The sequence below is a fragment of the Lepus europaeus genome, chromosome 18 (assembly GCF_033115175.1).
Source record: "Lepus europaeus isolate LE1 chromosome 18, mLepTim1.pri, whole genome shotgun sequence".
NCBI classification, from domain to species: Eukaryota; Metazoa; Chordata; class Mammalia; order Lagomorpha; family Leporidae; genus Lepus; species Lepus europaeus.
In genome coordinates, this window is record NC_084844.1 from 63,845,340 (window position 1) to 63,917,428 (window position 72,089).

Genomic DNA, 72,089 nt, shown 5'->3' on the forward strand with positions numbered 1-72,089 from the left:
TAAATAGTCATCAAGAAGGATATTTTCTATTGACCTATCTTCATGGTCACTCTCTTTTTTTAATTTTTTGACAGGCAGAGTGGACAGTGAGAGAGAGACAGAGGGAAAGGTCTTCCTTTTGTCGTTGGTTCACCCTCCAATGGCCACCGTGGCCAGCGCGCTGTGGCCAGCACATCATGCTGATCCGATGCCAGGAGCCAGGTGCTTCTCCTGGTCTCCCATGCAGGTGCAAGCCCCAAGGATGTGGGCCATCCTCCACTGCACTCCCGGGCCATAGCAGAGGGCTGGCCTGGAAGAGGGGCAACCGAGACAGAATCCGGTGCCCCTAATGGGACTAGACCGGTGTGCCGGTGCCGCAGGTGGAGGATTAGCCTATTGAGCCACGGCGCTGGCCCATGGTCACTCTCTTCTGCCATTCCCTTCTACTAAGTCCATCTGGCATGAGCTTTTTTGTCCCAGACATTTCACTTTTCAGTTCTACCATTTCCATTTTGTTCTGCCTAATATTTTTTCTTCTCTGCAGAAATTTCCCTATCTGCTCACCCATAATGGTCATTTTTACTTAAAATTTCAGACTTACTAATCTTTGTAGTTTCCCTCTTAAAATTGTTGCTAACTTCAGTTTTTGGGTCATTTAAGTTTCTTTTGACTGCTTTTGACTGCTTTTTCAGTTCACTATGGGTCACATTTTTCACATATTTAGTATTTTGATTGTGCTGTTGTCACATATACTAAATACTAGAAAATTAGTTATGGGGACTGTGGACTCCATATACTTTCTCTGAAGAGAGTTATTTTATTCCATTAGGAAGATAAATTGTTGACCAGTCACCTTGAGCCAGTGGAAGTATATTTCATAGTTTTGGTTTATTTTGTTTGTTTGTTTGTTTGTTTTTATTGTTCTTATAGCCCTTCCATAGAAAATGTTTTATGGCCCTTCCATAGAAAAGCCAAGCTGATAATCAACCCCTCTAACTTGATGGAATTCGAGCTCTAAATGTTCTTATCTTTGTCACAAGCGGTAGCTATAGCTGAATTCTCTTTGTTTCTCACCTTTGCAGATGTTGCTTTCTATTGGGATTCCTTTTTTTTTATTTTTATTTTTTAACTTTTATTTAATGAATATAAATTTCCAAAGTACAGCTTATGGATTACAATGGCTTTTTCCCGCACATAGCTTCCCTCCCACACGCAACCCTCCCCTCTCCTGCTCCCTCTCCCCTTCCATTCACATCAAGATTCATTTTCAATTATCTTTATATACAGAAGATCAAGTTAGCATATATTAAGTAAAGCTTTCAACAGTTTGCACTCACACAGAAACACAAAGTGTAAAATACTGTTTAAGTACTAGTTATAGCATTAGGGAGAGAACGATCCAACATGGGAAGTGGGATACACAGCAGACTCAGAATGGCAGATGTCCTAAACAACACTCTGGCCTCAGAATCAGCCCTAAGGCATTTGGATCCGGCTGAAAAGCCCATGAGAATATTTCAGGCATGGAAAGCCAAGACACTGTAGCAAAAAAAAAAAAAAAAAAAAAAAAAAAAACAACAAACCTAAATGAAAGATTTCTGTGAGTGAGATCCCAGTGGAAAGAACAGGTCATTAAAGAAGAAGGTACCTTTCTCTGTCGGGAGAAGAGAACTTCCACTTTGACTATTACCTTGTCTAAATATGATCAGAGTCGGTGAACTCAAAAGGCCTCCATAGCCTTGGCAACTCATGACAAGAGCCTAGGGTGATTACTGACGCCATAAACAAGAGTGTCAATTTGTTAAGTCAACAACAGGAGTCACTGTGCACTTACTCCTCATGTAGGATCTCTGTCCTTCATGTGCTGTACATTGTGATTTAATGCTATAACTAGTATCATATGTTCTCCCTGATTGGTGACAACTAACCGAGCACCAAAAAGGAAACCTGTTGAAGTGAAATGGACACTATGTGAAACGGTTACTTGATCAGCCCTTGCCCTGACTGTCAAGGAACAACTTAATACCTTATCCCTTTTAGTGTTTTTTTGTTCTACTTAATACTATTGGTTGAACTTTGTAATTAATACACAATTATTCTTAAGTGTTGAAACTTAACTGAAAAGTGATCCCGGTTAAATATAAGAGTGGGAATAAGAGAGGGAGGAGATGTACAGTTTGCAACATGCTCAATAGGACTTGGCCCAAATGGTAGAGTTAGAAACATGCCAGGGGATTCCAATTCAATCCCATCAAGGCGGCATGTACCAATGCCATCTCACTAGTCCAAGTGATCAATTTCTGTTCACAATTGATCATAATGATAGGACTAAGAGTCAAAGGGATCACATAAACAAGACTAGTGTCTCCATCGAGATTCTTGCAGTATGCCCTGCACATGTGCATTTTAGGAGTCAGATGATAATTTCAGGGAAATTTATATGCAGAACTTGGCGCATCACCATCTGTTGCTCTTACATTTTTTTAATGAACTGTTCTTAAATCTGCCAATTTTCTTACACCAGTTCCAGTCCCCAGTGCTACCCATTTTTTATAAAAATAATTTGCCAGTTAGATATGCAGAGAAGTTATGTTTGAATTGACATATCCATAATTAATATTGAAAATCACTGTCTTATCATGTATTTGCAGGCCATGTTCAATTTGTCTTGTGTGACTTGCTGGTTCATACATCTAGTATATTTTTCCCTAGTAATTGTTTTAATTAATTTGTAGGTGATTTATTTTTAAATATTTATGTATTTATTTGAAAAGCAGGGTTAGAAAGAGAGAGAGAGAGAAACCTCCATCTGCTGGTACATTCCTCAAATGGCTGCAATGGCTAGGGCTGGGCCTGGCCAAAGCCAGGAGCCAGGAGCTTCTTCCTTGTCTCCCCTGTGTGTAGTGGGTCCCAAATATTTTGGGTCATCTTCCACTGCTTTCCCAGGTGCATTAGCAAGGAGCTGGATAGGAAGTGGAGTAGCTGAGACTTGAAGTAGTACCCACACAAGATTCTGGCACTGCAGACAGTGGTTTAATCTGTTGTGCCTCCATGCCAGACCCTATAGGTGTGTTAAAATATTAGAGATAATAACCTTTTCCTGTTATGGATGTTAAAAATATTTTCCCCACTCTATAATTTGAATTTTTGGCTTTTAATACAGCATCTTTTACCATTTTTATAATGATAAATCTATCAATAGTTTTCTTCAAATTTTCTAGGTTCCTTCAATTTGTAACAGATAGTCTCCCCCACCTGTAGTTCATAAAATTTTTCCTTTCAGTATTTTACTTACTTTTATTTAATGTTACTTTATTGAAAACAAGCATTCAAGAAACAATAGAAATCTAAAAAATAAAAATGCCCCAGTTCTATCTTCTAATAAAATCAAAGTTTTCTGTTTCATGTTACTCTTAAACTTTGATCATAAACAATTATATACCCTTATATTTTTGAAGAAATATTATCAGTTTCATCTTTATTTCTTTTTAAAGATTTGTTTATTTATTTTAGAGGCAGAGGCAGAGAGACAGAGAAAGAGGTCTTCCATCTGCTGGTTCACTCCCCAGATGGCTGCAACGCCCAGAGCTGGGCAGATCTGAAGCCAGGAGCCAGGAGCTTCTTCTGGGTCTCTCACACAGGTGCAGGGGCCCAAGGACTTGGGCCATCTTCCACTGCTTTCCCAGGCCATAGCAGAGAGCTGGATTGGAAGTGGAGCAGCTGGGACTTGAACTGGCGCCCATATGGGATGCCAGCATGGCAAGTTGCAGCCTTATCCACTATGCCACAGTGCTGGCCTCAATCATCTTTTCTTTTTTAAAAATGTATTTATGTATGTATTTGAGAGAGACATAGAGGGACGGAGCAAGAGAGACAGCGAGCGAGAGTGCAGCAATCTGCTCTTCATCTTCCAAATGCCTTTAACGCCTGGGGCTGGGTCAGGTAAATACCAGAAGTCCAGAATTCAATCCAGGTCTCTCATGTGGGTGTTAGGGTCCTAACTACTTGAGCTATCTCCTGTTACCTCCCAGAGTGTGCATTAGTAGGCAACTGGGATTGGGAGAAGAGCCAAGATATGAACCCAAGTACTCTGTTGTGAGATGCAAGCTTCCTAACTGGTGTCTCAAACACTACCATTTCTTATTGCATTATAGCATACATGCTTTTCTGTTTTTCTCCGATCTTTTTAAAAAACTATTTATTTTATTTATTTGAAAGGCACAGTTACAGAGAGAGAGAGAAAAAGGAGAGAGAGAGAGAGAGAGAGAGAGAGAGAGAGAGAGAGAGAGAGAGATTGATTTTCCATCCATTGGTTCACTCCTCAAATGGCTGCAGTGGCCATGGCTGGGCCAGACTGAAGCCAGGAGCTTCTTCTAGATATCCCACATGGGTGAAGGGGCCCAGGGACTTGGGCCATCTTCTTTTGCTTTCTTAGGTGGATTGGCAGGGATCTGGATTGGAAGTGCAACAGCTGGGACTTGAACCCAAGGCCATGTGGGATGCCAGTGTCACAGTTGGTGACTTTATCCTGCAATATATATTTCTGTATTTGCTAATACATTAATTCTCTACTTTTATAAAGTATTTATGTACTTATCTTTCTCATTAATGTCTTATTAATGTCTTATTTTTGTAAATGAGATAACAATATTGAGATTATTGTGCCCAAACACACACACACACACACAAATTCAGTATTAAGAGAACGCTTTACAGAAAGACTGTAGTCATCCTCATTCCCTCCAACAATGTTAATTGACACTGTTTTGGTTTTTTTTTTTTGTTTTTTTGACAGGGAGTGTGGGCAGTTGAGAGAGAGAGACAGAGGGAAAGGTCTTCCTTTGCCATTGGTTCAGCCCTCAATGGCCACTACGGCCGGCGTGCTGCAGCTGGCACACTGCGCTGATCCGAAGCCAGGAGCCAGGTGATTCTCCTGGTCTCCCATGGGGTGCAGGGCCCAAGAACTTGGGCCATCCTCCACTGCACTCCCTGGCCACAGCAGAGAGCTGGACTGGAAGAGAAGCAACCGGGACAGAATCTGGTGCCCAGACCGGGACTAGAACCCGCTGTGACAGCACCACAGGCGGAGGATTAGCCTATTGAGCCATGGCACCAGCCTCACTTCCATTTTTAACACTGGAGTATTTGGCAACAAAGACATTTGTATCCCACATTCAGAGTACCTAGGGTTCAACACACAGATCTGGCTCCTAACTCCAGCTTCCTCCTAATGCAGACTTTGAGAGCAGCCATGGCTTGGGTAGTTGGGTTCTTTCCACCCATATGGCAAAGCTGGATTGAGTTCTTGACTTCTGGTTTGACTGGCCCCATCTCAGCCATTGCAGGTATTTGGGAAATAATCCAGTACAAAAGAGCTCTCTCTCCCTCCCTCTGTCTCTCTACTTCTCAAATAATCATTTCAAATTTAAAAAATATGAAAATCATTGCCGTATGCCAAGCCATGTGCTAGGTACTGGGAATAAGATAGAGTCCTCTCTTGGAGTTTCCATAGCAGAAGCTGTGTCAGACAGTACATGATAAAATAGATTATGAAAAGGGCTCTGAAGGAAGTCAGCTGGGTTCTGGTCACAGCAGTATGCTTTGCGGACTTTAACATCTTACGTATCTTCTCTATGGGCCACACAGGGCAAAACCACTAAAAAGTGCCATTGTTACTTCTAGGTGTTGGACCTCTCAGTTGCAGAGATGCCCACTTGCTCGGGAGGATGCCCAAAGATCCAGACTCCAGACCAGTTGATGCAAAAAGCACGAGGTTTTTATTGAACGTTTGCGCAAACGGGCCCCCACCTCAGGCAGTGAGGAGCCCTGAGCGGCAGTTTCACACAGGTTATATAGGCAATGAATTAGCATATTCCTAATGCGCATGCATAGGATTGGTCAGTTCAGAGGGACCATTAGCATATGGGAGAACGCTGGCGAAGAATGCTGGTGGAGAGTGCTGGTGGAAAATGCAGAGGTGGCACGGGATTGGCTAGTTCGGAGGGACAATTAGCATACCGGAGAATGCTGAGGGAGAGTGCTGAGGGAGAGTGCTGAGGTGTTACAGGATTGGCCGGTCGCAGTGACATCATAAGTGCGCGCCTAGAGACTCTCCGAAGGGGAGGGGCAGCTCTGTTCTGGGCACGCCCAGAGGTTTCCTGGAGGGGAGGGGCAGTTCTGCTCTGGGCGTGCCCAGAGGTTCTCTGAAGGGGATTGACTTTTCCTTCCCAGAGAACGTCCTGCCCGCTGGACTCTGGGGAACATCTAACTTCTTAAGAAGCCCCCGATATTTGCCCAGGCCTAGTTTCTTGTCCCTCCCCCCATAAGGGTCCTTCATAGGTTAGCAGCTGTACTGAGCCAGGGTAGAATGGGGGAAGTTTTCCTATGCCAATGTAAACTGCTATTGATTTCTGTTCTAATCATCACACCCACACTGAATTGCCCATGTCTCTACAGAAATCTTCTAAGAACTGATTTCATTGTAGCCCCTACCTAACAGAATTGTCAAATATGAAAACAAGGATACTGAGACTTTAGAGGAAATGGCCTTGTTCCATAATAAATAAGCATAATATGTGTCCTCCTACCTCTGCCCTAACTAGCCCTGATGGGAGGAAAGACTGCTCTTGGATTTGAACTTGGAGGAGGAAACTTCAAGCTAGCAACCAGAACCAGATAACTCTGAAGACCCCCCCAAAAAAACCAGCCCTGTTACTTCCTTGGGAAACTCCGCCTCCCCAGCCCCACCCCACACTAGTGGGCTGCTGGGGTTCTGGAGCCACCTGGGTCTGTGACCCAGTGGCTGTAGAAAAAGGCTGCCCTGGCTCAAAGCAGAAGAGCCCTGGAGGCGGAGCCTAATAAAGAGTGTGTAAATAAAGGTCAGGTGTCATAAAGGGTGGGGCGGGGTTCAGTTGCTAAGGCATGCCCTCTAAGGGGCTGCCATAATTCATTAACTCATGCTCAGGGCATACTGTGTGTGCCCCAACAGCCTGAGTTACTGTATCCGGAAAATTCATTAGCTCATGCTCAGGGCATACTGCATGTGCCCCAGCAGCCTGAGTTACTGTATCCTGAAAACCCTGTCAATGACCCATTTGTGCCTGTGGGTCACATGGCTCCTCTTCAACTGGCAGCCTTTGTGGCTACCAGTCCAGGCGACTCAGCCCCTGGAGAGGGCCCAGGACCTGGTCCAGCTGACCTCCAGCCTCCCTTGGCTCTCTGAGCCCTGGTCTTCTCACTCCTCGAATGCCCCACCTGAATCACCTGACGCGCTCACACTCCCGGCAGACCCCGGCAGCTTTGATGACCTGCGGTCTTCTGCTCCCTCTCAGATGCTGGCCTCACCTCAAGAGTCCACTGTGAGTTTTGTTCCTTTTCTGGACATGGATTCAGCTCAAGGGCTGCCCCCAGAGTCAGAACAGCTTGCTGCTCCGTACCAGTATTTCAATAGGTTTCCTCGACAACAAAGGCTACCAGAGGCCATTCCCGTGCTAGACAGGGATCAGGATCAGCCCCTAGTTCTGCCTCCTCGACTGGAAGGAAAGGTTCACCAGTCATTTGAAGCACTCGTTCTGCCTCTAGACAGTCAGAGTTCACAAGGAAACAAGTTGATTGTTTCACCCCTGATCCCCAAGAAAGATCTAGCTCGGCTTAGACGACTTCCTAAGGTTGGTGTAGGAACTCCAGACAAAGTGGCCAAGCTTCAGGGTCAAAATCAAGTTTTGCCGGCTGACAATGTGGTCTATCCTGGTGGTTTTCCTACGGAATCCCAGGAGAACCCAGGGGAACCTGCACAGCCTTCTGAGCAGGCTGAACCATCTCAATTCCTGCTGGAGGGCCAGACTCCAAATCCAGAGACTCAGGAGCCCATCCAATCCTCCTCCCCACAGCAAGAAGAACAAGCTCTGCCTCCACAGCCCATTGAAACTGATGAGCCTGCTTCAACCCCGCAAGAGGTCCCAGTTCCAGAACTACAGCAGCCCGAGGAAGAAGCATCTCCATGGCAGCAGGAGGCCCCAGCTCAGAATCCATTTGCTACTGCAGAAGTAGTAGGTCAGGCATCAGTGCATCACCATCTTCACACTCCATCCTCACCTCAGGTTGTAGCTCTCCAAGCAAACTTCCCCAGCGTCACACTGAAACCTGCAGACACGGAACTGACAGAAGCCTCAGAGGCCGGTGAGGAAGTTCAATCTACTCCAAGCACGGAGCAGGCTCCAGCGCAGCCTCTGGAGCATCCTGAGGAAGTGGGACTCCCCTCAACCCAACAACAGGCCCCAGTGCAGACTCCAGAATTCCCTGGGAAGGTGGAATCTTGGACTCAAGAGGGTCTAGCTCAGACTTCAGAGCTCCCTGAGGAGACAGTTCCAACATTAGGTCCGGATCAAAATCAACCTCCACTATCACCCAGTGTTTCAAATCAACCTTTAGACCTGGCACTTACCATTACTACAGAACCTACTACAGAGGCTGAGCATCCTACAGAACTGAGCAAGACTACAGCTCCATCTCCAAACCTGACTCCAGTCACAACTCAACATTTGGACCTGGGACTTACCATAACTCCAGAAACCAGTAGTATGGTGACTGAACCCTCTACAGACAAGCAGGAGACCTCAAGTCAACCTCCCAAGGAGGGTGTAACCCAATCTCCAACACATCAAGAGGTGACAGTTCCAACACTGGGTCATAATCAAGCTCAATTTCCAACATTGCCTACTAATATCACAGTTCAGCCTTTGGACACAATGCTTACCATAAATGCAAAGCATACCAGGAAGGCTGAACATTCTACAGCCCTAAAGAGGACTAAAGTACCTCCCGTGCACCATGAGGAGGTACTTTCACAACCAGACCAGGTTCAGGTGCAGCATCCAACCCTGACAGAAGTCACAGTTCAACCTTTTGATGTAGAACTTACCCTAACTCCAGAATCCATTGTGGAGGGTGAACCACTTCCAACCACCCAGGAGACTTCAGGGCAGCGTCCAGGGCCACAAAATGAAGCAGTCTATCAGCCTCCAGTTTATTATGAGATGGTAGTTCCAAAACCAAGTCAAGATCAAATTCCGCATCCAATGTCACCCAGTGCCACAGCTGAACCTTCAAAGCTAGAGCCAACCATAACTCAGGTACCCACTACACAGGATGGACATTCTACAGCCTTGAAGCCTATATCTCCTCCTCCTTATCCAATGTACCCTGAGGTGACATTTTCACCTCCAGTCCAGATTCAGACTCAGCATACAAACCTGCCTCAAGTCACAGTTAAGCCTCGGGACCTGGAAATTACCCAAACTCCACAACGTACTACAGAGGTTAAACCTTCTACTACCACGCAAATGACCCTAACTCCTTCTACAGAGCCACTAAAGGAGCTCGTACCTCAATCCCCAGGGGACAATGAGATGAAAGTTCCAACAGCAGGTCAGCATCAAGCTCAGCACCCACTATCACCCAGTGTCATAGCTCAGCCTTCCAAAATGGAGCTTACCAGAACTCTGATACCCACTACAAAAGCTGGCCACTCTCCATCCCTGAAGACTACAGATCTACATCCAAGCCAGGTTCAGACTCAGCACTCAACCCTAACTGAAGTCACAGATCAGCCCCTGAATGCGGCTGCCACCATAAATGTATGTGAGCTCTGTTCCTGCAGAAATGAGACACTTTCATGCACTGGCCTCAGCCCAGTGCAGAAGCTTCACAAAGTTTCTGTACCAGAGCCCAACAGCTACAACGGCACCTTCAGCATATTGTAAGAATCTCCCTTCCTCATAGTTCCCTACAGCCTGCCTGTCTCAGCAGCTTTTCCTCAAGAGCATCCTGAGCCCTCCTCAAGTCCCCACCTTATGTTGACTGTGTGTGTGTGTGTGTGTAGTTTTTTTTTTTTTTTGACAGGCAGAATTAGACAGTGAAAGAAAGAGAGACTAAGAGAAAGGTCTTCCTTTTTCCATTGGTTCACCCCCCCAAGTGGCCACTTTGCTTGTGAGCTTTCGTTATCCTCCTTCTCTTCTTAGTCTTGTGTGCCTTCTTCAGTCTCGTGTGATTGCCCTTACTCCTTTGCCTGATTATTTATGTATTGACATTCACCATATTATTACCTCATTGCTTTACTCCCATTCTTAAACACAACACTCATCCCAACTTATTAGAGATGATACAACAGTTTTAAGGATAGATTCTGGAGCCAGGTTGCCTGGCTTTGAACACAGGTCTCTCAGTGATTAGCTTTGTGACTTTGGAAAAGTTATTTAGCTTGGATTCAATCTCCTCATCTGTAAAGCTGGCTTAAAGAATTGTGCGATGGACGTAACAGAAAATAGAAACGGGTGACTCCACAGTCTTTCCCTGGATGACAGTGAGAATGATGGTGGTCTGTAAGGCAGAAGCACAGCAGTCAGAAAGAAGAGCCCGTTTGCAGGAGATGTGTTCGGTGTTAGGCACTTTTTATTGGTGAGCATAAAGTAACCCGAGTGGACATATCCACCAGACAGGTGAGCAGACAGGTATCTGTTTTATTGCTGCTCCTGCTTCCAGGAAAATGTGTACCTAAAACAAATAGGTTCATTGTTGCTGAGGACTGAGGACAGAGTGAAAGGTAAGCACTCACAGCAATTCAGAGTTGAAGCTAAATATAAGTCATTTAACAGCTTCTTGTAAACATGTGTCGATTATGAGTACCTTCCCACTTTTGAAAAAGTGCAAAGAATGTAGGATAAAATGTGAAAGTATGAACCCCCACAAACCCTCATCATCCCCTGGTCCTCACTCTATCACCCATAACCCAGGCTGTGTGTCTTTCCTTCCAACCTCCTCTCACTTTTTTCCCTATGGAGGTAATGCTTGGCTCCTGGCTCAGTGATCGGCACTTTTACCCTATGCTGTATTCCAAAAGGCTTTCCCACATCAGCACATTAGTCCCTCTGATTTTAAATTGTCTGTATCCATTCCATACTTGGAAAGATTTCAGCAGAGGGTGCTTGGCCAAAGCACTGGTATTACCTGTCATAGGTTTTCATTATTCTTATTTGTGACAATACATTTTGCCCATTTTTTTCTTGAATTATTTATCCTTTTCTCACTGATTTATAGAAGTCACTTTAGACACCTGAGTTATTTTGGTGAAAATACTTAATATTCAAAGTGACTGTCTTTACTGTCAGAGATTGCACAGAGACGAAGTTAAGCTTCTGAGAGGATGCTTCATTGTTTGTCAGTGGCCCCACATTATTTGTTGAGTGAGCAAACCGGGAAGCAGAGAGCTATGGACCTTAAGAGCACTGGTATTTATTAGAAAGCTGATAATATTTCTGTATTTCAATACTCCCCCATGAGGGTGCCTCATTTTGTTCATTCTTTTCCAACCTATTTATGGATATGAACTGTGTTCCTTTACAGAAATTTCCAAGGAAACTCAATTTCTTTCATTGATGAAAATGTATGGAAAGCATACCATTGGGCTGAGACACTGTGAGTACACGCTCCCAAAACATGAATACAAAAAACTAACTGCATTGTAAGAGCTTTCTTGTTCTACTATTTTGAGGTCAGTATGTCAGAAAAAGTATTCCCCTCTCCATGTCACAATCAACATCTGTTGATTATAATTCTATGGTTGTTTTAACAAGGCATAGAATTTGAAATAAGAATCATTTATCAGTAATACTGATTATATTCTTAGTAGATAAAAAGTGATAGGGATAGTGAAGACCTTCATTGTGTCCTAACTCCCTACCTATGAGGGAATAATCACTGCTCTGAGTTTGGCATATATCCTTCCAAAAACTTACCTACAAACATATTTACATAGAGCATAATAGGTTTGTTGTGTGGTTTCTTTTTTTTTAACCTAAATAGTAACATCCCGCAACTTGGCTCTTTCACTTCATGGTTTCTCCTGGATTTCTTTCCCTTCTAGTACTCAGTCAGTTATCCTATTCATTTAACTCCTACATGAAATTCTATAGTATGGATGGCCATTTCACAGTTTACTTAATAATCCCGCTATTGATGGATTTTGGATTATGTCCACTTCTCATGTATTGCTTCAAGGAAAATCCTTGTGCACACTTGTGAACATGGACAAGCATTTTGCAAAATAGAAGTCTAGAAAGAAAATGGGGAGGCTAGTGCTGTGGCAGAGCGGGAAAAGCCTCCACCTGCCATGCCAGCATCCCATATGGGCACTGGTTTGAGCCCTGGCTGCTCCACTTCTGATCCAGATCTCTGATATGGCCTGGGAAAGCAGTGGAAGATTGCCCAAGTGCTTGGGCCCCTGCACCCATGTGGGAGACCTTGAAGAAGCTCCTGGCTCCTTGCTTTGAATCAGCACAGCTCCGGCAGTTGTGGCCAACTGGGGAGTGAGCCAGTGGACTGAAGATCTCTCTCTCTCTCTCTCTCTGCCTCTCCTTCTCTCTGTGTGTAACTTGACTTTCAAATAAATAAATAAATCTCAAAAAAAAATGAAAATAGATGGAGACTACAGAAATAGGAAATTTTAATCGCCCTCAGAAAAGCTGTGCACACTTACTTACACTCCAGCTAACAGAAAATAAGAACATTCATTTCCCTTCATCCTTTTTAAAAAGATGTATTTGTTTACTTGAAATATGAGAGTTGAGGGAAGGGGGAGATGGAGCGAGAGCAAATGAGAGAGTGAGAGAAAGAGAGAATCTTCAATCCACTGCTTTATCCCCAAATGCCCAAAACAGCCATGGCTGGGCCAGGCCAAAGCTAAGATCTAATACTTGATTCTGGGTCTCCCACAAGGATGGCGAGGAATCAAGCACTTGGACCATCATCTGCTGCCTCCTAGGTGCACTAGCAGGCATGTGGCTCAGAAGCAGAGGGCCCAAAACTTTAACCAAGCTCTCCAATATGGAATTTGCGCTTCTCAAGTGAGGGCTTAGCCTGCTATGCCCCAACACTGACTCTTCAAGCCTTCACCTTTTCACCTCGGGATGCTCTGTATTTTGCTAATGTGACAGGCAAATAAAAGGGTTCCCAGCTGAATTTGGATTTCTCTGATTACTCATAAATTTAAATGTCTTTATATACTTATTGAATATCTATGTTTCGTTGAGGTTTTGTCCACTGTCCATTTGTTGAATTATCTTTTCCTTACTGATTTTTGAAAGGAATCAGTTTAGACTCCCAATTTTGGGGGAAAATACTTAACATTAAAAGTAATTAACTAAAAATAAAAATCTATCATGTCACCTCAGACAGTGAACTAGAAATTTTGAAGTGCTGAGTGTAACATAATAATAATAATAATAAAAAGAATTAACTGACATTTTTCACAACAGTTTGCGGGTTATATCACTGGGACAACTTGTATAGACATCATAAATTATTTCTGAATACAAACAAGACATATAACAGACAAAGGAGAAGGGTTATGATCACTTTAAGATAAATTTTCCCAGGGCCTGTGCAGTGGTGCAGTGGTGCAGTGGGCTAAGCTGCTACTTGTGGCGCCGGATTCCTCTACGGGTACCAGTTCTAGTCCCAGCTGCTCCACTTTAAATCCAACTCTCTGCTATGGCCTGAGAATGCAGTAGAGGATGGCCCAAGCACTTAGGTCTGTGCACCCATGTAGGAGACCCCAAAGAGGCTCATGGATCCTGGCTCCTGGCTTCCAATTGGCCCAGCTACAGCCATTGCAGCCATTTGGGGAGTGAACCAGTGGATAGAAGACCTTTCTGTCTCTCCTCTCCATCTGTAATTATAACTCTCAAACAAATAAATAAAATCTTTTTTAAAAAAGATAAAAGTTTCCCCTTAGCCTACTATCTCATTTCTGATGGGAAAATGCTAGAATCAGGCAGTTGTGACTTTTAATTTATGATATTTCTTAAATACAATACACAGTTTATATTTATTTTGGTTATGCTTCGTTTGAAGATGTCCCAAACTTGTAAGAAAAATCAAAGTCAGGGCTGGCACTGTGGCATAGCAGGTAAAGCCACCACTCGCAGTGCCAGCATCCCATATGGGTGCCAATTTGAGTCTCAGCTGCTCCACTTCTGATCCAGCTCTTTGCTATGGCCTGGGAAAGTAGTGGAAGATGGCCCAAGTCCTTGGGCCCCTGCACCCACATATGGGAAGACCTGGAGGAAGCTCCTGGCTCCTCATTAGCACAGCTCCGGCCATTGTGGCCAATTTTGGAGTGAACCAGCGGATGGACGACCTACCTCTCCCCTCTCCCCTCTCCCCTCTCCCCTTTCCCCTGTCCTCTCTCCTTTCTCCCTTCTCCCCTCTCCTTCTCTCTGTGTGTAACTCTTTCAAATAAATAAATAAATCTTTAGAAAAAGAAAAAATCAAAGTCATCTGACACAAAACTAAATAACACTAGTTTCCTCTGAAGAGTGAAGAAGGGAGTTGGAAAGGCTAAGGGATAAAGGGAAGGGGAAGAAAATTTAATTTTTATTTGAGAGGCAAAGGCAGCATGCTATAATACACTGTTCACTCCCCAGATGCCTGTAGTGGTGAGACTGGGTCAGTCAAACTCAGGAACCTCAAACTCAGTCTTGTTCTCCTATATGGATGGCAGGGATTTAAATACTCAGCCATCATTACTGCCTCCCAGGTCAACCTTAACTTGTAGCCCTGGCATACCTCAAACATGGGGCTTTGGTACTAGAGTTTGGGGGAAAAACAGAAGGAAATGGCAGTTTTGCCAATCTTGGTGCCTCCCAGTGTTAGGTTCTAACAGGGACATTGTGACCCACAGAGCAGACATTACATTTATGATTTGGTGGGAAGGATGGGTAGGTGTATAGAGATGGACAAAAAAGGGAGAGTGGGAAAAATGGTTTAAATTAAAATACAACAGACATCACCACCCTAAAAGTAAATTAAAATCAGGATATTTAAACAGCACCATTATCCTCTACATACGGAGTTATTCCTATGAAGCACACAGCTGCAGTTAGTTGTCATTTTGATTCAGAAGTACCTCTTTCATTTTCCAGAATCCTCAGTGAAAATAACTTGACTGAATTACATAAGGACTCATTTGAAGGCCTGCTATCGCTCCAACACTTGTAAGTCATTTAATCATATTTATTTATGAGATTTTAGTTATATTATCTAGGAAATAAATATGGGTCCCAGCTAGATAATCCCTAAGGTTTCTTCTGGAAGTCTACACTGTAGGGTCTCATATCTCTAATGTGGAATACCTATTATGTGCTTTGTGTTTTAAAATTATATAAACAAGAAGCAGAAAAAACTTCACTTTTAGAGGAAAGTGGTAATATCTGATTAGTTACTGATAACCATATGGACCCTGTTTTATAAATATTCATATACTGATTGATTATATTTGTGTTTAATTTACAAGCAATGGATGAAATAGGATCCAAGGTCTGTCTTCATACAGGTCCTAAGTTAAGAATGAGTTTTACATTTATAAAGGACTGTAAAGAAAAACAAAGAAACAAGAAAATGCAACAGAGACAATATGTGGCCCACCAAGTCTCAAACATTTATCATCTGGCCTTTACAAACAAGGTTTGAACAAGTTGGCTTAATACAACAAAGGGAAGAAAACAGAAACCAACAACATTAATTTGAATGCCATCAACTGAAAGTTGTTAAATGATCTAATCTTGAATAAGTTAATCTTTAGCCATTAAGTGACTTGCTAAACAGGTAAATTATATAAACAATATTATCAAGAATACTAAGCTACCAAGGGAACAGATTTGGCATTCATGATTTCAATTAAGGAACTATTATACCCATGCTGGAAATAGATAATTAAAACAATGGCTACATAGTATTGGGAAGTGTACATCATTAATCCTTATTGGGCTAATTACTGGGCCTCTTTAGCAAATAGATTCTTGTCTCAAAAGTACAAGGCTTAAGGAACATAGCATGTGATACTGAAAACATTTCTTTGAATGATCAGAACTTCTAGGCCAAAGAGGACAACCACATCTGCATGGTTCCTCTGAGCACCTTTGCCATCTGGGCTCTGGAACCTTGCAAACATGTTTGGAGAAAAACAAATGAGACTACTGCCGGTAGAATAGGCCCTTCATGGTTTCTGCTGGAAAATCCCTTGTAGCCTAATTAGTTTATGCTAGCATATGTATTCACATCACTTTCAAAATGCCAATCAATTGTTTAAAGCTGAAAGAGAAAGCCAAACACTTTGTCTAGTACTGGAGACACATAAATGAGTAAGACAGGATCCACCTTCCCAGGAGCTCACAATCTTGCAGGGGAAACAAATACACAAGCTCAAACCAAGACCCAACAAGCGCTATGTAGCTGACAGAATGCTGCGGAGGGGCCAGGGAATAATAAAACCACATTGCTTTTTAAAAATTCACTTTTCCTTCTTCTACCTACTCAACCATTCATTTATTTCAGAAACACCTGAGTTTATTTCCATGAGTCAGTTTGAAACATAGTGGGCAATGTAGATGAGCAAGGCCAAATCCATGCTTTCAAGAAGTTTATGTTCTGGGGAAATGGAAGGCACAAGTAACGATATGAAAAGAAATGGATATAGAGTCCAGACGAAGGAGAAGAGACTTTGGGCTGGGTCAGGGATGATGTTACTGGGAGCAACGCCAGTTGAACAGGACTTCCAAGGGGGCAGTGTGCATCATCAAGCAGACATCTTGGAGAGAATATCGTGGGAGAAAGGGAAAACATGGGAGCTTCTGAGGAATGCCATGGGTATCCATAGGGAAGCAGGGAAAGCTGGAGACTGAAGCCATGTCTTCCAGGCCTTTGAATGCTGAGCAAGAGTCACCATGGGGAACCATGCTGTCACAGCAGTGCTCTAAAACAGACTTGAGCTTGCATCAGTTCCCTGGGGCTCTGAACCCTACCCCACAGTTACTGCCTGAGTCAGTCTAGAACAGGGCTGAGAATCTGCATTTCATAAGCACCTAGGTGATGCTGGAATTGGAGAGTCACTTAGGGCAAGTCCCACTGGTGACTGTGGGTGGGACAGGTGAGAGAAGGAGATTCTAGAGATTGAGCCACCAACAGATGAGTTGCAGGTGAAAAGTGAGGGTCAAATTGTAATCAGTGGAAGTTAGAGAGTCCTCTACCACCAAGAGTATTTTCAAGTGAGAATCCAGTGTCGTGCTGTTTTCTGACATTTCTATCATGGCTTTCATGGAATATCAAGCAACAGGCAACAAATAAATTTCCTCTAGTATGACAGAAAGTGTAATTCTGAATCAGTTCAAAATCATGAATTAATTAGAGCACCAATTTCCTTTCCAATGGTTTGAAAGGGCATCTTTTTTTCTGGTATTGAATGAAGTTAGAAAAATAGGACTAAACCAGGAAAGGTGTGAAAATGTGAGTGTTCTTTTGAATACTAGACATTAAAAATGGAGATGACAGCTTTGCTCCTTGTTTCAAATGGATGAAGACTATGAAAGTTCATCTAATCAATTCTCCCTCTCTCAGGGAAGTTTACCACCACAATCTATCAAGATCTATAGTTGTGTATGTCATTTATGAAGGTTCTAACAGTGAGACTATTAGGAGAGGTTATAAGAAGGGTTAATATCTCCAGAAGGTCAAATACAAGTCCAAAGCTTTACAGTTTAGGTAAAAACTGAATATCAGACATTATCAAATGCAAATTTTATTACCCCACTGACTACATAGGTAATAGCTAACCAAGGCAATGTTTTCCTTTCCTAGAGATTTATCCTGCAATAAAATAGAGTTTATCGAAAGACGTGCATTTGAGTCACTCCCTTTTCTGCAGTCTGTGTAAGTTACAATCTCATCACAATTGGAATTTTAATAAATCTTCACTGTTCACCTTGAAATAGGGTTAAGCTTCTACTTTACATTTGTAGTAGAAGGTTACTAAAATTCTGTGACAGGTCCTTTCCCTCTCTAGCAGAGATGCTATCAGATACAAAGGTCAGAGTGAATCCCACAGAGCAGTGCTTCTCAGCCAACAGGAGTTTGCATTTAGGTAACATTTTACAGCCCTGCACGTGCTGCTGGCACCCAGTGGGCCAAGGCCAGCCTGCTGTTAAGCCACCTACTATGGACAGCACAAACCTCCACTAGAAAAGCATTATCGAATCCAAAATGTCAATAGCATTCAAGTTGTGAAACTGTTCCAGAGAAATAAAGATCACGCAGTACAAGTATGTCGTGTGTAATATGAAAATGATACGATGAAATTTATTGTAAATGTCCAAGTATAATTCAGAACCAAATCTTCCAGTACCTGTAAATTCTTTAGTGTGTAGATAAAATGTGGAAGTATTGTTTCATCTATAAAAATTAGAATCCCTCCTGAGAGAAGAGTATTCTTAAAATATATCTTTTTTCTTATTCATTCTCTTTGATTGTGTCTTTTATTGTAGAAATCTTGGTTGCAATTTACTGACAGAACTGAGCTTTGGGACATTTCAGGCGTGGCATGGAATGCAGTTTTTGCACAGTGTGTAAGTGAAATAGATGATGAACACATATTTTAAAACCATTTATGTGTAAAAATTGTATATAGTTATGGTTATCTGGGTATTAAGCCCTGTATATAAACTCTGCAAAGGAGGTCTTAATTTCCATTTTTTTTTTCAAAAATCTAACACCAAGTACTCTGGGAGAAAAACATTCTTGTGCTTTCTCAGGGTAACCTGCTTTTAAGTCATAATGCAAAAATAATTCCTGGGACCCAGCCAAAGGGCACATCTCTCCCCATCACCCAGATCATGAGCTTTTTCCAAAATGTATTTAGCTCTCGATTTATAAATTATCTGTGGATACTAAGAACCTTTGAAATAGGAAGAAGTGGTGTATATGTTAAACTGTAGGCATGGAAAGCCAAGATATCATGGAAAAGAAAAAAAGAAGAAGACCTAAATGAAAGATCTCTGCGAGTGAGATCCCAGTGGAAAGAACGGGGCCATCAAAGAAGGAGGTACCTTTCTCTGAAGGGAGGAAAGAACTTCCTCTTTGACTATGACCCTATTGGAATAAGATCAAAGTCAGCGAACTCTAAAGGCTTCTATAGCCTTGGCAACTCATGACTAGAGCCTAGGGAGATTACTGACGCCATAAACAAGAGTGTCAAATTGTTAAGTCAGCAACAGGAGTCACTGTGTACTTACATCTCATGTGGGATCTGTCCTTAATGTGTTGTCTAATGTGCAGTGATGCTATAACTAGTACTGAAACAGTATTTTTACTCTTTGTGTTTCTGTGTGGGTACAAACTGATGAAATCTTACTAAGTATATGCAGAATCGATATTCTGTATATAAAGATAATTGGAAATGAAAAAAAAACCCTGGTGTTAAATTGGAAATGGCATAGAAAATTAATTAATTTTTAAAAAAATATTATGTAGGATCTCTGTCTTTAATGTGCTGTACACTCTTATTTAATGCTATAACTAGTACTCCAACAGTATTTTTTTCACTTTGTGTTGCTATATGGGGGCAAACTGTTGAAATCTTTACTTAATATATACTAAACTGATCTTCTGCATATAAAGAGAATTGAAAATGAATCTTGATGTGAATGGAAGGGGAGAGGGAGCGGGAAAGGGGAGGGTTGCGGGTGGGAGGGAAGTTATGGGAGGGGGGAAGCCATTGTAATCCATAAGCTGTACTTTGAAAATTTATATTCATTAAATAAAAGTTTAATAAATGAAAAAAGACAATAAATAATAAATGTTGGAAAGGAAAAAAAACTGTAGTGTAAAAAAAATAAGAAAATACACTGCTCTAGCCTAATCCCACATGTTCTGTCCTGACTAAACTGCAACAGAAAGTGAGTTTTATTCCCTTTCAGCTCTATAATTCTGTGATGTTCAATGGCCTGAGGGAATTATAGATTCAAGATAAAGATTCTCCACTAAACCTGACATTGAAAGACTATCCACCTGTTCTGTGGTTCAGAATCCCTGTCAAACACAATTCATTTTGGTTATGATGGAAGGTTTTAGGATGTGTTGGGGATGGACCAACAGTGCCTGCAGATATTTAGGAAGAACACTGAGAGTCTGTTTTTCCTTCACCCACACACCGGGGAGCTGGTTCCTGGAGCCCCCACACCAAGTGGTTTTGGTAGCATCAGTAAAAATGGCCTCAACATATATCTTTCCATTAGAGTCCCTCCTAAGGGGCCGAGTTCCACTACAGTTTTCTGTAGACAACATAGGGAGAAAATCTGTGGAATCACAGTGGATGAAAAGTAATGAATTCATTTAATAATATTCACTGAGTGCCAGGTCCACCAAGTGCCAGGTGCTGTATTAAGTGCTGAGGGTACAAATTGGAATGGGACAGAAGTTTTGCCTCCAAGAGACTTTCATGCCAGCAGCAGGAAGTTGGACATTGATGGGAAAATGAGTGACAGCCATGCTAGCATCTGCACAGCAAGGCCAGAGAGGAGCTGAAACAGTAGGAGCACAGAGTTAGGGATGGTGCACAGTGGACGAGGCACCTGTTCATTTATCTCAAGATTCTGTGTCCATCTTAAGCAAAAGAAAAAAAGCATTTGCTTCATGGTGATGCAAAACCCAGAGCTAGCTGGTATTGGAAACAAATTCTCTTATCATACAATCTGAACATATCTAACTCGTGGTTACTTCAAAAATGGGCATAATGGCTGTAATACACCAAGTGTGTGTTGAGAGCTGGTCTCCTTTATTTGGGGACATATTCTTTTATTAGACAAAGCTAATCTGCTTCAAGGAAACTTTTGCTATCCTGAGATGAAAGCCTACTGCCTCTCTTCTCAAAGGCCCATTGCTCCAGGAAGACACCAGTAATCTTGTGCCCAAAGACTAGGGTTTTTAAAGTGAAAACAATCCTGTTCACTGCATTACAGAGTCCAGAAAAGAGTTCCAGCAGAGCTGGATTCATCATGAACTGCAGCCTAAGCTTCAAGGCTTTACGCTTGCACGTGCTCCTTCCAAGGTCCTGGGAGGGGCTGGAGCAATTTTTATATTCATAATTTTGCATGTTTCATTATAAGGGATTCCCCAAATTAGGTAAGGCTCAGGCTCAGCAAAATTTGCATTCACCCTTAGTTTGCACGTACTACATGCAGTCCAGTAAATAGTCTTCTGAATGAAGCCTCTGTGTAAAAACAGCAGTGTGGTAGGATCAGTCTATTGTGAATATGAAATCCACCTCAAAGACATGCCAAGAGCTTACCAGTGACATAACACTCTTTGAATAGTAATACTCATCAATCTTTCAGCTGAAAACAGAAATGAAATATATTATGGAAAATCAGCAGTAATTGATAATTCTAAACATTAAGTATACTTTATTTCTTCTGCTTCATTCATGTACATTAAGTCTTAAACCAATGGCTTCTTTCTAAAAATTGTTTTAGGCACTTCATTGTTTCTCACAATACAAGTTTCATAGTTTAGTAATGGAAGAACTCTAGGGTGTAGAGAGCTGCAGCCTTATCCAGACAGAGCACATCCACATGCTCACTCGTCTGTTACTCACAAGCACTGTGGGTAACTAGGAGGAGAGTCCAGGCTTTCTCCCTCCTCGGGTATTCGCCCCACTGTTGACACGGTAGGTGAGCCGGGTGTGGTCGTACACTGAAGGTCAGCCATGGGCATCGCTTCCTTCAGGCAAGCTGTGGATGCACCTGCATTTGCACACTGCTGGCACGGTCATCCCTCTGTGGTGTGTCCTGGAATCCAAACAGCATCTCCCCAAACTCAGAGAGAGGCATAAACCTTACAGATGAAGAGAACAGGTCTGCTCTTTGGGGTGTTTTGTAAGGGTTCGCAAGTTTTCACATTGTCACTTCCTGCAACTATTACACTTTTCTTCTCATAGTCTTTTCGTCTGCACCACATTCTCATCTGTGTAACAAGAGGTCTTCTTTTCTCTTAAGGTAATTCTTCCTCTGCCCCATACACTTCTCTTAAAGTATTCTCTTCATTGGCTTTAGTTTTTTTTTTCTTTTACTTTTTTCTTTAAGATTCATTCATTTATTTGAAAGTCAGAGGCAAGACTGGTGCTGTGGCACAGCAGGTTAATGACTTGGCCTGAAGTGCCAGTATCCCATATGGGTGCTGGTCTGAGACCTGGATGCTCCACTTCCCATCCAGCTCCCTGTATGGCCTGGGAAAGCAGTGGAAGATGGCCCAAGTCCTTGGGCCCCTGCACCTCTCTCCCTCTCTCTACCTATTCTCTCTCTGTGTAACTCTGACCTTCAAATAAATAAATCAAGGAAGGAAAGAAGGAAGGAAGGAAGGAAGGCATTACAGAGAGGTGATAAGGGGGGTCTTCCATCCACTGGTTTACTCCCCAAATGGCCAGAATAACTGGAGCTGAGCTAGCTGATCCAAAGCCAGGAGCCAGGAGCTTATTCCAGGTCTCCCACATGGGTGCAGGGGCCCAAGGACTTGGGCCATCTTCCACTGATTTTCCAGGCCATAGCAGAGAGCTGGATCAGAAGTGGAGGAATGGGGACTCAAACCAACATCCCATATGGGATGCTGGCACTGCAGGCGGTACATTTACCTGCTACACCACAGCGCTGGCCCCCACCATATACATCTTTAATTCCTCCTTTTATTAGGTTATTACATTTTAGGCACTATACTAAGTACTTACACAAGTGAGATAACATGAAGACCGCACAACAGTGCTTGGAAAATGGTACATGATTATACAGGTGCTTCCATCTTCCCAACAACTCTTGCCATTTAGAAATGATAACCCCTATTGTGTGGGTGAGGGAGGTTAAACTGAGTAACTTGGTTACTTAGTTCATGCTGTTAATAAGTGATACAACTACTTAGGAACTTTGTGAGAAATTGTCTGTGCAGCTCTTTGTTCCCTGGTGAACAAGAGCTGAAGGAGGGCAACTTCGCCTTTTTGTGCATTGTATCTTTTTTTTAAAAGATTTATTTATTTATTTGAAAGTCATAGTTACACACGGAGTGAAGGAGAGGCAGATAGAGAGAGAGAGAGAGAGAGAGACCTTCCATCTGATGGTTCACTCCCTAGCTGGCCACAATGGTGGGAGGCATGCTGATCTGAAGCCAGGAGCCAGGAGATACTTCCGGATCTCCCACACAGATGCAGGGGCCCAAGGACTTGGGCCACCTTCTACTGCTTTCCCAGGACATAGTAGAGAGCTGGATCAGAAGTAGAGCATCCAGGACTTGAACCGGTACCCATATGAGATGCTGGCACTGCAGGCAGTGGCTTCCCACTATGCCACAGCATTGGCACTGTGCATTGTATCTTGAAGTTGACTTCTGCAATGAACAGGGCTCTCAGAGCAGAGAGTTCCATCTCCCTCTGGAATTCCACATTTTCAGTGTTCAAGGCCATGCCGCCTCTCGGCTTTCCTAGGTCTCCAGTCCTCGCTCTTGAACTTAACCCTTACATCGCCTGGTGAGGTAAATGCCACAAAGAAAGACTCAGAGATTTCCTTACCCAGTCACTTGCTGCTTCATTGTAGGGCCCTTGCTTCTTCCCTTGTTCCTCACACAGAGTCTTCTTCAAGACTCTTCTATTCTCAGAACTTTGATTAAAATTCAAGCAATTTCAGACTCCTCAGACTTTGCTCCTGAGAAAGGTTTATGTGATGGAGTCAGAGGTCTTCTACTGAGAAGCTTCACAGCTCATGGGGTAAAGGAAAAGGAGTCTATGTCCTCAGGCACGACAGACACCCTGGACCAAGGACAAGGCCACTCTGCTTATTTCCTCTGCCTCCTTTCTCTGAGAAGCAAGGATTCCCTGCATACCTTGGGATTCTAGCATACAGACTGTGTTTTCACGGCCCCATCTGTACATTCTTCAGTTAAAGCTGTGAGGATTTCAGCATATCCAGGTCAGAAGTTCTTCTGTTTCCTCAGTTAATACAAAAGAAATGTAGCCCATCTGCTGGGTCTGTGTAAACGAGTTTAGAGGAGAAATTGGCAGTAAAGAGATGTTCTACTTACTTTGTGAGCCAGTTTACTCTGTCCCATTGTTCTACATCAAAAAGCTAAAGCAAAAATATGTTTTCTATTCTAATAAGGTAAATTTTACATGATCATTTAGAACAAATATTTCTTACACTTGGACTCTGATTTGCAGGGGCTATAAAAAAGCTGCCACATTTTACTCCCACAAGCATATCAAAAAGACAATGGAGTAAGATTCAATAGACCATCAATTATAAAGTGAAGGAACTGGGCCAGAAATGGTGGAATCCATATGAACCTCAAAACATAATGTGGCTGGTGCCGTGGAACAATAGATTAATCCTCTGCCTGTGGCGCTGGTACCCCTGGTTCTAGTCCCATTTGGGGTGCCAGATTCTGTCCCGGTTGCTCCTCTTCCAATCCAGCTCTCTGCAGTGGCCTGGGAGTGCAGTGGAGGATGGCGCAGGTCCTTGGGCCCTGCACCTGCATGGGAGACCAGGAGGAAGCACCTGGCTCCTGGCTTCGGATCGGCACAACGTGTCCACCATAGGGGCCACTTGGGGGGTGAACCAATGGAAGGAACCTTTCTCTCTGTCTCTCTCTAACTCTGCCTGTCAAAAAAAAAAAACATAATGGTCCATGGTAAAGAGCATCTGTAGAGTCCACCTAGAGCTGTTGAGACAGTTCCTGCTCAGTCTCTCCACTGCCCATGCATAACCCTAATGAAGAAATGAATGCTCTGCAATGGGAGGAAGAGGTAGGAGAGTAGAGAGTGGCCTTGTAGTGTGACTTCACTGGAGACAAATGCAAGGCCCCTATGTCAACTGCAGAAGGGCTGCCTCATTAAAAGGAAAGGCTGAGCCATTTGGTACAAGGCCATGGGTGCTGCTAAGGAAGAGTGAAGCAGTGGAGAACAACAAACATGGCCAAATAGTCTGGGCTACTTAATGCTCTACCATCATTCTTCACAGCTTGGGGAAAGGGTGCCAAGGGGAGATGCAGAGGCCAAGGAGCCTTCTTGCACAAGGCTCCCTCGTGATCTCACAGAATAAAGAACAAAACAGAAGATAGTCAAAATCCAGTCTGAGAAACCTTGCTTTGCCAATCACGTGATACATTTTTCATCTAGCATCCTTACTGAATATTAAATAATTGAGTTGAACAAGTTCATAATACTAAAAATATCTGGGAGAACACAGTTGAATGGGGGAGATCACTGGCAAGACAATACATGGCTCTTGAACTCACCACTGACCCTGAACTTGATCACAGAAGAATCAGATGTTTCATTCTTTTCCCAGATAGCAGCATGTCTGGTTTTCTGGCACCTGTGCTTTATCTATTACAATATGGTTCTGTTTCAAAACTGAAATAGAATCCACTTATCATAAAATGCATACAATCCAGTGGTGTCCAGTATAGTCATTCACAAGGCTCTACAATAATCTCCATTATCTGATTCTGTCACCAGAGAGAAGTCATGTGGGGTTCTTGTCTTCATGCAAGAAAGAATTCAGGCGTGAGAGAGCAAAGTAGCAAGGTTTCACTGGGGACAGGGCATCTGTCAGAATGGAAGGGACAGAGAGAGTGTGCCCAGTCACTCGGACCAGGGGAAAGCAAGGTGGTGTGTTTGAGCAGAGAGAATACACCTGGCAGGCCAGGCGGGCAGCTCAGTGGAGAGCAGAGAGCTGAGCGTGCAGTCTTTGTCTAGACTGGGGCTTATAAGGAAAATGGGGTCCAGGTTTTTCCTTCCCCTCCTCCTTCTCCTCCCCTAGGACAAATGGTTTATTAAATGTTAATCAGGAAATGCCTCCCCAGGTTTGCTGGACAGAGGGGCTTGCCCCTCGGGTGCCTGTCTGATGTTTATCAGGCCAGATGCTAAGGAGAGAGCATTCCCATGGCGGAAGGGCTGGGACCATCTGGAAGATCATCAGGGTCTGGGCAGGACTTTGAAGTGAGGATGCTGGGTTCCTGCAGATGCCGGCTTCCTCAGATCCTTCTCTCTCTCTCTCTCTCTCTCTCGCTCTCTCTCGCTCTCTCTCACTCTCACACACACACAAAGAGAGAGAGAGAGAGAGAGAGAGAGAGAGGCTAATTTCTAGCTTCCTACCTAACAATTTCAGAACATTTTTATCACCCCAGAAAGAAACACTGTGCCAGTTAGAAATCACTCCCCAGTTTTCTTCCCCATTCCTGGCCTAGGAAACCATTAATTTGCTTCCTGTCCCTATGGGTTTGCCTATTCTGAACATTTTATACAAATGCATCATACAGTATTGCAGCCTTTTGCATCTGACTTCACATGATATAGATCTATTCAGATTTGTTAATTTGAAGTCAGGTTCAGCAGTTTGTATCCTAAGAACGTGTCCATTCCATCCATGTTTCCTAATTCACTGGCATATAGTCCTCAGTTTTCCTTTTATCTTTTTGATGTCTATAAAGTCAATAGTAATGTCCCCGTTCATTCCTGATTTTAATAATTTTATTGGTCAGTCTAACTTAAGTGTGTTGATCTTTTCAATAAGCCAATTTTTATTATATTGACTTTTCTCTATTGTTTTTCTATATTTCCGCTCTGAACCTTATTCCATTCATTTTTGCTTTGCTTGTTTATTTGGGAGGAAGTTTGGGTACAGACATGAGACTTATAAACATTTGAATTTACATATATAAACTTCCCTCTGAGCACTGCTCCAGCTGCATCATGTAAGTATTGAAATCTTCTGTGTTCACTTTCATTCCTACCAAAATAGTTTCTGGTTTCCTTTGTGATTTCTTCTTTGAACCACCGGTTATTCATGGGTGCTGATTTCCACTTATATGTGAACTTCCCAGATGTTTTTCTGCTTAGATTTCTAATTTCTAATTTCATTCTACTTTAGTTGAAAACATACTCTGTATGATTTCAGTGCTTTTAAATGTATTGAGATAGGTCTTGTGATGTAACATATGATCTTCCTAGAGAATGTTCTGTTTACACTAGAAGAGAATACATCTTTAGCATTTTTATGCTGATATTGCTGGGAATTGCTCTGTAGAAGTCTGGTACATCTAGATGGTTTATATTCATTCAAGTTTTCTTTTTTAAAAATATTTTATTTATTTATTTGAGGGAGTACAGAGCGAGGGAGAAACAGAGAGAAAGGTCTTCCACCCACCGGTTCACTACCCAAATAGCCACAACAGCCAGAGCTGAACCCATCCAAAGCCAGGAATCAGAAGCTTCCTCTGGGTCTTCCCACACAGGTACAGGGGCTTGCTTTCCCAGGCCATAGCAGAGAGCTGGATGGGAAAAGGAACGGCCGGGACACAAACCAGCACCCATCTGGGGTGCCGCTGCCACAGCTCCCAGCCCACTCCCTAAATGCCTGTACTGGCCAGGGTTGGATTAGGCAAAAGCCAGGAGCTGGCAACTCAGTCCATGTCTACCCAACATGGGCAACTGGAAACTAACCACTTCAGCCACCACTTGCTGCCTCCCAAGGTCCACACTTGCAGGAAGCTGTAATTAGGAGCAAAGCTCAGACTCCTTTGCAAACACTCTAATACAGGATGCAGGCAACCCAAACAGTGGTTGAACCACTAGACCAAATGGCCATCCCCCTTTTTTCTACAATATATTCAAGTTATTTCCTTAGTGGTTGTCCTAGAAATTATAATTAACATATTAGTTTTACATTTTTCTTCAGATTACTATCAAAATAACTTCAATAGCATACAGAAACTTTGCTTTTCTAAAGCTCCATTCTTCCCCTACCTTTATACTGCTATCTAATTTAATAACTGTAAATTTACAAAGTTCAACTTTTGCATTGTTTTGGCTTTCCCCCTCCCCAACCTCCCTCCCTCCCACAGCCATCCCATCTTCCACTCCCTCTCCCATCCCGCTCTTCATCAAGTTTCATTTTCAATTATCTCTATATACAGAAGATCAACTTAGTATATACTAAGCAAAGATCTCAACAGACTGCACCCACACAACCACACAAGATATAGAGTACTGCTCGACTAGTAGTTTTATCGTTAACTCTCATAGTACAACACATTAAGGACAGAGATCCTGCATGGGGAGCATGTGCACAGTGACTCCCATTGTTGATTTAACAACTGACACTCTTATTTATGACGTCAGTAATCACCCGAGGCTCTTGCCATGAGCTGTCAAGGCTATAGAAGCCTCTTGAGATCACCAGCTCTGAACTTACTTAGTCAAGGCCATATCACAGTGGAGGTTCCTTCCTCCCTTCAGCGAAAGGTGCCTCCTTCTTTGATGGCCCATTCTTTCTGCTGGGATCTTGCTCACCCAGATCTTTCATTCAGGTCATTTTCGCCACAGTGTCTTGGCTTTCCATGCCTGTGAGACTCTCATGGGCCTTTTAGCCAGATCTGAATGCCCCAAGGGTTGATTCTGAGGCTAGAGTGCTGTTTAGGGCATTTGCTATTCTATGAGTCTGCTGTGTGTCCTGCTTCCCCCACCAGATCACTCTCCCTTTGAATTTTATCCTTCATTATTTGCAGACACTGGTCTTTTTTTGTGAAATCTCTTCGATACTTACCCTATCTTTTTGATCAATTATGTACTTAAACTTATCACTTTAACAAGTGAGATGGCATTGGTACATGCCTCCTTGATAAGACTGAATTGGAATCCCCTGGCACATTTCTAGCTCTACCATTGGAGGTAAGTCCGAGTGAGCATGTGCCGACCTGTACATCTCCTCCCTCTCTTATTCCCACTCTTATATTTAACAGAGATCACTTTTCTGTTCATTTTGAATGCCTAAGAATAATTGTGTATTAATTACAGAGTTCAACCATATACTGCTTTTAACAATAAAGTTTGAGAATGTGGAATTAAAACATATTAGAAGTCCATGCATTTGAGGAGTCTTCAAAAGTTTACAGAAATGTGTATTACGGAAAAACTATGCAATTCTTGGTTGATATTTCTTCCCTGCAGCACACTGAATGTGCCATCTCACTGCCTTGGGGCCTCTATTGTTTCTGATGAAACATCAGCTATTAATCTTATTGACGATACCTAGTAGATGATGTTATTTTCTCTTGCTGCTTTCAAGATGTTCTGTGTTTGGCTTCTAATAGTTTTATTATGATATGTCTATATGTGAAATTCTTTCAGTTTATCCTACTTAAGAATTCCTTGAACTTCTTGCATATATAGATCCATAATTTTATTAAGTTTAGGAAGTTTGAGGCCACCATTTTTTTTTTTTGACAGGCAGAGTTAGACAATGAGAGAGAGAGACAGAGAGAAAGGTCTTTCTTTAACGTTGGTTCACCCTCTAATGGCCGCTGTGACCGGCGTGCTGTGGCTGGAGCACGACGCTGATCTGAAGCCAGGAGCCAGGTGCTTCTCCTGGTCTCCCATGCGGGTGCAGGGCCCAAGGACTTGGGCCATCCTCCACTGCTCTCCTGGGCCACAGCAGAGAGCTGGACTGGAAGAGTGGCAACCAGGACAGAATCCAGCACCCCGACTGGGACTAGAACCCAGGATGCCAGCGCCGCAGGTGGAGGATTAGCCTATTGAGCTGCAGCGCCGGCCTAGGCCACCATTTCTTCAAATATTCTTTCTCCTGTTTTCTCCTTCTGAAATTAGTAAGCTTGATGGTGTCCTACGCTCTAGGATTCCATCTGTCTTTCTTCTTTCTTCCTTCTTTCTGTTCCTTCAACTCAACAATCTCAATTTGTTATCAAGTTCCTGATTCTTTCTTCTGCTTAGTCAGATCTGCCACTGACACTCACTGGTGAATTTTCCATATTAATTACTATGTTTTTCAACTCCTCAATTTCTATTTGGCTCCTTTTTATAATTTCTGTGGTTTTTTTATTTAAAAAGCATACAAAGATGGTGATCTTCCACCCACTGTTATACTCCCCAACTATCTCCATCATGTGGGGCTGGGGCAGGCTGAAACAGGAAATGGGGAACTCAGTCCAAGTCTCCTATGTGGGTGGCATTACCGGCTTCCTCCAATACTCTGCATTAGCAGGAAGCTGAAGTTGTGAGTGGAATCAGAACTTGAACCCGGGCACTCTGCTATGGGAGCAGATGTCCCAAGCAGCATCTTGACTGCTGCACCAATCAGCTGTTCCTCTTTTTTAAGTAATTTCCATATTTAATATGGTCTATTTGATGAGGCATTGTTTTCATTAGTTCTTTACTAAACAAAACTAAATGGTTTCCTTTCTATTTTTCTCAACCAGGGTGTCCTCATCATCACTTCCATTTTAACATTAGTTTGAAAGTAGTGACTGACAGAGAGGTCTCCCATCTGCTGGTTCATTCCCTAAATGCCTGCAAAATCAGAGCTGGGCCAGGCCAAAGCCAAAAGCTTGGAAAACCATCTGGGTCTCCCACATGGCTGGCAAGGGCTCCCATACTTGAGGCAGAATCTGCTGTCTCCCAGCACGTGAATCAGCAGGAGGCTGAAATCAGAAGCCAGGTAGGATGTGGACATCCCAAGTGACAGCTTACCCACTGCACCACAACACCCACCTCTGAACTTATTTTAAATAACTGAATCAAATCTTTATCTAGTGAGTCCAATGTCTGGGTTTCCTCAGGGATAGTTTTTTGCTGAAACTGGCATTTCCCCTGAGTATGAGCCATATTTTGTTTCCTTCTTGCTCTCATAAAAAAAATGGACATTTTAAATGATGTAGCAATTCCAAAAATTAGGTTCCTGTCTCCACAGTTTGGTGTTACTAATGCTTGTTGTAGCAGATGCTGTTATCTAACCACTTTTCTGAACCAATGCTATAAAGTTTGTATTACTTATTGTTTGTGGCCATTGAAGTCTCTACTTGGTTAGCCTGGGGGTCAGGACTGAATAGAGAATTCCCTACAAGTCTGGAATCAACAAATCTCCCAGCTTCTGTCAAAGAGCTCCATGTACACGTTGTACTGTGTCCTTTCTGTTCTTAACCAGGCAGTCCAGGGCTGTATTAGCTTTCACTTCCCGCATGCACAGAACCTCAGGATCAGCCAGTTATAAAGAAGTCAGGGCCTCTTTAGGTCTTTCCTGGCAATGCTTATAAATAAGGCCTTCCAAATTCACAGGAATACATTCCACCATCTTCCAGTGTCCTGAGGGTATACTGCGGTGTTTCAAAGTTCTAATGAATATCTTATTCCTTAGCTTCTCACGTTAAGCTTTTTGATTGGACTATTTTTTGGTCCCAACTGCTATCCAGTGTCTCACACAGCTTCCATGGTGAAGCACTTGCCTGTAGTTATTTCCCAAAAACAGCCTCTGAGAGAGGCTTTTAACACTAATCAGCCCTCAGATAAACTAAAGACACAGCAGTCAAGCCAGTCTCCCTCACTCTCTCTGATGCTGGGCATACAGGCTATTTTTTTTTTGGAGAGTTTGAGGTTTTTTTGTTGTTGTTGCTCATTTTACACATACTTCTCTTTTCTCCTTATTATTCCTGATTTGGTTCAAATGTAGACAAAATAACTTAGACTAAGTCAAACATTATCCAACATTCATGTGATTACATATGACTTTGAGTATGCAAGTAATACATCTCATAATTTAAAAAAAATTTGAGAAGCAACAAATTAAAAATAAAATTCATCCACAATCCAAAAACCTAAACCCAAATATTACTAAGACATCAGTCTATTCCTAAAGCAGATGTTTCTTTTTTAACTTTTATTTAATAAATATACATTTCCAATGTACAACTTCTGGATTATAGTGGCTTTTTCCCCCCATAACCTCCCTCCCACCTGCAACCATCCCATCTCCCATTCCCTTTCTCATCCCATTCTTCATCAAGATTCATTCTCAATTATCTTTATATACAGAAGATCAACTTAGTATATACTAAGTAAAGATTTCAGCAGTTTGCACCCACACAGAAACACAAAGTATTAAGTACTGTTTGAGTACTAGTTATACCATTAATTCACACAGTACAACACATTAAGGACAGAGATCCTACATGGGGAGTAAGTACACAGTGATTCCTGTTGTTGATTTAACAATTGACACTCTTATTTATGACGTCAGTAATCACCTGAGGCTCTTGTCATAAGCTGCCAAGGCTATTTTTAAGGCTACCACTGAGCTTGCCAGGGAAGAACTGTCTAGGGCAAGTTAAATACACGAAACCCACACAAATCTCACTATTCTTACAGAAAGTCAGCCAATTTTCTTGAATAAATGCCCCACAGGTTGCTGCAAGCCTTTGGTTAAATTTCCAGAATTATGAAAAACTTGATTCTGACCACTTTTACCATTTTGCTGTTCCTTTTATGAAGGGATAAATTTTCAAATGTTCTCACTCCACTGTTTACATAGGTTTCCACTGATGTCACCTACAACATGGTTTTAAATCTCTAGTCTCAATGACTCTGAGCTAAATATTTAATCATGGGATATGATTAGAGAAAAGGAATAAAAAGAGAAACTAATTTTCATGAGAGCTATCCTGAAAAGGTTGATGAAATTTTCAAAGTACTTCTATATTTAGTCATCTCAAGCTTCAGATTAAAGTAACAAATATTTGGAACCCCTTTTCTTCACACATATTAGACACAGTCTGGCGGCAGGACTGAGTTCAAGCTCCAGCTTTGCTTCTTTTCTTTTTTTTTAATTTCTTTTTTTTAACTTTTATTTAATGAATATAAATTTCCAGTGTACAGCTTATGGATAACAATGGCTTCCCCCTCCCATAACTTCCCTCCCACCCGCAACCCTCCCCTCTCCCGCTCCCTCTCCCCTTCCATTTGCATCAAGATTCATTTTCAATTCTCTTTATATACAGAAGATCAATTTAGTATAAAGATTTCAACAGTTTGCACCCACATAGAAACACAAAGTGAAACACACTGTTTGAGTACTAGTTATAGCATCAAATCAAAATGTACAGCACATTAAGGACAGAGATCCCACATGAGGAGCAAGTGCACAGAGGCTCCTGTTGTTGACCCAACAAATTGACACTCTAGTTTATGGCGCCAGTAACCACCCTAGGCTGTCGTCATGAGTTGCCAAGGCTATGGAAGCCTTCCAAGTTCGCCGACTCTGATCATATTTAGACAAGGTCATAAAAGACAGAGTGAGGATAGTAACCAATGATCCTAAGAGTGGCATTTACCAGGTCTGAACAATTATACAGCATTAAGTGGGGAAGAGGACCATCAGTACACACAGGTTGGGAGTAGAGCCATTGGTGGTAGAGTAGAGGTTATGATTACAAAGGAACGAGGCCCAAGTGCGCTAGACGGGGTCTAGAACAAAGGACAGAGTCATTATTAGAGGAGCTAAGAAAGGTGCTGTCTAAGCTACAATTAAGTTTTCTGATTGAGAGGCAAATAGAACCTGATAGAAGGGGCTTGATAATAATCTGGTGGGCTTTAGGCCTTGTAAGTTAAGAGGCCCAGACCTATCTATCTCTTCACATGGGGTATATCCTAAGGGAGGTGTGAACCTCCTAGGGGAAGGCACTCTGTTGACTTTCATTACTTGGCTGGCCTGGGAGGAGAGCTGGCCAGGTAAAGGCAGGGGGCATCTCTAACAAGAAATTTACAGTTCTGCCTGCAATGTTCCTGACCCTACTTGACCATCCCCTCAGCTGCAGTGGTCACTTTGGAAGTTGGGCTGAGTGAAGGGCTTTTCAGCTTAGAGGCAATAAGATCTGTGGCTCTGACCTGGGCATCCTTCGACTCCAGGGCAGGTCCATTTCCAGTGATCCAACTCTTGGCAGAGCTGCCAGGGCTCTTCACAAGCTGACTTCTGCTGAAGCCCAGGCTTACCACATTGAAAGCCACTGCAGTGGACTGGCCTGTTGGGTCTCCTTGAGGGCAGATCACTGTACAGATCAGCCATTAATAGGCCTGCCACCCATTGCTTCTGATGCCTAGCTTTCTTTTCCTCTTGGTTTGTGTTAAAGCAGACCAGAAGATGCAAGTCAAGGGAGTGCCCGTGACCCATCTCTAATCTTCGGGGCCTGAACTACAAGTCTATAGTCACAGGCATGTTCTGTAGTAGTTTTTCTAAGGTAGACAATGCCCATGAGGAAAATTATATTCTCACTTTAAAACTTTCTTTCCTTTTGGTCTGAAATGGGGGTTTTTTCTACTTACTGTATACTTTGCTGATGGCGAAGTGAATCTAGCTATGAGATTATTATTTAAGTTCTTATTTTGGCTATGCTATTACAGAAAAATGTTAGCCATCTCTTTTATATGGTCTAAAGATTAAATTGTGCGTCCTACAGATTCCTTCATAATAGAATTAGTTTCCTATCTTGAAGAGAATAGAGAAATGAAAGAACAAGTTGGGCTTAGAATAGAGAAATGAGGGAGCAAGTCCTAGATCGCTTGCTGACAATAGCAATATCACATGAATACTTAGCAAACCGTTTCAACCATTAGATAACAACTTAAGAAAACATTTACCAGAAGGTCCAATGCCTTCTATAAATTGTAAGAATCATGTATTTGAAAACACCTCTTAAATATCTAACATGGTGTAGTTTGTTTAACCAGTAAACTTAAGCACAATCATCTAAAATGTTTTGTTTCTTTCTACCAACAAGTTTAAAACATATGATACACAGATTCAGGTCACACAAATTAAAATATATCTTTGATTGATTTTAGCAGCTTACATTTATGGACAATCTTATCTATAAGCCATTTAAAATAAAACTCTTAATAAAATTTCCCCATGTGGACATACAATATGTACACACATATAACATAGCATAATGTTGGCCAGCTTTGCTTCTTAAAAGTTCAGCGACCTAGAACAAGTTGTATAACCTCTATGACTCAGCACAATACATATCACAATAGGCTACTGGGGTACAATATCTATCACATAGGTTATTGGGAACATTCAGTGTTAAATGCTGAACACAGATGCTTGGCAGCCCAATCAATATCATCTGTAAGAATTATTATTTTCACAGTCTGTAACAGTACAGTACGTTTTTGAGTAGAGTTAAACTAAAGGCAGTTTTTTTAACCTGTTTTTGTTTTTGTTTGCTTGCTTTAAAAAATTTAAAAATCTATTACAGCGTTTAGGAATGAAATTTCCATCATTATGAATTTATTCATTGTATTGGTATGGAAACAAAATGTGACTTCTTTACTCAACAAATATTTACTAACCATGCAGTAATTTTCAGGCACTATGACACACTCAGGCATAACAAAGACAATAACAATATCCTTGCCCTCAAGGAGCTAACAGGCCAGGAGACTGACAGGCCAACAGGTGATGACAAGCAACGTAACAAAGACTGTGATGTGATGTGATGTGATGTGATGTGATGTGATGTGATGTGATGTGATGTGATAATGTGATATGATGTGATGTACTGTGATGTGACATGAGAACACCAGTGGAAGAACACGACAGGAGTATGGCTTTGACCTGGGTTCTTTTCCCATTAACAATGAATTAAGTCATGGATTGTTTAAAATTTCTAAAGATGAAAGGCAAGCACCTTGAATTATGGAGAACACAGGATTAGTGTTTCCTACAAAAAAAAAAAAGAAAGAAAGAAAAAAAGGGCTTCCCTATCAGTGTGGTCACTTCTATATGTCTTTTTTTTTAAGACACAGACAGCTCCCATCCACTAGTTCACTTCCCAAATACCTGCAATGGCTTGGGTGAGGCTAGGCCAGGCCCAGGCTGAAGTCCAGGTCTCCAAGTAGGCAGCAGAGACTCAACCAATTGAGCCACCACCACTGCCTCCCAGGGTCTGCATTAGCAGGAAGTTGCAATTAGAAGCCGGGACTGGGGCCGGCGCTGCAGCTCACTAGGCTAATCCTCTGCCTACGGCACCAGCACCCAGAGTTCTAGTCCTGGTTGGGGCGCCGGAGTCTGTCCCGGTTGCTCCTTTTCCAGTCCAGCTCTCTGCTGTGGCCCGGGAAGGCAGTGGAGGATGGCCCAGGTCCTTGGGCCCTGCACCCACATGGGAGACCAGGGGGAAGCACCTGGCTCCTGGCTTCGGATCACCGCAGCACGCCGGCCACAAAGTGTCAGCCTAGTGGCCACTTTGGGGGTGAACCAACGGAAAAAGGAAGTTCTCTCTCTCTCTCTCTCTCTCTCTCTCTCTCTCTCTCTCTCCCTCTCCCTCTCCCTCTCCCTCTCCCTCTCTCTCTCCCTCTCTCTCTCACTGTCTTACTCTGCCTGTCAAAAAAAAAAAAAAAAGAAGAAGAAGAAGAAGCTGAAACTGGGAATCAAATCCAGGCATCTGATTTGAGAGGTAGGTATACCAATCTGGGTGTTAATTGCTAGGCAAAACACTGGCTCCACTTCTAAGGTTTTTGACCTAAAAAGGTTTTTTGCATATTTTTTGTTTATTATGCATTTTTTGTATCTTTTCTCTTTCTCTTCTCCATTCATCCTCTAAGAGACATAGGTAGTTCCCAAAGAACAAGTGCTTTTTGAATTCTAAGGGTGATTTATAAGTACACAGAAAGTAATTTTAAGCCTAAAATGTCTACACAAAAAATAACATAATTTCTCATACAGTCTTGTGCTTTTTGAAAAGGCCGATAACTTTAATTCCACTGCATTTTTCAGAAATCTCAATCGTAATCCTCTGACAAATGTTGAAGACTCATATCTTTTTAAACTGCCAGCATTAAAATATCTGTAAGTATTAAAATAATCTTTTTATTTTCATCAAACATTAAATATTTGAGATTGAGGCTAAAATGTCATAATTTTAAATTAGATTACTGAAAAAATTATTGACTGAGGCAAGAACTGAGAAAGAATTTATCATGGGAAAGACAGCTGGCAGGGGGAGACAGTGTTACATGCAAATACATGTTAGGAACACCATTTATCCCAAGCAAAGAGGTATAGATGTAAATTTTTTAAATAACAAATTAAGTAATTAAAAGAGGTAAATGTAGTATAAAATGAAAAATAAGACAATGGCATAAAAAGTTGTAGGTTCTACTCTTCAATGCCAAGGTCATTAATCTGATGATGCACATAGTAAAGTCATTTCAACCAGGGCTTTCTGGATCTGTCTCCATGACAAACTCTTGAGCTGTCTTTCTTTATAGAGAAGCCAAAACTGATGTAACCACATCTTCCTGAAACAATCTTTTTAAGGACAGATTTTTTTTTATTGAGTTCCACACCATGAATGTTTGGGCTTTCTCCTTCAGAGACTTGGGAGCAACACAAGTATCACTTACCACAGTTGAGAACATCCTCATGATGACTCTTCAATTGGAAAAACTGTAAGTTATCTTTTTCTTAGGTTTATTTCCATGTAATTCTGTAGACATGTTTTCTTAAGTCAGGCTTATGGAGGTATAATTTTTATGTATTGAAATTCACACTGTAAAGTTTATTGAGTTTTGGCAAACATGTGGTTATGTAACCACCACCAAATTCCTGATGTAGAACATTTCTATCAACCCCAAAAGGTCCCTCATGGTCCTTTCCAATCAATTGCCTCCTCCTATCCCCAGACCCAGGCCCTGCAAACCACTCATCCTGTTTCTATTCTTGTAGTTTTTCTTTCCACAGTGTCATATAAGCAAAATCACGTAGTAAGTGTAGCCTCCTGTGTCTGGCTCCTTTTACTCAGCATAATCCTTTAGAGATTAAACTACTATTCATGTTGCTGTGGCTACCTATTGCTGAGTAACATTCCAATTGTGTAGTTATACCATTTTGTTTATCCATTTCATCAGTTTACAGAACTGTGTTTTCCAACTTTTTGCAATTATAAATAAAGCCACTAGCAGCACTCACATGCAGGTCTGTGTGTGAATATGTGTCTTCATTTCTTTGGTGTAAAGATCTAGGGGTAGGACAGTTCATTACGTACTAAGTGTATATTGAACTGTTTAACACACAGCTAAACTGTTTGCCAAGTAGCTGCTGCAGTCTGCACTCTCACCAACACTGTTTGAGAGTGGCAGTTGCAACATGTGTTGTCCTAGTCCTCAGATTTCAACTTTTTTAACAAAAATTTAGAAACTGGACGTTGTGGCACAGCATTAAGATACCACTTGGGGGGCTGGCATTCATGGCTCACTTGGCTAATCCTCCATCTGTGGCACCGGCATCCCATATGGGCACCGGGTTCTAGTCCCGGTTGCTCCTCTTCTAGTCCAGCTCTCTGCTGTGGCCTGGGAGGGCAGTGGAAGATGGCCCAAGTGCTTGGGCCCTGCACCCACATGGGAGACCAGGAGGAAGCACCTGGCTCCTGGCTTCAGATGGGCACAGCTCCGGCTGTAGCGGCCATTTTTGGGGGTAATAGGGGGGTGAACCAATGGAAGGAAGACCTTTCTCTCTGTCTCTCTCTCTCACTGTCTAACTCTACCTGTCAAATAAATAAATAAATAAAAAGATACCACTTGGGATGCCTGCATCCCATATCAGAGTGCCCAGTTTGAGTCCCAGCTACTCTGCTTCCAGCTAATGTGCACCCTGGGAGGTAGCTGATGGTAACTCAAGTATTCTGGTCTCTGCCACCCATGTAGGAGACCCACACATTGAGACCTATGTCCTTGGCATAGTCCTGGCCCAACCCTGGCTGTTATCAGCATTTGGGGAAGTGAACCAGCAGATGGAAGGTCAATCAATCAATCAATATCTCTCTCTCTTTCTCTTTCTCTCTCTCCTCTCTCTCGTTCTTTCGAATAAGTTAAAAAATAAAATTTTTTTAATGTAGCTCTTCTGCTAGTAGATATATAGTGGAATCTCTATTTTTTTTTAGTATTTAAAAATAGATACTTGAAAGTCAATCAGTTCTCTCACCAAATGCCCACCATGACCAGCGCTGGGCTGAAGCTAGAGTTGACGGCTGGGAATTCAACCCAGACCTCCCATGTAGGTGGCAGGAACCCCAATTACTCAAGCCCAAGAACGGCAGAAAAACATATTAGCAGGAAGCTGAAACCAGGAACCAGAGTGAAGAATCAAATACAAGTGCTCAAATGTGGGACTCAGTCATCCTAACGCTGGCACCTTGGGTACACTCACTGCAGTTTAAACTTGCACTCTCTAATAATTGATGATACTGTTGTGCAAATATCTTTACAAAGTGTCTATTCAAATCTGTTCCCATGTAGTAATTTGATGTTAATCTTAGGGAGTTTTAAGAGTGTTTTGTATGCTCTGGGTATGAGTACTTTCTCTCAGATGTATGTTTACTAAATATCTTCTCTCTGGTTGTGAGTTATCCTTTCACTCTATTAACTGTATCTTCTGAAGAGTAGAAGTTAATTTTTTTAATTTTGATGAGCCTATAGCAACTTTTTATCTTGTATGGTTTGTCCTTTTATTGTGCCTTTCGTAAAAAAATCTTTCAAATAACCCATCGTCTAATCTAAAGTTACAAAGATTTTCTCCTGTTTTCTTGTAGAAACTGTAGAGTTACATTTAGGTCCATGATCCATTCTAGTTAATTTTCATGTAGAGGTTGAAGTATCTCAAGTTTTGAAGTTTTAAAAAGTATTTCCTTAGAGCCCTATTGTGACATTTTATCATAAACTTACTGCAACTTCCACTGTGACCTCCTCCCTGCCAATTGGACAAGCTAAACAGAAACTATGATAAGGCTAGTTGAGTGGACTCCACAAGATAAGAATGGGGAAAGGCCTCTCATAGCATACCCTGCTCTAATCATTTCTTTCAGATCACCTCCTTGACTAACTTTCCTACATCATCAAATCCATTGGTTTCTGCTCTAGCCTCCTCTTCCTCAACCTTGGGCAGCATCTGCCACAGTGGATCCCTCCTAGGTCAGTGAGAGGCCTTCCTTTCCAAAGAGTCAAAGCTCTCATCATCAACAAGCTTTCTCTGTTAGCCAAGGGAGTGGTGTTCTAGCTGTTTTTTTTATACTTGACCATCAGTGGACAGGAAAAGTGCTAGCATTTTCTGGAGCCATTTGCAACCAAGGCTATAAAAACCTGAAAGCAATTGTTACACTGCAGTTCATTATTGGAAGTCCTCAGGAGTTTAGACAAAGCAGACCAGCTCATTTGTGTCATGATTCATAAGCGATGGTCTTGAATGCATTTTAAAGACTTATTTATTTATTTGAAAGGCAGAAATACAGAGAGAGAGAGAAAGATCTTCCATCTGCTAGTTCCTATCTCAAAACACTACCACAGCCAGGGCTTGCCCAGGCCAAAGTCAGGAGTCAGAGCTTATTCCGACTCACGTGGGTGCAGGGGCCCAAGCACTTGGGCCTCTGCTCCTTTCCCAAGTGCATTAGCAGGGAGCTGGATCAGAAGCAGAGCAGCTGGGACTTGAACCAGTGCCTATAAGGGATGCTGGCACTGCAGGCAAAGGCTTAACCTGCTACACCACAGCATTGGCCCTTTTATTGCATATTAATGTGCAAGGGTCTTTAATACTTAAATATTACCTAGTAAGAATAAGCTATACCTCAGGTCATTAGCAATTTCAAAACATTTTCCAATTTTTTTAAAGATTTTATTTATTTATTTATTTGACAGATAGAGTTACAGACAGTGAGAGAGAGAGACAGAGAGAAAAGCCTTCTGTTGGTTCACTCCCCAAATGGCCACAATGGCAGGAGCTTCACCAGGAGCCAGGTGCTTCTTCCCAGTCTCCCATGCGAGTGCAGGGGCCCAAGGACTTGGGCCATCTGCCACTGATTTCCCAGGCCATAGAAGAGACCTGGATCAGAAGCAGAGCAGCTAGGACTAGAACCAGTGCCCCTATAGGATGCCGGTGCCGCAGGTGAAGGATTAACCTACTGCACCACAATGCCGGCCCCAGAGTTGCCAATATTTTGAAAATAATGATTTGGGGGCCAGCACTGTGGTATAGTGGGCTATCTCCACCTGTGGTGCCAGCATCCCATATGGGCACCAGTTCCAGTCCTGGCTGATCCTTTTCTGATCCAGCTCTCTGCTATGGCCTGGGAAAGCAGTAGAAGATGACCCAAGTGCTTGAGCCCCTGCACCTGCATGGGAGACCTGGAAGAAGCTCCTGGCTCCTGGCTTCAGATTGGCCCAGCTCTGGCCATTGAGGCCATTTGGGAAGTGAACCAGCTTAAGATGGAAGATCTTTGTCTCTGTCTCTCCCTTTCTGTGTTTGTAACTCTACCTCACAAATAAATATAAATCTTCTAAAAAATAAATATTTTAAGTTTATCACTGACATCATCCCTAGTGCATCCATGTTAGTAAGCAGCAAAACTACAACATTCCCTATGCAAGATGCAGTGTTCCTGCTAGAAATGGTCCCTGGTGGGGCTGGTGTTGTGACATAAGGTGAAGTTGTCTGTGATGCTGGCATCCCATATGGGAGTGCCAGTTCAAGTCCCAGCTGCTCCACTTCCCTCCCAGCTCCTTGCTAATGAACCTGGGAAAGCAGCATAGGATGACCAAAGTGCTTGACCCCCTGCCACCCAGCAGAGGCCTGAATATAGTTCCTGGCTCCTGGCTCCTGGCTCCTGGCTCCTGGCTCCTGGCTCCTGGCTCCTGACTTCAACCCAGCCCAACCCCAGCTCCTGTGGCCACTTGGGGCATGAACTAGTGGCTGAAGATTTATTCACATTCATTCATATTCTTTCTCTTTCTCTCTCTCTCTCCCCCTCCCTCCCTCCCTCTCTCTCTGTCCCTTCTCTCTCTCTCTCTCTCTCTCTCCTCTCTCTCTCCCCTCTCTCTCCTTCTCCACCCAACCATCACTCTGCCTTTCAAATAAATAAAACTTTTTAAAAAAAATCTTAGCCACATAAAAAAATAAATGATCCATGGTGATTATATTCAGTATTGGTCTTAGAAAGACAAATTGAGGTACATGCTGTAAAACAACTGATTTGAATGCCTCAAAAATGTCAATGTCTTGAAATACTGCTAACCAGGAACAGTTCTACACTGAAGAAAATTAAAGGCCATGAAAATAAAATGCAATGGCTGATTTAAAAATAGCCAAGACATGTTTGGAACAACTGAGAGCTCCTCTATGTGGACAATAGACGGTGATATTAATGTAAAGCTGACTGGGTGATAACAGTGTTGTGGATATACAGGAGAATGCCTTTGTTCGTAGGAGACACAGACTTCAGTTTTAGCAATAAAAGGTCATCATATCTACAGCTCATTCTCAAATGGTTTGTCCAAGAAGTGTATAGAGACACACACGTGGAAAGTGAATGTGGCAAAATGTTAGCAAGAGTTGAATCTAAGTGAAAGAATATGTAAATTCATGACACCAATCTTTCGGATATTTTTGTAGGCTTGAAAATTTTCAAAATACAAAGTTAGGGGTAGGAAAGGACTTAACAAAAATTTCATGTTAGCATTGAAGTCTAGTAAAATGCTAGGTTACCATTCTGAGTACATTCTTTCTATATGAAGCTTTCCCTGGACCCAAAGAAGTAACATTAGTCATCTGTAACAACTCAACTATTGGTTATTCTATTGGTTAGAAAGATCCAGGCCCACTAAGTGTACCCAGTGTTAATCTAAACTCTATACATTGTGCTCCCAACCCACAGCCTTCATGTTTCCATGAAGCACACTTTCTGTTTTCCTAATAAAGTCATCCTTTTGCCTCAGAGAAGGTCCCCAAACAACCAAAGGTGGGAGAGCATCAGTACTGTGCAGGTAGTGGTTTGCAAGTGAACAACTACAGTGGCTAACTTGTGTTGCACACTCACATGTGTCAGGCACATTTCAAGCGCTGATTCATTTGATCCTCACATCTCAGTAGAGGTAGGTGCTATCAGAATGAGGTGGTTGAGACACAGAGTCTAAGCCATTTGCCCAAGATCATATTATTAGCAGAGCTAAGATGTGAACCTAATCTGGCGATGGAATCCGTATTCCTAAGTGATTATACTGCTTAAGTATCATCTTGAGGACTCACTCCTATTAAACAGGCTGTTTTTATCTCCCTGAAACAGCCTCCAATAATTCTTAGTAAGATAACCAACTAGCTTTGTTAGCATTTTTGCCAAATTTTAATTTTAGAAATACTCAAACCTACTAGGGACACGCCTTGTGGCACAGCAAGGTAAGTCACCACTTGTGATGCCAGCACTCCATATTGGAATGTCAGTTTGAATCCCAGCTACTCCACTCAGCTTTTGTGGCCATTTGGGGAGTGAAAAATAATAATAAATAATAGCATAAATAAATAAATCTTTTAAAAAATAATTCAATCCCCCAAGAAAAATAAAGAATAGTACAAAAAGTACACTGAGAACCCAGGCACTGCGATACAGGATGTGAGTATCACAAGCAGCATACTTCTCATGTGGACTCAATTATTAGCCTTCCTCCCCTCCTCTGCTCCCTCACTCCCACCCCTACTCCTGCCTCCTCCTCTCTCTTGCTTCCTCCCTTCCTTCTTTCCTCTGAGCAATTTCACAGTAGTTCCAGAGATGAAGAAACAATAGACACAGTGGACAATCTATGTGGATAGATGTATATAGCATAGGCCATGACCACAGCAAAATACCCGCCACCTCAACTTGTCCTTATATCTTTTTATTATTCTTCCCTTCCATCCCTCCTTGCTCTCCCCAATCCAATTTCCACATAACCTTGACCTTCTTGTGTTACTATGGACTAATATGCATGTTCTACACTTTTATAGAAATGGAACCACACAGTATGCACTGTTTTCTAACCACTTTTTGTCACTCAACATGATTAAGACACTCTTGTTGTTGTGTGTACCAAGAGTTAATTTCCTTTTATTGCTGAATAGCATTTCATTATATGAACCTATCATAGTTTATCTATTCACCTATTTGTGAACACTTAGGTTGTTCCAATTTGGGGGTATTAAAAATTAAGCTGTTTGCACTTAGTCCCCATGTAGGACCTTTGTTCTTAATGAGTTGTACTATGAGAATTAACTGCAAAACTTGTTCTCAAACAGTACTTTTTATGGGGGGGTGGGGGGTGCAAAGTGTTGAAATCTTTACTTAGTATAGAGTTGCTCTTTTGTATATAAAGTTAATCAAAAGTGAATCTTAATGAAGAATGGGATGGGAGAGGGAGTAGGAGGTAGGATGGGAGTGTGGGTGGGAGGGCAGGTATGGGGGAAGAAACACTATATTCCTAAAGTTGTACCTATGAAAATTACATTCATTGAATAAAAGCTTTAAAAAACAAAACAAATAAAAATTAAACTGTTTATGAGGGCAGGCATTTGGTGCAGCCGTTAAGCCACTACCTGGGATACTCAAATCCCACATCAGAATGCCTGGATCCAAGTCCTGGCTCTGTTCCACCCCAGCTTCCTGCTAATGTGCACCCTGGAAGGCAGTGGGTGATGCCCCAAGGACTTGAGTTCTCGCTCCTCACATGGAAAACCAAACTAGTTTCTGAGCTCCTGGCTTTGGCCTGGACAAGCCCTGGATGTCACAGACATTTGGGGAGTAAACCACCTAATGAAAAGATGTGTGTGTGTTTGTGTCTGTTCTCTCTCTTCCTTCCACAGAAACTGCTAAAATGATAAATTTGAAAAAAAAATAATGGAAATAGACTAACAGTTTCTTAAAAACTTAAAAACACACACCTACCATAAGTTGCAGCCTTTCCATTTCTGGGTATTTACTGAAGCACCACCTGACACATCCCAGGGCACTCACTGGCAGGAAACAGGGATCAGAAATGGAGCCATGCAATCCACAATGGCATGTGCTTGTCCCAAGCAGCATCTTCATCACTAGGCTAAACACCTGCCTGGTCCAATTACTTTCACTCATCAAACAGTAAACGAGTGTTCCTTTTTCTCCACATCTTTCCCAACAATTACTGTAGTCAGTCATTTTTCTGGGACCAGAGTAGTTTCTAATAGTGAACACTTCCAACAGGGATGGAGAAGGGGACTCCAGGGGTTGGGGGAAGTCCTCCTGTGCACTCCCAACCCACAGTGAGACTTGTGAACTGGAAGGAGACACCCCTGAGTCAAACTACAGAACTATGGTGCCCAATGCTCACCCTGTCAACTTTATTTTGGGCACACCATAACCACTTCCACGCCTATACCTCCTTTGGCCACCTCTCCCTCCTTCCTTTATTCTCATATTCAAGAGCAACAATTGGCCACCAGGCTCCTACCCAAATGTCCTGGCCACATACCTCAAGAACTCCTTTGCTGGCACCTTGGCTCACCTGTTTGACCTACCCAAGGAACCCCTTTACACGTAACTTAATTCTCTGTTTCTATTCATAGGATCTTACCTAGCCATATGGCCTGCTGCCTCTGCCAATTTAAACATACTATCGAGGTTGTCTGCAAGACCATCAAGCTTCATTGTGACAATGAATGCCTGGCAAATACCACACATTGCCGTGAGTCGGAACTACCTGATGATCTTTTTTAGATTTTTATTTGTTTTAAATTTCCTATTTTAAAATTTGAGGGTCAAGTTTAAAGTAACAATGTAATTGCTGTATTTTTATTCATTCATTTAGATCTAAACTCCCTAAATTGCTACACTGCTCCCTTGCTAAAAGTCAGGTTCCCAATTACCACTATGTAATTTAATAATGTAACTTACATATGCACTAAGGATCATGGAAAAGAGATAGAAGGGGAAGGAAGTAATATTGGGAACCACACATGTGGTGTTCTGTGCTCTTGGGTGCTTTGCTTTTCAATGATAACTCATTTGCACACAGTCTATAAACTGGTTTTCTATGTGTTGGGCCTCAAGGGCCCTCTGTCTTACAGAACAGGTCTACACTGCTCACTGCGGTTGTTTGTTTTTGCACTTGTATAAAAGAGTACACATGATGCTGTTTTATTTGGAGCCTGGCAGTTTCTGGTTCCATAACCAGAAATGGCTGCCTGGCTCCTCTGATGCAGTCAGAAGGCTGCAGTGGTCGGTCATTGGAAACCAATGAAATAATACTGATCATAGTTCCTGTTTTTTTAACACTGTGAACTCTTCCGAATGCCTCTCTCAAAAATATCTTTTTCCTCCTCTTTTTGTTGCAATTTCATAGGTTTGAGTTTGGTTTTACTTTTCTCTCTACAGTCTCAATGGTACCCCAAATATTGGATTTGACTCCTAATTTAATTGATGACTGTAGGGCTGTGGACTGAATAAAGCTGTCCCATCAGTCTTCCGCACCAAAAAGCAGTCTCTTCTTTTTTTGACAGTTGAAGAAGCATCCATAGGGAACCCAAAGGGGGCATTCATGAAGATATTGCAAGCCCGGAAGAACAACACCAGCAAGGAGCTGACTATTGAGCCAGAGAACCCAGTATCAGAGAGAAACAGCGTGGACTTCCCAGGTCGCATGAGTGAACAGCCGGTCCCGTCACAGGAGAACAGCCTGGCAACCACGCCAAGTGTGGGGTACAGGCTGCAGAGAGTGAACAAAGTCATCAAGGGGCCAAAGGGCTTACGGAAAAGGCACCACCAGGAGATGAGGAAGAAGAGACTCGGGAGGAGACAGGGCACCTGGCCCTTTGCGGAGAGCATCGGGGGAAGAAGGCTTGGGAGAGCAGGCTCCAGGGAGCTGAAGGAGCTTCAAGTGGCTCAGAGGCCAAGGGAGTTACTCAGAAACTCCTTGCACATGGAGCGCTTGCTCAGAAAGGAACATGAGGCTGCAGCCTCCTCTTTGCTGAAGAAACACATCCTGGGCAGGTCTTTTACAGATTCTGCTGGGACCGAGTTCAACCTAATGCCGACTGTGGACCAAACCAAGGAAACACAGTGGGAATACCCCAGCGAGGGCACTGAAGCCCCCACCACACCTGCAGGCTTCACCTACCCCGTGATGCTGTCCCAGGGGGAACAGTTTGAAATTCAGCTGAATCAGCAGCTACAGCCCCTCATCCCCAACACTGATGTGAGAAGGCTCATTTCTCACGTCATCCACACTCTGAAAATGGACTGCTCTGAGGCCCAGGTGCAACTGCCCTGTGCCAAGCTCATCTCCAAAACAGGCATCCTGATGAAGCTCCTCAGTGAGCAGCAGGAAGAAAAGATAGCCAAGGAAGAATGGGATACAGAGCAGTGGAGGACTGAGACCTATATCAATGAGAGTACAGAAGCCCCGAGTGGACAGAAAGAGCAGGAGTCGAGTAAGGTGAGGACAGGAGACCTGCACCTTTCCATCACTTAGGAGACCCCACACGGGAAGACCAGGGGCTCCCAGTCCAGATCTTGTCTCAGTAATGTAACTTTAGCCAAGACGGTGACACTTGGTTCCTTTAGGGAAGGAGGCAGACCTAATACACTGTAGAAGAAAATGAGTAATACCAAGATTATAATATTACAGTAGATTTTGTATGGTCTTTTAAGATCTTTTAAGCCACTCACCTGGAAGAAGGGGGTTCTGAATATTAAGCATTCATATTTTCTAGTTCTTTATTCTGTCTTTTTAAACTGTGCTCTTTCTTAGCTCGCAAAAGGAGCTCAAGATCACGGCTGTCACAACAAGCTCATCGTGGCAATACCTGTGATGGCAGAGCTCACGATGCTGGTTATCATCCTCTGTCTCATTAAGGTAAGGACGACTCGTTCAGATTTCCAGAGTGCATCCTTCCTTTGTAATATATTCGGAATCCACAGACTGAACATCAAAGCCAATTTCCACGTACCACGAGCTGACCTTCCTCTTTAGTCACCAAGACTGAGATGCGCTTTATTCTTTTCCTTGAAAAGCACATTCCACAGATATTTTATAGGAACCCCACTCATGGAAAATCTCTGTGCAACTGGAACCAAGATAACAAGGGACTGGACATTTGGAGAGGTTAAGTGTAAGAAAGCCAGAGTAAAGTGGTAGAAGTTCTCCAAAATTATGTCAGGGATTTGATGTACTCTCTTCTACCACTGAACTCTTTCCTCATTGTTGAAATGATGAGATTAGGAACTGTCACTGCCCTTGGGAGAATGGACGCAGCCAAAAGACAAAAGTATTATCTTACAGAAACATTAGATCTACGTAGCATCCTACTGCTCCAATGTCTAAGACTTTGTCTAAATAAGTTCAGCTGATGCACTGCAGCTGATTCCTGCATCAAGCTACTCTAAATATGTTCCCTCCATGGAGGTTGCCTGCACCCTCCCACACAGCCCAGTGTTTTCACAGTCCCACCACACAAGGCTTCCACAGTCACAAGCACCCAGCCCCCTGTCAATTCTCCCAGAGTCCAGCATCTCCTCTAGGTTGGTTGCTGGGTTCGCGGTCAGTAGCTCGAGCAGTTGTTACGTATCTCCAAAATGGTGCCTCTCTTGGCTAGTTACAGCATGCCAGTGCCTGTGGTCAGGGAGAGAGAAACATGACCCCCCCCCTTTTTTTTTGCTCTAGGTTGGCAGGTACACCACCCCCACAGGGCTCCAAGCCAGACCCATGCCAGGCTTTTCGCACAGCTTTATTGCCAGTGGCTTGAGCTGCTGCAGTATGGTCTCACCTCATAACAAAGGGGTGCTGAGGCTCTCAGCTGCTGGGATCTCAAACTGTGCAAGTCCACACCCTCCACATAGGTCCACAGTGTCCATCCAATTTGCATGGAGTTTCCTCTACCATTTTCCCCCTAAACCTTCCCTGAGATTGCACTCCTTCCACTTTTTTTTTAACTATCCACCCCTAGACTAGAGCAGCAAGCTGCCTCCCTATGCCACCATATTGAAAAATCCCTGACATGTGATGATTTTAAATAGCCCTTCTCTGGACTGTTGAAGAACAGTGAATTTTTTTCTTCATATTATTTGTTGAACATTTTACTTAGTGTAGGGTTAATCTTAGGAGTATAATGTTAACTGAAAATAGATCTTCATAAAAAATAAGAATGGAAATAGGGGGAAGAATAAGGGATGGGAGTGTGGGTGGGAGGGAGGGTAAGGTGGAAAGCATCACTATGTTCCTGAATCTGTATCCATGAAATCTGTATATCTTCAATGAAAGTTTTTTAAAAGACATGTCTAGGCACAAGAAGTAAGTGATAATAGCACAGAGGAGGTGAGAAAGAGACCAGCATGGGCAGTGCCCACCCTAACACTACACAGTTTCAGTGCAGGGCAAGCTCCTGCTCTCTAATCTTTTTCATAAATTTAGTAGTTTTTCTCATATATTTTTCCCTAAAGGATGGCAGCTGCTTGTTTTTGTAAAAAGTTTTCTTGGGGTTTGAGTTAAGTTGCATTGATTTTGTAGATTAATTTGAGAACTGGCTTCTTTATGCTACCCTAGAAACATGACATTTTATGGGCTTCAGAAGAGCATCCTCATCACATAAATCTTATAGAACTTTCGTTGAGTTTATTCCAAGACAGTTTATTACTTTCTATTGCTATTACAGAAGGGCTCTGTACTCCATTTTCCCTCTAGTCACTGGTGGGGCAAAACAAACAGGAGATCCACTGTACTGCTCTCCTGACTCAGCACCTAGTCACCTCCCCAAAACCACATGTTACATCCAACAAAATGTCAGCTGGTCACCTTGGGCTTTTTTTTAGGTTGTCCACCATCTCCTATGCAAATGTTGACAGTTTTGTCTCTTCCTTTGCAGTAATTATAACCCATTTATTTTTCTTATTGCACTGATTTCAGCCTTTTCAACAATGATGACTAGTAGCAGTCTAATAAGTATCCTACTCCTGTTCTTGCCTTTAAAACACCATTGTTTAGGTTTCTGGTCCATACTTTCAGCAGGTTAAGGGTGTTTCCTTCTACTCCACTTTGTTTTCTTCCAGATTTTTTTAATTTTGTTTAAGGACTACAACTTCCATGTTCCCAAATTTGTATATATTAAATGCATGACGTTGCACTCCCATTCCACTTTTAAGAGGACTCATTGATGAATGGCTGTCAATAGAATGTATTAAGACCCAGAGGCATTCAAGACCAAGGACTGTGGAAGAGTGAGAACTATTAACAAGACAGAATTCCTGTCCTCAAAAAAAGTTATCTTATTGGGCAGGCAAGGCTTTTAGAGAAAGAAAGGGAAGGTAAACGATTTGGAGATAGTATCATTATGGTGAATAATGATTGCTTTTCCTTACAAAACAGATTTACTCTCATAGAGGAAGAGTAACAGAAGACATAGAAAAAGCTTCAACGTAAGTATCAGTCTGTCAATTGTTACATTAGAATTTTAGAAGTAGAGGAGTATTTAGAACTCATCTATTTAAACCTGCTCACTTTAGAATGAGGACGCTGCCAGAGGCAGAAGACTACCCATCTGAATGTTTTGCCTCATTCCAGCAAAACTGGTCCTCAGCCACGGCTGGGGAGACGGGACCAGCATGGAGACATGTGCTGTCAGGGGTCCTTCTGAGACACAGCAGCTAGGGAGGGGCTTTGGCTGTGCTGTTGCTGCTGCTGGTGGGCATCTGGCCAGTCCAGAGGCCTTCCCAGAGGCTTGGAGAAGGGCTATGGAAAGTCACATCACACTGGGGGAAGGGGGACAGTCACCCTCAAGGCTGCTGGAGAGTAAAACGTATGAGGTGGCTGGAAAACTTACCTTGTCAACTTACTGTTTCCAGACCCCCGCTGCCTATGTCTTTTATTCACACCTTCTCAGACCTTTTGTCTCTCCCTGTTATGGTAAGGAAACAAAAGGAGAAAGGGACAATACCTAGTCCCATAGTCACACTGCCACTGAATATCACAGAGAGGATGGTTCCTCCCCAGTCAGGGACTTCTCCCTTGGTCATAGTGAGCTTGGGCTGTGCGCTACAATTTCTATTGCAAATCCATACCCACACACTTGTAGACACAAGCAGTTGCTAAAACAATGCACTCTTTTTCTGTTTTAATCATATTCAAAAAGGGTACCTTGTATTTCCACGCTGGTTTTGTCCTTCAAAGTGGTTTCACAACTCCATCTTCCATCAGTGACAGACACCCTGCAGTGAGAAAAATCTATGAGCTGGGTAACGTTGCTATTGGACTCGGGCATTGCTTCATAGGATTCAATTGATAGGGGACTAGAGCAGCTATGGAAACACAAGAATGTTCTTCCTACACCCCAGTGAATGATGCTTGTGAGGCTAAATCCTAAAGGGGCAGGTGTCAAATGCCTCTGGGGAGAGAAAATACTTCTGCCCAGAGTGGTGGTGCAGTGTGTCCACTGCACAAGCATATTTGGCTAAGAAAGGCACTGGGACTGACGACAGACAAAGTCTTCCCAGAGACACTGCAGGTCTGTGCGGACAGAGGGCTCCTGGAAGCCCAGTGCCCTGGGAATTGTGTCTGAGACCCCGGCTTGTAGTGACTGCTCACTGCAGTGATGGATGAGGTGCATGTGTCGTCCCAGGAAGACCGGAGATGCACACTGTGAGAAGTGAACAATGGCACTAGTCTCTAATGGTCTTGTGTGTTTTTCCCCAAGGAGCTTTTACGAACAAGAGCCCAAAAAGTGTTCAGAAGATGAGACTCAGGTAAATGGGAGGAGGCTGCAGTCTGTGGCCAGAGACAGCAGGGAAAATGCACAATTCACATGTCTTTTTCTCTTTCCTAGGGCTTTTTCCGGCTGAGGTGGCCACTCTGGCTGAGGCGTCTGCTCAGTCCTTTCGGTGGCACACGCAAGAAAGCTGAGGTCTTGCCCCTGTACAAGGAGCCTTCCGTAAAGGAAGAGCTTTTCGACAAGGTACGTGACAGGGCCACTTCACCCTACCGAGCTTGGGGAGGCGGGTAGAGCGGCAGGAGGGGAAGCCTTGCTCTGCTCTCTTCTCACAGGGAGCTCAGCAAGGGCCCCGCTGAGAAGACACCCACTCGAGTCCTCGGCAGAAGGTGAAGAGAGCGAAGCCCCCGAGGAAAACACGAAGTGACCATCCCGCCTCTGTCACCTGCAAGTCCTATTTTCTGATATTGGCACCTCAGTGGTGCTTATAAAATACTTAATTGCTTACATTCATGGGTGTGATATTCATAAGCAATTTGAGCCAGGTGGCGAGAAATTAAAATGTTGTCAAATATTTACTATATGCAGTAACAGGGACCACAGGCACGAAAAGCAGGACTGCTTCTAGAAGACTTGGAGGGAGTCAAGCCCTCCACAGGGGCACAACACCAGCAAGAACTCTCACCTCTCTTCCTCCATGAAGTAGAGGAGTATTGTGAGCTCATCTATTTAAACCTGTCAGTCTCCAAGAACCTGAAAACACATCCTCAAGGCACAGACTTTTAAATCAAATACCAGGTGTTCTGGTGCTTTCTCTCCCCTGGATCACTGAGAACCAGTAAGCAGAGGGGGACTAGACCTCCGGCTCACAGAGGACCCACTTCCTCCAGTCGGTCTTGGAGGGTCTTGGGGGTGGTCAGAATATTTGGATCATAATACCTCCCAAGTCACTGTCCAAAGTTCATCACTGGGAGTGAGAAACACTTCAGCAAGCAACCAATATTCCTGAGACAAAATGGTACTAATAACAATGTGCAGAGGCCGGCACTGTGGCATAGCGGGTAAAGCTGCCGCCTGCAGTGCTGGCCTCCCATATGGGAGCTGGTTCAAGGCCCAGCTGCTCCACTTCTGATCGAGCTCTCTGCTATGGCCTGGGAAAGCAGTGCAACATGGCCCAAGTCCTCGGGCCCCTGCTCCCATGTGGGAGACCCAGAAGAAGCTCCTGGCTCCTGGCTTTTGGATTGCAGCCAACTGGGGAGTGAACCAGTGGATGGAAAACCTCTCTCTCTCTCTCTCTCTCTCTCTCTCTAACTCTCTAACTCTCTAACTCTGTCTTTAAAATAAATAAATAAATAAATAAATAAATAAATAAATAAATAAATAAATAAATCTTTTTAAAACAAAAACCAATGGGCAGTGGCAGCAGCCACTGCCATTCAGGATTTTCCTACTTTGTGCCAGGCTCTATGTCAGGCATTTTAAATTCTTGTATCACGTATCCCAGCAATCCATGGGAGCAAATGCCTTTATCATTATTTGACAGATAAAGAAACAGGGCTCAAGGCATGGCAGTGACCTGCCCAAAGTCACATATCCAAAAGTGCTAGGATTTTTTTAAAGATTTATTTATTTGAAAGTCAAGAGTTACACAGAAAGAGGAGAGGCAGAGAGAGAGAGAGGTCTTTCATCACTCCCCAATTGGCCTCAATGCCTGGAGCTGTGCCAGTTTGAAGCCAGGAACCAGGAGAAAAGTTAGGATTCTAACCCAGGGCTGTTAGACTCCAAAGCCTCGGGGACCTGCTGTAGGGCACTAGATATAGAAAAAGAACAACCAGGGCCAGTGCTGTGGCATAGTAGGCTAAGCCTCCATCTGCAGTGCTGGCATCCCATATGGGTGCTGGTTCTAGTCCCAGCTGCTCCTCTTCCAATCCAGCTCTCTGCTATGGCCTGGGAAAGCAGTAGAAGATGGTCCAAGATGTCTCTGCACCCATGTGAGAGACCCGGAAAAAGCTCCTGACTGCTCACTCCTGGCTTTGGACTGGTCCAGCTCCAACCTTTGCAGCCATTTGGGGAGTAAGCCAGAGGATGGAAGAGCTCTCTCTCTCATTCTCTCCCTCGCCCTGTCTGTGACTTTGTCAAATAAATAAGAAGAAGAAGAAGAAGAAGAAGAAGAAGAAGAAGAAGAAGAAGAAAGAAGAAAGAAGAAGAAAGAAGAAGAAGAAGGAGGAGGAGGAGGAGGAGGAGGAGGAGGAGAGGAGGAGGAGGAGGAGAGGAACAACCAGGGTTGCCACCAAAGTGGCGACAGCAGCGATGATCACACTGATGGGAAAAGACGGTGGCTGCTACTGTTCACTGAGCACCAGCTAGGCACAGGTACAGTACTAGGCAGTAGGGTCACAGAAATGCCCCCACGCTGGTCACATTTTATAACTGGGGGAGGGGGATGTTGATATGAATGCGAGTGTTGGATATAAACAGGGAGAAATCACAATAGAGACTTTTGGGCTACCTGGAGTCTGGATGGGGATTCCAGACAGCTGCAGGTTCCTATTTTGGCTTACTTACAGCATTTACAACATGGTGCACAATGTGAGGCTTAGATAATGTTTTAATGTAATACAGTCTCAAATTGAGTAATTCTTATTAGTCTCAATAATAAAAAATAAGCCCACCATATTTTTAATATAATAGCTTTTTCAATGTCATCAACATTACTTTTTTATTTACATATTACTTGATAATCTGAAGAACACACTTGAAGATAATTGGAAGAACACATATGAGGGTATACTACCTGTATTATTTTTGCTAAAGTTCCCATAATAAAGTAACTGAAAGCAGACATTGCTTTTCTCACAGATCTGGAGGCCAGAAGTCTGAGATCAAGATGCTGGTAGCATTTGGTTTCTTCTAAGCACTCTCTCCTCGATTTGGCTATTTTTTTTAACCAGCAGAGTGGACAGTGAGAGAGAGAGACAGAGAGAAAGGTCTTCCTTTACCATTGGTTCACTCTCCAATGGCCACTGCAGCCAGCGCACTGTGCTGATCCAAAGCCAGGAGCCAGGTGCTTCTCCTGGTCTCCCATGCGGGTGCAGGTCCCAAGCACTTGGGCCATCCTTCACTGCATTCCCGGGCCACAGCAGAGAGCTGGACTGGAAGAGGAACAACCGGGACAGAATCCGGTGTGCTGGCACCACAGGTGGATGATTAGCATACTGAGGCGCAGCTCTGGCCTTCAATTTGGCTATTGTGATTCCTAAACAAAAACTCCCAAGAGTGAGAGTCTGCTTTGCCCAGCTTGTCCTGGATTGCTCAGTTTGTATCCTACCCTAGAGCCTGGCCAGCTGTTGATGACCTGTCACCCCTAGGGTCAGGTGCACACTGCTGGCTGTAACCGGGAAGGGAAAATGGGAACCCACGGCCAGGGGGCACAAAACCTGCTTCTACCTCCACCTTACTGACAGGCAAACTTCAGCTCAGAAGACCAATGCCACTACATCAATGAAGTTCTCACAGATTCCTATGAAACCTGCCAGAGAGAAATGAAGCACATTTAAAAAGACGGTGAAAAGCAGCAGCAGATGACTAGGGAAAAGGGATACAGAAAAGAAATGCAGTGGTTCAGAGGAGGAGATAGGTGGCCAGGGCAGTGTGAGAAAGAGGAACTTGTGCTGGGGAGGGAGCTGACTGGGGCAGAGTCCCTTTACTCATGGAGCTCCTACACTGAGAAGAAAGACAACCATCTGAATCCATGTTGTGTTGCACATGACAGTAGCTCAGTACCAACAAGTAGTCAGGCTCCTGGTTGAGTGGAAAGGGATGCAGGTGTGGAAGGAGTAAAGTAGCTGGGAAAGAAAGGCGTTGTTTTAGCTGCCAGGAGGAATCAAAAGCACTCTAAACAGAGGACGGCACATGGGCAGAGAAGCATCAAACTGTGTGAGTCTTCTAGAACATGGAGTGCAAGGAGTAGAAGACAGTTCATGAAGCTGTACATGTGACGGAGAACCATACCTGGTCATGAACTTGGCCAACAAGATGAACTACTGACAGTTTAAGCAGAGAGAAGACGTGACCAAGCTTCAGTCTTGCAAAAGTGCTGATAGCCTAGAAATGGAGAGAGCAAGAGATCAACTGGGAGGTCCAGTCTCAGCAGCAACCTTGGGGATTGGGTATCTAACAGGTTGGGCAATGCAGCAGGGCTTGGATTCCCCTTTCAGCTTGTTGGCAGACAAATAGCTCAAGACACATGAGCACAAAGGGAAAACAGGCTCCCCCTTTCTAGTGAGACAGTTTCTACCATCAGACAGTTTCCATTGATCATGGCCTATGTGCCCTCTGCCTCACCACCTCTTTAAACATGTAGTACATTCCAGGGCAGGTCTCCTCTATAGAACTCTATCCATGGCAGACACAGGCAAGCTAAGTCCAGCCTAACGCACCTTTGTCTAAAAACCAGGGAGACTGAGTCTGCTCTTGTATCGCTCTGGTTGTACATCTTCCCCCAAAACTCTAATTCCTCCCTGCCCAATGTGATGCTAGCATCCCCTTTATGGGACAAGGAGTCAAGGAATTTTATACCTAGGAAAAGCTATGAGTTTGGAGGCACAGCAAGTATTATGGTAGTGAGGAGACCTAGAGCCCATGGCCAAAGTCCCCAACCATGATCTAGACATCATTAATTAATACACCATCTCAGAGGCTTGTCTCAAGTCTGTCTGCCTTAACCCTGTGTCAGACAGTTATGGTTGATGCTCTGTAAGAACAATATAAATTTACCACTCAGATTTTCTCCAAGTCAAGAATTCAGGGGTAGCTTTGGCAGCTCTGGCTCTGGGTCACTCAAAAGTTTCTCAAGCTATTAGCCAGAGCTGCAGGCATCAGAGAGCTTAACTGAGGCTGGCGGATCTACCTCCCAAGTGGCTCACCCACTCATCATCAGGGGAAGTTGGTGCTGGCCATTGGAGGGATGCCTCAGTGTCTCCCATTAGGGGGCCTGTCCACATGCTATTTGGTGACGTGTCCTCACACCATGATGACTGGCTCCTTTTGGAGGGAGTGTTCTGAGGACAAAGAGACGGATGATACTTTTTATAAACTAGCCTCAGAAGTACAGGGCATTATCTCTGCCAATAGTATGGTCAAGAAGTCAATGATTCGATCTCTTGAAGAGAGATGGGTTAAAGAATTTGTAAATATATAGTAAAACCTCTTGCACATAAGGTAAAAATAATTTTCCCCACTATTACTCTAACTCTTCAGTACTTCACTTCAGACCCCTGCTTGGGGGGGGGGGTGGCCAGTTCCCACACTAAGCAGTTCTGCAATTCTCTGTGAATGCCAAGTAGGCATTCTATAATTCAATTCAATTATGACACAGCTAGTGTCAGCTCACACAAGCACAGGCTGACCTTACTTCAGGTGTCAATCAAAAATCCAGTCTGCCACCTGTGCTTCTGAATGGGTAGCTATAAATCTGGATTCCTGTGACATCACTCTTTGGGTACAATCACTTGCTAGAATCCAGAAAAATAATCACTTAGTCTTGCCAACTGATCAGAAAGAATGATGTAAAGGATGCAAATGAGCAGCCAGATGGAGACACATATCCGCATGGTCTGGAAGGCTCCCATGGAGTCAGGGTGATCCACCCTCCCAACACATGGACGTATGCCTCCACCTGGAGGATCCCCTATGCCAGCTGTCCTGAGTCAATCTGCAAGACACAGGCACCTACTTTAACAAGGCTCTGTGTGCTCTCTACACTCCTGAGGTGTTATAGGGAAGGCCGGGAGAAAAAGCAGAGGCCCTCTGGCTACTTCAAGGCTAAAGGTCAGCAGGGAGATGAGGGTGGGAAAGACAGAGCAGGCTGAGGAGGACTGGTGTCTGGCAAAGTCTGGAAGGCAAAATGTTAACATTGCTTTGCAGCTTCCCACCCTGAAAGCCAGGGCCTCCCACCTCCAGGGCAACAGGCTCCACTGGCTGTGGCTCCCGACATCCTGGTGGGATTGGGATGCTGCAGAGACTTGGAGAATGCAGGAGAGAGCAGCACCCCCATTCAAGAAGAGGAAGACGCCCAAAGATGGAACAGAAGCGGAAACAGGGCTTCAAGCTGAAGCTTTAAGTGTTGGCGGGTACTGCTGGAAAGAGGGTTTGTCCCACGCTGTAGGTGTGTGGGCTTGCAGTGTGGAAGGAAATGAAGGGTACGAAATCTGCATGTGGATGAGAGGCAACCCCCCCCAAGGAAGGAAGAACAATAAAAGGTACCTGGGTCCCTGACACATGAGCCAAAAATTGCTCTTTTATTTTAACCTACCCTTGTGTGGGTCTCTGTTGTAGCACCTGAACCTATAACCTCATCAATGTTAGCTATGGTCACAATAACACTATGTCATACACCATCCAAAAACACAGAGTGGGTTACAATCACCATTCTTTCACCTCTGTAGGTCGTGGTGATACAGGTAGTAAAAGCCAGCTAGGTTAGGTTGAACTTGGATGGAAAGTGAAGGCAGGCGGCTACAAGATGGGGAGAAGGGTTTCTAATGAACATTGAGCCTGCATGCTGTTAAAGCAGACTTTGCATAAAGGCCAACTGAAATTAAGTGCAGAGAGCAAGCCTTATACAAGCAAAGGGTTGCATTTAAGAGACATGCAATTGAGAATCAAAAAAGCCTGGAACCTAAAAAATATTAAGGAGATAAGAGTTTTGAGACTCTAAATGAACAAAACAAAGACACCTGGGATTGTAAATGAGCAGAGCTAAGCGGTAAAGCCAGGGATCGCAACCTAATAAGTCCAAGGCTATAAATAACAGGGACAGTGTTCAAGATGGGCCCAAAAATCATAAAGTACTAACCCAAAGGAATTTTGGGGAGGGAGAACAGCTGGGAAGATTCTAGCCAAATGGGCAGAGTGAACTAAGCAAGATGGGATCTCAGCAAGATGACCATTAGTTTCTTTCTTTTTTTTATTAAACTTTTATTTAATGAATATAAATTTCCAAAGTACAGCTTATGGGTTACAATGGCTTCCCCCTCCCAAAACTTTCCTCCCACCCACAACCCTCCCCCCTCCCGCTCTCTCTCCCCTTCCTATCACATCATGATTCATTTTCAATTCTCTTTGTATACAAAAGATCAGTTTAGTATATATTAGGTAACAATTTCAACAGTTTGCCCCATATAGCAACACAAAGTGAAAAGAAAAGAAAAAAAATACTATTGGAATACTAGTTATAGCATTTAAATAAGGGTGTACAACACATTAAAGACAGAGATCCTACATAATATATTTTTTTAAATTAATTAATTTTCTATGCCATTTCCAATTTAACACCAGGTTTTTTTTTTCATTTCCAATTATCTTTATATACAGAAGATCGATTCAGTATGTAATTAGTAAAGATCTCATCAGTTTGTACCCACGCAGAAACACAAAGTGTAAAAATACTGTTTCAGTACTAGTTATAGCATCACTGCACATTAGACAACACATTAAGGACAGATCCCACATGAGATGTAAGTACACAGTGACTCCTGTTGCTGACTTAACAATTTGACACTCTTGTTCATGGCGTCAGTAATCTCCCTAGGCTCTAGTCATGAGTTGCCAGGGCTATGGAAGCCTTTAGAGTTCGCTGACTTTGATCTTGTTCCGATAGGGTCACAGTCAAAGTGGAAGTTCTCTCCTCCCTTCAGAGAAAGGTACTTCCTTCTTTGATGGCCCCGTTCTTTCCACTGGGATCTCACTAACAGAGATCTTTCATTTAGGTCTTCTTCTTTTTTTCTTTTCCATGGTATCTTGGCTTTCCATGCCTACAATACTCTCATGGGCTCTTCCACCAGATCCGAATGCCTTAAGGGCTGATTCTGAGGCCAGAGTGTTGTTTAGGACATCTGCCGTTCTATGAGTCTGCTGTGTATCCCACTTCCCATGTTGGATCTTTCTCTCCTTTTTTGATTCTATCAGTTAGTATTAGCAGACACTTGTCTTCCTTGTGTGATCCCTTTGATTCTTAGGCCTGTCTAAGCCATCGAATGTGAACTGAAATTGATCAATTGGACTAGCGAGGTGGCATTGGTACATGCCACCTTGATGGGATTGTATTGGAATCCCCTGGCACATTTCTAACTCCTTCATTTGGGGCAAGACTGATTGTGCATGTCGCAAACTGTGCATCTCCTCCCTCTCTTTTTCCACTCTTAAATTTAACAGGGATCACTTTTCAGTTAAAATTTAAACACCTAAGAATAATTGTGTGTTATTTACAGAGTTTAACCACTAGTACTAGAACAACTACAACAACAACAAATACTAAAAAGGATAAAGTATTACATTGTACATCTAGAGTCAGGACAAAAGCTGATCAGGTCATTGTTTCTTATAGTGTCCATTTCACTTCAGCAGGTTTCCCCTTTGGTGCTCAGTTAGTTGTCACCGATCAGGGAAAACAAATGATATTTGTCTCTTTGGGACTGGCTTAATTCACTCAGCATGATGTTTTCCAGATCCCTCCATCTTGTTTCAAATGACTGGGTTTCATTGTTCCTTACTGCTGTATAGTATTCTATGGAGTACATGTCCCATAATTTCTTTATCCAGTCTACTGTTGATGGGCATTTGGGTTGGTTCCAGGTCTTAGCTATTGTGAATTGAGCTGCAATAAACATTAATGTGCAGATGGCTTTTTTATTAGCCAAATTAATTTCCTTTGGGTAAATTCCAAGGAGTGGGATGGCTGGGTTGTATGGTAGGGTTATGTTCAAGTTTCTGAGGAATCTCCAGACTGATTTCCATAGTGGCTTAACCAGTTTGCATTCCCACCAACAGTGGGTTAGTGTCCCTTTTCCCCCACATCCTCTCCAGAATCTATTGTTGGTAGATATCTGGATGTGAGCCATTCTCACCGGGGTGAGGTGAAACCTCATTGTGGTTTTGATTTGCATTTCTCTGATGGCTAGTGATCTTGAACATTTTTTCATGTGTCTGTTGGCCATTTGGATTTCCTCTTTGGAAAAATGTCTATTGAGGTCCTTGGCCCATCTCTTCAGTGGGTTGTTTGTTCTGTTGTTGTGGATTTTCTTGATTTCTTTGTAGATTCTGGTTATCAACTCTTTATCTGTAGTATAGTTTGCAAATATTTTCTCCCATTCTGTCGGTTGCCTCTTCACTTTCCTGACTGTTTCTTTCGAAGTACAGAAACTTCTCAATCTGATGCAATCCCAAATGTTAATTTTGGTTTTGACTGCCTGTGCTGTTGGAGTATTTTCCAGGAAGTCTTTGCCTGTACCTATATCTTGCAGGGTTGCATGGTTTCTCCAATGCTCTCTAATAATTTGATGGTTTTGGGCCGTAGATTTAAGTCTTTAATCCACGTTGAGTGAATTTTTGTGTAAGGTGAAAGGTATGGGTCTTGTTTCAAGCTTCTTCACATGGAAATCCAATTTTCCCAGCACCATTTATTGAATAGACTGTCCTTATTCCAGGGATTAGTTTTGGATCTTTGATCAAATATAAGTTGGCTGTAGATGTTTGGATTGATTTCTGGTGTTTCTATTCTGTTCCATTGGTCTATCCATCTGTTTCTGTACCAGTACCATGCTGTTTTGATAACAACTGCCCTGTAGTATGCCCTGAAATCTGGTATTGTGATGCCTCTGGCTTTGTTTTTGTTGTACAAGATAGCTCTGGCTATTCAAGGTCTTCTGTGTCTCCATATGAATTTCAGCATCATTTTTTCCAGATCTGAGAAGAATGTCTTCGGTATCTTGATTGGTATTGCATTGAATGTATAAATTGCTTTTGGGAGAATAGACATTTTGATGATATTGATTCTTCCTATCCATGAGCATGGAAGATTTCTCCATTTTTTGGTATCCTCTTCTATTTCTTTCTTTAAGGTTTTGTAGTTTTCATCATAGAGATCTTTAACGTCCTTGGTTAAGTTTATTCCAAGGTATTTGATTGTTTTTGTAGCTATTGTGAATGGGATTGATTTTAGAAGTTCTTCCTCAGCCGTGGCATTGCCTGTGTATACAAAGGCTGTTGATTTTTGTGGATTGATTTTATATCCTGCTACTTTGCCAAACTCTTCGATGAGTTCCAATAGTCTCTTAGTAGAGTTCTTTGGGTCCCCTAAATAAAGAATCATATCATCTGCAAAGAGGGATAATTTGAGTTCGTCCTTCCCGATTTGTATCCCTTTAATTTCTTTTTCTTGCCTAATAGCTCTGGCTAAAACTTCCAGAACTATATTGAATAGCAGTGGTGAGAGTGGGCATCCTTGTCTGGTACCAGATCTCAGCGGAAATGCTTCCAACTTTTCCCCATTCAATAGGATGTTGGCCGTGGGTTTTTCATATATTGCTTTGATTGTATTGAGGAATGTTCCTTCCATACCCAGTTTGCTTAGAATTTTCATCATAAAAGGGTGTTGTATTTTATCAAATGCTTTCTCTGCGTCTATTGAGAGAATCAAATGGTTTTTCTTCTGCAGCCTGTTAATGTAGTGTATTACATTGATTGTTTTGCGGACATTGAACCATCCTTGCATACCAGGGATAAATCCCACTTGGTCTGGGTGGATGATCTTTCTGATGTGTTGTTGCATTCTATTGGCCAGAATTTTATTGAGTATTTTTGCATCTATGTTCATCAGGGATATTGGTCTGTAATTCTCTTTCAATGCTGCATCTTTTTCCGGCTTAGGAATTAAGGTGATGGTGGCTTCATATAAAGAATTTGGGAGGATTCCCTCTTTTTTGATTGCTCTGAATAGTTTGAGAAGAATTGGAGTTAGTTCTTCTCTAAATGTCTGGTAGAATTCAGCAGTGAATCCATCTGGTCCTGGGCTTTTCTTTGTTGGGAGGGCCTTTATTACTGTTTCAATTTCTGTGTCAGTTATGGGTCTGTTTAGGTTTTCTATGTCTTCCTGGCTCAACTTAGGTAGGTTGTATGTGTCCAAGAATCTGTCCATTTCTGATAGATTTCCCTGTTTGCTGGCATACAGGTCCTTGTAGTGATTTCTGATGATTCTTTTTATTTCTGTGGTGTCTGTTGTTATGTTTCCTTTTTCATCTCTGATCCTAATGATTTGGGTCTTTTCTCTTCCTTTTTTAGTTAGTTGGGCCAATGGGGTGTCAATTTTGTTTATTTTTTCAAAAACCAAGCTCCTCGTTTGGCTGATTTTTTGTAATGTTTTTTTGGATTCAATCCTGTTGATTTCTTCTTTGATTTTAATTATTTCCCTTCTTCTATTGGGTTTGGGTTTGGTTTGCTGCAGATTTTCTAGATCCTTGAGATGACTTGAAAGCTCATCTATTTGGTGCCTTTCCAATTTCTTGATGTAGGCACCTATTGATATAAACTTTCCTCTTAACACTGCTTTTGTTGTATCCCATAGGTTTTGGTATGTTGTGCTGTTATTCTCATTTACTTCCAGTAAATTTTTGATTTCTCTTTTAATTTCTTCTATGACCCATTGTTCATTCAGGAGCATGTTGTTCAATCTCCATGTGTTTGCACGTGCTCTGGGGATTCCCGAGTTGCTAATTTCCAATTTCATTCCTTTATGGTCTGAGAAGCTGCATGGTATGATTCTCATTCTTTTGAATTTGCTGAGACTTGATTTATGGCCTAGTATGTGGTCAGTCCTAGAGAAGGTTCCATATACTGCTGAGAAGAATGTAAAGTCCTTAGATGTAGGATGAAATGTTCTGTAGATATCTGTTAGATCCATTTGGGCTATTGTGTCATTTAAATCTGCTGTCTCCTTGTTGATCTTCTGTCCTGTTGATCTGTCTATCTCTGAGAGTGGAGTATTGAAGTCCCCCAGTACTATTGTATTGGGGTCTAAGTCTCCCTTGAAGTCCCTTAACAAGTCTTTTAAATAAGCTGGTGCCCTGTGATTCGGTGCATATACATTGATAATTGTTATATCTTCCTGTTGAATGGATCCCTTAATCATTAAATAGTGTCCCTCTTTGTCTCTCCTGACAGTTTTTGTGGTAAAGTTTATGTTGTCCGATATTAAGATGGCTACGCCCGCTCTTTTTTCATTTCTGTTGGCATGGTATATCTTTTTCCAGCCTTTCACTTTCAGTCTGTATGGATCATTGTTGGAAAGATGAGTTTCTTGTAAGCAGCAAAAAGATGGGTTTTGTTCCTTAACCCAATCAGCCAATCGGTGTCTTTTAACTGGACAGTTCAAGCCATTAACATTCAATGTGACTATTGAGAAGGAGTAACTTTGCCCTGCCATTTGCCAAAGATATTTTCTAATATCTGGTTTGAGGTTCCTGTGATCTTTTGCTGTGAGGTTTCCTTCCTTTACCTTCCTTCATATTGGCTACCGTGTTTCTGTGTTTCTGTATGTAATACATCTTTAAGCATCTTTTGCAGGGCTGGATGAGTGGCGACAAATTCTTTCAATTTCTGTTTGCTGTGAAAGGTCTTTATTTCACCTTCATTCACAAATGAGAGCTTTGCAGGATATCATATTCTGGGCTGGCATTTTTTCTCTCTTAGTACCTGGACTATATCTCGCCATTCTCTCCTGGCTTGTAGGGTTTCTGATGAGAAGTCAGCTGTGAGTCTAATTGGAGATCCTCTGAGAGTAATCTGATGTTTCTCTCTTGCACATTTTAGGATCTTTTCTTTGTGTTTCACTGTGGTGAATTTGATTATGATGTGTCGTGGTGAGGATCTCTTTTGGTCATGTTTATTAGGGGTTCTATGAGCTTCCTGTACTAGGATGCCTCTGTCCTTCTCCAAACCTGGGAAATTTTCTGCTAGTATCTCACTAAAAAGGCCTTCTAATCCTTTCTCCCTTTCCATGCCTTCAGGTACTCCTAGAACCTGAATGTTGGGTTTTTTAATAGTATCCTGTAGATTCCTGACAGTATTTTTTAGATTTCTGATTTCTTCTTCTTTTCTTTGATTTGACTGTTTCCTTTCCTGTTCTCTGTCTTCTAATTCCGATATTCTCTCTTCTGCTTCACCCATTCTGTTTTTAAGGCTCTCTAATGTGTTTGCCATTTGATCTATTGAGTTCTTCATTTCATTGTGGTTTTTTGTCACTATCACTGTTTCATGTTCTACTAGTTGTTTCATTTCATTTTGATTTCTCCTTAATATTTCATTTTCACGGGAGAGATTTTCTATCTTGTCCATTAAGGATTTCTGTAGTTCAATAATTTGTTTTTGAGAACTTCTTTATGTTCTTATCAATTTTTTGAGATCTGCTTCTTGCATTTCCTCTATGTCTTCATCTTCATAATCTTGCTTTGGCGTGTCTTTCTCGTTTGGGGGCGTCATAGTGTCTTCCTTGCTCTTATTGCCTCGGCTTCTATGTTTGTTGTTTGGCATGTTGGAGATAATTTATGGTTTTTTTTTTTTTTGACTCAGTTGGGAGTGGAGTTGAGGGTAGTTGAAATCTGGCCTCTGTGAGTGTTCGTGTGATCTACCTCTGGGACCACACAATGAGTTTATTCAGCCCTCAATGTGTTCTCCAGTTTTGCTAAAGTTACTGAGTTTGGCTGCGCTTTAGATATGTAAAATCGCGGTGCTCTTTGTTTTGCTTGGTGAGTGAAGGGAGAGGCCTCTGTTTCCTCCCCCCCCCAATGTCTTGGGTTTCTGAGGTCTTACCCTCCTCCGTTGGTTCCCGCGCTGGCGAGATTCTGTGGCTCGGCTCCCGCCACCCGGCTCCGCTCCCGCCGCCCGGCCAACCATTAGTTTCTTGATTCACCCTGTCCCCTGTCCCTTGTTTTCATACTTCAGCTGCACGAGACAGTCAACCCGGGTGACTAAGGACAACTAGGACACGTGTGCCTGATCATTTCCACAGTTTTGCTCGAGTGCTGTGCTGGCAGGGTTGGCTCTGCTTCTCACATGGGTCTGCCAATCAGCCAGGGTGGCTCTGGTCCACGGGTATTCACTCTGGGGCCCAGGCTGACCGAGGCAGCTGCTCCCCGAGAGCAGCTCTTCTCACAGTGAAGGCAGAAGCACATGAGGGCCACAGAAACTCACACGGCCCCTCCAGCCTAGGCTCAGAACCACTATGTCTTCATTGCTTCTTCATTACATGGGCCAAAGCAAGCCACAGTCTTCCCACAATGAGGCTATGGCAAGTGTGCGGATCAGGGAGGGGCGAGGAATTGGGGCCAATAAGTGCGTCTATTCCACTGTGATGGACCCTGGTTTGAAGGTTACATGACCTGGGCCCACTCTTCTAGGGGTTGCCTGGAAATGAGTGTAGTAAAAGGCACTGTCCATCCCTCACCCCCAGTTTTCTATTAGGTCAGGAATCCTGAAAACTCAGCCTTCCTTCTCCACAAAGCCCCATGCCCTTCCCTCAATGCCTAACACCCAGTCTGTCCCTACGGATGACGCAGCAAGATTGCTGAGTGCGTTTTAGATGGCCCCTTCATTCTGCTCCACTGCACCCCACGATGTGATTCATTAGGAAATATAGCCTAAGATCCTAACGTTCAGCAGATAGTGCACTAAGTATTCACCCAAAATGTTCTTAAGAGATTGTGCCATTGAAGCTGAGTCTGTAGCCAGATGTGACACCAAATAGTACATCTACTGCCTCGTGGGAACCTCCAGAAGGAGGAGCTATGGGCCAGCACTGTGTTGTAGCAGGCTAAGCCACCTGTAGTGCCAGCATCCCATGTGGACACAGGTTCAAGTCCCAGCTGCTCCACTTCTGATCCCATTCCCTCCTAATGCACCTGGGAAGGCAGCAGAAAATGGTGCAGGTCCTTGTGCCCCTGCATCCACGTGGGAGACCCAGAAGCAGCTCCTGGTTTCAGCCTGGTACAACCCCAGCTGTTGTTTGTTGTTGCAGCCATTTGGGGAGTAAACTAGCAGATAGAAAATCTCTCTCTCACTCTTGCTCTCTAACTCTGTCTTTCAAATAAATACATTAAATAAGGAAGAGGAAGAAGCAGCAGCAGCAACAACAAGAGAACAGAACAGGTTAGTGAAATTTCTTTCTCTAGAGGCCATTTGGACCTGGGAAATTTTATTTATTTAAAGACTTTTATTTACTTATTTGAGAGGAAGAGTTACAGACAGTGAGAGGGAGAGGAGACAGAAAGGTCTTTCTTCCACTGGCTCATTCCCAAATAACAGCAAAGGCTACAGATGTGCCAATCCAAAGCCAGGAGCCAGGAGCTTCTTCCAGGTCTCCCACATAGGTGCAGGGACCCAAGGACGTGGGCCATCTTCTACTGCTTTCCCAGGCCACAGCAGAGAACCAGATTGGAAGAAGAGCAGCTTGGACTCGAACTGGATGCTGATGCCGCAGAGGATTAAACTACTGCACCACAGTGCTGGCCCCTGGGACCTGGGAAATTTTAAAGTTTCTCACAAGCAGAAATATCCTAAGAGCAGGCTGTCTCAAGGCCCAAAATTAGCCAGAGATCCACAAGGCTTCAGGATAACTGAGAGGTAGTGAGAGTCACCACCAGTGCATAGTCACCCCACTGCTGCACAGTGCCCCTTGGCCACATCAGGACAGGAGCAAGATCAGCCGCAGGTGCTCCACCTTAACTGCCGTCTTTCTCAGAAGACCTTGCTCTTTAAAGGAGAACCATTAAAAAAGACCAACCACCGCTGAATTCAGGGCACAGGCCACATACACTGAATGTATTTTAGGGCAGTGGCTCGTGATAAATTGTTTCCCAAGTTCCTCAAAGGTACTGTGAGTGTCAAGCTCTCTCAAGCCCAGGCTGATAACTATGGAAGTGTGGGGAATTGCAGTTGTTGTGAGGTACTTGGTTATGATACATGTGGACTCTTAGGGCTTATTATAAAAGTGAAGGCCTATGGCTCTCCAGACTGAGAAAGGATCGCCTCTGTGAATAATAAGAGGATGCAGCAGTTATAAAAAATTAAATAGACCTTGGCAATCTCTCTCCTAGATATATAGGTGTGTTAAGTGAACAAAGCCCTATGGTAGTGTGGGGGTAAAGCATGCTACTATCTTAGTTTCTGTTGCTACAGCAAAATACCTAAGACTGGGTGATTTATAAAGAAGCTCATTTGGCTAATGGTTTTAGTACCTGGGAAGTCCAAGACCATGGTGCAGACGTCTGCTCAGCATCCACTGGGGGCCCTCTTACTGCATTAGAACACGACACAGAGCATCACATGCTGGGACATAGCACGTATGCTGGCGCAGGTCCCTCTTTCTAAAATGCTGCTAATGCCGATGGGGCTCCCTCTGTCCTGACCTCATCCAATCCTAAGTACCTCCCAAAGCCTCTACCTCCAAACACCATCAACACAGGAGTTTTGGAATTCAGTTTCTATTTTTTTTTTATTTTTTGACATGCAGAGTGGACAGTGAGAGACAGATAGAAAGGTCTTCCTTTACCGTTAGTTCACCCTCCAATGGCCACTGCAGTCAGTGCGTTGCGGCCAGCGCACCGCAATGATCCGAAGCCGGGAGCCAGGTGCTTCTCCTGGTCTCCCATGCAGGTGCAGGGCCGAAAGACCTGGGCCATCCTCCACTGCACTCCCAGGCCATAGCAGAGAGCTGGACAGGAAGAGGGGCAACTGGGACAGAATCCGGCGCCCCAACCAGGACTAGAACCCGGTGTGCCAGCGCCGCAAGGCAGAGGATTAGCCTATTGAGCCGCAGCGCTGGCCTGGAATCCAGTTTCTAATATATGAACTTTGTGAGGACACAGTCCAACAACGGCAACTTCTGTATGCTCTGCATTATCTGTATAGAACTTTAGGATCCAATACAGCGGCCACTAGCCACATACGGCTGTTTCAGTGTGAATTTGAAAGTCAGTTCCAAAGTCACAATCAGCCATCTTTTTTTTAACTTTTACTTAATTATTTTCATTTGAGGTGAAAGGCAGAGAAACAGAGACAGAAGGGACAGATCTTCCATCTGCTGGTTCACTTCCCCAAACGCCTGCAACAGCTGGGGCTGGGCCAGGCAGAACCCAGCAGCCCAGAATTCAGTCCAGGTCTCCCACATGGGTGGCAGGAACTAAGCACCTAAGCCATCATCTGCTGCCTCCCAGAGTCTGCGTTTGCAGGAAGCTGAAATCACTCACTCAAAGTATGACCCAGTTTTCTGTGAAGGAGGAGTTTGAGAGCATATTGTCATTTTCGGAAACAGTCTGAATTACAATTATTAGCTTTAGATCATTGCGTTGGTTTTTCCTCTTCCAGCAATCTCATTCATACATATGCAGGTATTCAACTTCTGGTATTCCTCTCTCATCTTCTGAAATCTTTGGTCAAGCTCCTATTCTGTATATTTCCTCTCTCACCTTCTGTTTCCTGAAAGGCACGGATCTGTTTGTGCTTCTTCTGGTTTGCATTTCATGAGTGATGTTAGTTTTTCCTGTTTTCCTCCTTCTTTCCTGAGTCTGCCCATTCATGTCTGAGCTTCCCTGATTCTTAGTATCATATCCTTCCATGCTTGGTATCATTGTCTCAACCATGTCTCCTCATCCTGAAAACTACCCCGCTGAGAACACAAATTACACAAAGATGGAAGTATTTTCCTGTATCAGAGAGTACTTTCTCTCTCTTTATTACTGATTCCTCCCTCTAGTACTTTTGTATGGGGATGGGCATATTGCCACCAAGATTCTGGTTTTGTTCCTTTTAATAGAAAATTTGGTTTTGAGAATTCTGCATGAGCAGTAGGATTCAGAAAGACTTGTCTTACTTCACATAGCTTCCCTCAGTTGCTTTTGTGCAGTTCTGAAAAACATGACACCTGATTTCTTGGCTCTGCAATTTACCATTATTCCATATGAGATTCCCCTCTGAAAACCCATTTTTCAACTTAACCGGATTATTGCTGCTCCATAGGAAGGCCTGTATATAAGGAAACAATGGCCCCCAACTTTGCAAATCTAGATTCATAAAATCCCTTTCTATGAAGAGTCAGTATCAGAATCTCTGAGATTATGCAGTTACTTTCTAAGATGTCTACAAAATTCTTTTCTCTGAGTGACTGGTTAGCCTGTCTTTATCGGTCACCATTTCATTCATAGGATCATTAAGCTTTAGTTTTTTTTGGTTTCTTTGAATCACAAAATTTAGGATTTTTTTTATTTATATTTGTGACATTTGAGTTTAGAATTAGTAATTTTCACTTACTTTTACATCAGTCTTATTTCAGAAAAATTTGGTTTCAGTTACCAAAATGTTTTTTAGTTAGTTAGTTTTAGTTAGTGAGTTCTATGCATTTTGAATCCCTTAGACTATCAAACAGGTACACACAAGATCAGGTTCACCCAGGTCCGCAACTCCAGCAGAAATCAGTTTTGCCAAGTTCAAGCATAAACAGCTGGCTTACCACAATCTCTTGTGTTTGACACAGAATGGCAAGGATCATCTTTACTGATTTGCCCTTGTTGTCCTTACATGCACTACCTTGGAAATAAACTCTCAAAGCAAAAGTACTCTCTGAATTTTCTTTGTTGATACATAAAAATTAATGTACAGGAAAAAAAAACCTGTCATCATATAATGTCATGAATCCAATTCCTGAGCAATTAAAGATTTACACACACACACAAACACACACACACAACAGAACACACACACACTACAGGATGGGTGGCTTGGAAAATAAAATGATGATCTTATACTCACAAACCAGGAGTTCATGAATGAACTCTGGCTCCCTGTAGCCTGGGGATGTTCTACTATTCACTGTCCAGGGACACCCATTGGTGGAATGGCTGAGCCAGGCCCACAGCTGCATCTTTCTTTTTCAAGATTTATTTATTTATTTGAAAGGCAGAGTCAGAGAGAGAGAGAGAAAGACACACACACACACACAGAGAGAGAGAGAGAGAGAGAGAGAGAGAGAGAGAGAGATCCTCCATCTACTGGTGGTTCACTCTCCAAATGGCCATAACAGCTGGGATTGGGTCAGGCCAAAGGCAGAAGCCAGGAGCTTCATCTGGATCTCCCACATTGGTGCAGGGGCCAAGGCACTTGGGCCATCTTCCACTGCTTTTCCAGGTGCATTAGCAAGGTGCTGGATGGGAGGTGGAGCAGCTGGTCATAAACTGGTGGCTATATGGGATACCGGCATTGCAGGTGGCAGTATAACCTGCTGTGCCACAACACTGACCCCCACAGCTGCATCTTAACCCTGCCCCCCAACACACAAACACATCCACATGGCATCACTTGTTAGCAAAAGACAAGATTAATATCATACAAGCTCTTCAAGCCTCTGACACCCTACGAGCATGCACAGGTGATCTCTCCCCAAACTGTCCAGGCACCGGTTGGCAGGATTCATGGATGGCCTGGTGTGCACCTGTGACTTCAGAAACACAGGCATGGCGTGCAGAGGAGGCACTGGGCTGGCCTCCTGATGCACTTGTGCATGGTGCAGACAGTTCAGAGGCAGCAAGTCTAAAAGGGATAACAGTGGATGGAACAGGAGCTACAGCCCTAGACACAGTGAGCAGGAGGCTAGAGAAGTAACTCCTGGAAACCACTCCTGTTAAGCCTCATATGCTTGGAGGGGCATTATGGACCTGTGGCTGGTTTACTGGCTATTCGAATGGGACATGTGGGAGACAACAAACCCCCACACCAGAGGCTAAGGATAAAGCATGAAAAACCAGGTAGAAGCACAAGGATGGGTCTAATAAAGGACCTTCTGCTGGTGAGTGGGTTATCTCCCTTGTTGGAAGGCACAGGGATGTGAACTGTCTATACATTAGGAGATAGGGACAGAGTGAGCATCTAGATCAGCCATGAGTCCCCGGATCTCATGTCAATGAGATTTCCGATGACTCCTGGTTCATCAATGGGAATTTGAGTGCTGCAAGGGATATGTTGCAAAAGTAACCTTTTTGAACACATTCCTCCCTTGATGTATTTAAGGAAATGTGTGAAAGTACTGAATGAATGCTTAAAGATACATATAGAACTTCATAAATACCTCTACACTTTGAAAAATAAAATTTTGGGGCTCACTATTGTGTAGTAGGTAAAGTTGCTGCCTGTAGTGCCCGCATCCCATATGGGTGCCAGTTCAAGTCCCGGCTGCTCCACTTTTTTTAATATATTTATTTATTTATTTGATAGGCAGAGTTACAGAGAGGCATAGGCATAGGTATAGGCATAGGCAGAGAGAGAGTGAGAGAGAGAGAGAATCTTCCATCTTGGGCCATCTTCCACTGATTTCCCAGGCCATAGTAGGAAGCTGGATCGGAAGTGAAGCAGCCAGGTCTTGAACAGGCACCTATATGGGATGCAGGCACTACAAGAGGTGACTTTAACCACTATGCCACAGCATCAGCCCCTGCTCCACTTCTTATGTAGCTCCCTATTAATGTGCCTGGGAAAGCAGCAGAAAATGGCCCAAGTGCTTGGGCCCCTACACCCTCGTGGAAGACCTGGATGAAACTTCTGGCTTCTGGCTTCTATCTGGCCCAGCCCTGGCTGTTGCGGCCACCACGGGAGTGAAACAGAGGATGAAGATTTCTCTCTCCCTCTCTCTTTCTCTCTCTCTCTCTCCTCGCTCTAGCACTGCCTTTCAAATAAATAAATAAATCTTTTTCAAAAAAGAAAAAGAAAGTTGTTTTTTACTTGTAAAGTTGAATCCTTCCTTCCAGGACGCTTCCCTCTCAAAGGAAGGAGGAAGTCAGGACTACCTTTAATTTACAAATGTGCACACCACAAATACATAAAACATGTATCCTAGAAATAAATACAGATAGAAACCAATCCGTAACACCCACATACCTGACATTCACAACACACTGGGCTTACAAAACTAATATACACAACCCCAAAGAGCTCATACAGAATTGGACACACACACTCAAGCTCTTCACAGAGGGGCCACTGAGCCCTCCTCTTCTGTGCTGGAAA

General features: G+C 43.1%; 1 protein-coding gene across 1 annotated transcript; it reads left to right on the forward strand.

The window, feature by feature from the left end:
* The first annotated feature begins 7,019 nt into the window (after positions 1 to 7,019).
* On the forward strand, positions 7,020 to 47,619 carry LOC133746899 (leucine-rich repeat-containing protein 37A3-like). The gene is made up of 11 exons (XM_062175136.1): positions 7,020 to 9,736; positions 11,380 to 11,451; positions 14,958 to 15,029; positions 17,668 to 17,739; positions 18,351 to 18,431; positions 36,462 to 36,533; positions 37,061 to 37,135; positions 45,078 to 45,196; positions 46,011 to 46,945; positions 47,261 to 47,365; positions 47,524 to 47,619. Exons 1-11 carry the CDS (start codon positions 7,020 to 7,022, stop codon positions 47,617 to 47,619), a joined length of 4,416 nt encoding a protein of 1,471 aa, XP_062031120.1.
* Positions 47,620 to 72,089: the final 24,470 nt, after the last annotated feature.

What these genes read in the sequence shown, in the direction of transcription:
- LOC133746899 (XM_062175136.1), top strand. Translation starts at nt 7,020, where the DNA reads ATGTGCCCCAGCAGCCTGAGTTACTGTATCCTGAAAACCCTGTCAATG. An exon ending in AACGGCACCTTCAGCATATT is followed by an intron (nt 9,737 to 11,379) that starts GTAAGAATCTCC and finishes GTTCCTTTACAG; the next exon opens with AAATTTCCAAGGAAACTCAA. An exon ending in TACCATTGGGCTGAGACACT is followed by an intron (nt 11,452 to 14,957) that starts GTGAGTACACGC and finishes TTCATTTTCCAG; the next exon opens with AATCCTCAGTGAAAATAACT.